Below are 54,338 nucleotides of genomic sequence, written 5' to 3'. Positions count from 1 at the left end.
CATTCGGACGGCCCTCCGCTCTGGGCGAAAGGAAAAAGTTCAGGTAAATAAAATTGATTAATGTGAAACGGAGGAAAATCTTGGAAGAATAATTGCGACTTCCTTGCCTATTGTCGGAGTGAGACAAATTGCAACGCGCATCGAATGCAGGCATATGAGAACAACTGTTCTAGGCCCAAAATTAACGAAACGGAAAAAAAGGACGAATTGAAGCCATTTTTTTTAGTTTCGAGGCGAAATAATCAAAAAACGGACTGACTGCGGCGATTGTGTATATTTTTTTCTGAAGATTTCTTCCGGTTTCTGTAGATAATGCAACAAATTTACAATTTTATAGCCACCAATAACAAACAATGCCAAATGAGAAGGACTCGCTTTTTTCTGGAAGAAAAAGGGCGATCATCGTAAAAAATAGGGTGTTTATTCAGTGAAGGCCCGCACAGACTACGTCGAAAACGTATCGAATTGCCATCACGCCGCGTTGTTGAAAGGTTAAATTTATGGCAGCGTAGTGATTTTTATGGCGGTCGTCTTAGGAGGCGGTGCAGCGGCGGCGGCACGTTTGCACAAATTTGACGTTTCGCCGCGCGTATCGCCATGGCAACGCCATCAAATCGGGCGGGAATGTTGAGAATGAAGCCACTGACTACCGGATCGGAGTCGGTAATTTGATCGCTTGGAAGCTGGATCATGTTCGTTGATGGGTCCACGGGGTAACTTGCTTCCGTGGTTAGGAGTAGTCAGTAGGGTCCTAAAGCTCTGTCTCAATTTTCAGTTGAAACGACAAAGAATGGATCAGGCGTACATGTTTACTGTTTTTCTTTGATTATTTCAATAGATTCTAGTTTTAAGATTTCTTTTTAGTTTTATGTCCTTGTGTCCTGCCCTCAGATTCAATTTTGGTCAGATTTTGTTTAGGGCTTGTTCACAAATGTCATAATGCTGGAGGGGGTGGGTGGGTGTCCTTCATGGTGTTACAGCTCGAACAAAATAAAATTTTCCCCATATAAACAGTGTTACGAAGGGGTGGGTGGGTGTTTAAAACGACCAATTTTATGACATTTGTGAATGAACCCTTATAAAGTTTTAGAACCCAATTCTGTCGAAGGTTTTTTGTTTCAGTGTTTAGTTAAAACTGACGGAGAAAGGGGAATGACACTTTTCCCATTTTTAAACCCAAAAATTCGATTTGTGTGATTTTTCAAGTCAGATCAAGAGTTTGACATAATGGAATAGTCGAGGGGCGAGACAAAACTGCCGAAAACAGTAGTTGGAAAACAAAATTTACTAGCATGCAAACTCTCTTCTACGAGAACAGCTGTCATTTGACGTCTCGTAGAAAATCAATCGCTTTTGCCTGCAAAAGTATCATTTGACATCCATTCATATTCAAAATCCATGAAACAGCGATGCCCCAAGCAGTCGTAAAGTGTTTCGTTCGCTTAATCCCGAAAAGCAACGCAGCAGCCAGCCAAATTGCATCTCTTCCAGCAGGGCACGCAAGATGTTTATGTTTTGCGCAAACTGCACCAGGTGCTTTGCGCGCGAATGTGAAACCTTTATCCGGTCCACTTTTACTGCGGCGGCCAATCGCGAAATTTAAAGGTCCAAGCTGCTCCCGCGCGTCATCTTGCAGCAGCAAAAAAAAAACGCAAACAAAGGATCGCATCGAATACAAAACGAGTCGTCCGTCAGTCAGAAAAAAGCACATGGCCTACCGTGTGTTTATAAACAATTCCGAGAAGCGCTCAAAAAGGGAGTCATGACGACGACGAGACGATCGCGCAATCACGTTGCACCTTGCGCTTTTGGACCACAAGATCGCGCGAGAAAACGCAGTAGGTACAGTCGCGTTTTCTCTCCTCTCGTTTTTGTTTTGGTGTAACTCTCTTTCAGTCTTTCTCGCGAGAAACCGCGTTTCAACATTGTTGTACTTATCTCAAGGATCGCCGTTCTCGCCGTCGTTCGTTGGAGGAAAAAAACGCGCGCAAAGCACCTGTCGATCCTCGAAATGATGATCGTTCGTTCGTTTGCTCGTTTATGTTGTGGTTTCCTCTCTTTTCATGCGTTTTGAGGTTAAGGCTATTATCCTGGGTCGGTCTGCACATGCTGCAGCCGCATCTTTTGGGCCAGGGACCATGGCAGGAAGTCGTAAAATACGCTTTGGCTTTGCCTTCAAACTCACTCCCAGGCTTGCTAGGATGAAGTTGCGAAATTAAAGGTCCATCTTCCGAGGCTGCTTAGAAGGGGTAGGACACTAGTCTCGTGAGGAGTTTAAACTTCCGAAGTTAGAAAACGATGATATTTAAATTTTGTGCAAGGGTTCGTTGTTCTTTCCACAGTTTCGAAGAAACGTCAGCTGTTTGAAGAACTTTGAACTCGTTCGAAGGAAGAAGGATCGTGTAATTACCGGAGTGTGATTAGCATGTAAAAAAATGCATCCCTTAAAGGTGGCAGATGGCGTCTTGCACGGAGCCACGGAGGATCACGCGCGGGTTACACATTTAATAATTGTATTTCCATTTGTTCAGGGGTTTTGTAAGTTTCTTTGATCCACACGGGTGAGCACGTTGGTGGCGGCGCTGGCGGAACATGGTGTCATTTGCACCACTCGAGGAACCTCCTCTTCCTTCCCGTCGTGGTGTCATCATTTCGTTCCTTCACATTCGACAACAAAAGCGACAGAGGCAACAGTTATCGCTTCGGTCGGATCGCAAGGAGCAAGGAGACGGTTGATGACGGTGACGACGAGTTACGACAATGGCCCCTTTCTTATTAGGACGGTTTTCCAGCTCGACGAGTTTCTGTTGGAAGGAAAACCTTCGGCTCGGATGCAACGGTTTCACCACCTGGCTTCCAATCCAATCCAATGGAAGAATGGGGTGGCACAGGACAAAGGATCCTTCCCCCGATACGGCCCATTGAAGACGGCGAGAGGACGACGAGTTTCTTATCAAGCCGAGCAAAGGAGCAGACAAGGCAGCAAAATATGAAATCGAACTCTGCGGGTGCGATCGATTCTAGCTGGAAGGGAAGGTGGACAGATTGGCAGCTGCTTTGATGGACAGGGCATCGGAATCCAACTGGATCCGAACGTTCGATTGATTTTGTTTTTGATTTTGAAACGATTTTTTTAAATTTTTGCTTGAAAACAATTGTGTCACTCCCCTTGATTAGAACTGTCAAGTTCACAATGCACTAAAACAAAAACGCTTTGTGAGGTTGTGTGAAAATCAAATCGATTTTGCTCCAAATTTACGATTTTGAACAATTCCTGTGCTTGTAAATCAAAATTCTTCAAAAAATCAATATAAACAATAGGATTTTCAGATTTTGTCATTACCGTTAGTGACCGTTAGTTTGGTTCAAATTTAAATCATTTGGACCCGATTCAGAAACTTTTTTTTTGATTTGATATTTATTTAAATCTTGTGTCCTTCCCCTCGGTGAGAACTGTCAACTCGTCATACACTGAAACGAAAACGCTTTTTAAGTTGTTGATAATCTTCAACAATTCTCAAAATTAATAGATTCTTCCAAGTTAACACTTTTCGAGTAGAAAAACAGCGTTTTCGACGCGAAATAAGCTGATGAGCTATAGTTTTCATGAACGAACTGTCACAGTGCTTCGAAATCAGGTGATTTAAACCATTTTCATAAAAGGCCTTTTGGTATAAGCGAGTTTGTTGTTGATTATTGAGTTCAAGCCTGTTCAACGAAGCAATCTGCGAACGAAATGAACCACCATGCGTCGGAAAAGTCTACACACTGAGACAAATCCATCCGTAAGAATTCACCACTTCGTTTGCTAATCCGGATTAGCAAAAAAAAAAAACGAACGACGGATTAGAACTTACCAAAGCAGACAAACGAAAGTAAGGGAAGAAAAAACTTGCCAAATTAGGGGTTGGCAAAGATTTGAATCGCTCGTCGCTTGTGTGTCTGTGTGAGTGCCCATATCTACCGCAGTGTTTAGTTCCGAATGAATGGCAAAATTTCGACTCAAGGATCCTGGCCGAGCATGCAGAGAAGACCCAGGCAGACAAGACTGGCAGATTCGATGAGGACCCTTCTCGAAGAAAGTGCGGCGAGGAAGAAGCCCTTTCTCAACTGGGAAAGAGACAATAGCCAAGGGGGTTCAGATAGAAGCGTAAATTTTGACGGTTGGCATTCCTGCGCAAAGATTTTGCCACTTTTGTCGTCGGGGTCGTCGTTCCGAAAGGGTTATTTATTTATTGCGAGAGTCATAACCTATGCTAATAATGCCAGCACTAACGGTTACGATTTGAATATCAATGCCGATTTCGTTAAAGAAGAGTGGCTTCGATTAACCGTGGCGAATGGGCGTCTCGCCTTCGGGGCAAAATTATGCTATTTATAAATATTGCTATTGAACCGATTCGAGATGCTGCACCGGGGATTTGCGACCCTAGAATTTTCCGCTCCTTGAGATGATGATGGCGGATGACGCCGAAGGCCAAACATTTCCAGGCGAATGCGTTGACGACAACGGGTGGCACGCATGTGCCCAACAGCTAGTCCCGAAGGCGCAAATTAGCATAAACGGAGCCGACGATCTTGGAAAATGTTTACTCCAACAACGGAAGGAAAACAAAAGAAGGACGAATGCCATATGTTGGGCCCGATTTGAGCTCCTTTATGGCCCAAGCCGACCAACTCTGGACGAAATTTATGCAAACATTGCGCTCGAGCGAGCCAGCGCATTGGTAAACAAAATGCTGTCACATTCCTTCGGATGGAATACAAAAATAAACAGGAACGGACGCACGGGTCCCTAGTTAATTAAGCCTCGCGTTTGGATGGTAAAACCAGTTTTTTTGGACTCATGGACTCATTTCGTTTCGTTTTCTGGAATATGTTATCCTGACGCGCGGGCACGAGGCACCCCGTCAGGTGCAACCGATCGCGATGAAGATCACCTCGAGTTAATAATTTTTATGTCTACTTGGATGGGGACCGGTGGCGGAGTCCGCCTGGGCCGAACTGATGGGCACGTGCGTAATGAGTCGAGGATCGAAGGAGGCACAGCAAAGCGCAATAACGAACGACGTGCGTCCAAGCAGGCCTTGCGCGAGCGCGAAAGGTGCAATTGTGCAAGCTGCACGCGACTTTACGTCATTTTCGTCGTTTCCGCCCCGTCTGTCGTCTGCCAAAGTGCCAAGACGCGACGAGAGAATGTTTTGCGAAGCACATTAATGGCTCAACCGGCAATTTTCGGGTTCTTCGGGGGCCGAGATCGAAAAAATCAAACAACATAACAATGCCAAGTCAAGCTCAAGCCGAGTGGCCCGTTGCTCGAAGGGTCTGAAAACGTCCCCTCGTTGTCGTTGATGTCGTCTGATCCGATTTCAAGATTTCTGAAAACAGGACTCTCAAATCAAATCGAAGGGGAAAATCAGCCAGGTGTGATTTCTAAATATCAACTTTATTCCAACCGCCGTCTACGAACGGGATAGACGGGCGACGGGTTTGGCATCTAAAAAAAAGCAGAAGATAGTTATAACATGACAAGACCGGGCGATGATTTGCCCGTTTTTTATCGCCCGAAAAGAAGCTCCCTATATGCAATAAGGATAATGATACAGCTTCTTCTTCCTCCTCAAGGGGCCATCGGAGTTTTTTTTACGAGCCTCGCTCCCTGCTCGTAAAAACGAGATTCAGACACTATTAGTTTCGATTTGGCTTATCATCAAAGCAGGCGAAGCAGGGAAAGCTCGTAAAAAACGGAGAAATTTTTCCGAAAAAAATCTCAACAATTTGATCAATAAGGACACTCTTCTAAAAAGTCGTAAACCAAAACCGAAATTGATTGCATCGGTTTATCGTTTTGTCCCTTCGACGGTGGTGGGAACTCTTTGTGCATCGTCCTTTTTGAGTTTGCGCGAAATTTACGGCCCGGGAGAAGTTTGCGCAGGTTTGCCGTGGTCTCGGTAAAAGGAAGGGATTATGGCAGACAATCGAAATGATGAAGTGGATGTGCCGATGCCGCTCGCTCGTCTAATTACGGAAGGGTTCCCTCCTCTTGCTTGGATGATGGAAGAAAACGGGTTCTTAGGCGCAAGATTTATTAATTGAAACCCGTTGTCCCGCTGCTGGATAGGACTCAAGTCGGATTTGCACGGGAAGGGGTTGTCGAAGCGTCGAAGTGCATAGAAACGTCCCTTGGGTGAGGGGCCCAGAAAGCCAAAACAAGGTGTATCGGAGTAATTAATTTATTGATCGTGCGGTGTTCCTTGGGCAATAAATCTTGCAGCCGGTTCTACCAGTAACTGTCACTTTTGATGAGTTGCGAGATTTGTGCGGATTATTTTCGTTTGGAAACGCACACAAAATCTAATTGAGAATTTCTCTCGGTGTAAGCTTTCACTGATGTCAAAATGACAAGTCTCGATAAACATTTGAGAAGGACCCGACGCAAGTCAAATGCAAAACAGAGAAAGTCAAAAGAATCCAAACGAGCATTTTGTTTCAGTGTAGCACAACAAATGACAAAACTCGATCAACATTCGAAAATGACCCATACAGTGACAGTTGGAGCCCTCTTCGTTCTTCGCGGATTCGAAAGAGAACAATGGCCGCGAAAAAACCGGATTCTTCCGGAGCTGCTTCCCTCAGACGGTAACGCGGTGGCAACAATAGAAAATGAGCATGCAAAAATAAAAATTACGGGGTCCTTCAAGGACTCGTCGACTAGTCTCGCCACCGTCGTCGTTGCTCGTTACGAACGAAGAGCATTGAACCTGAATTTGAGTCGGTAAGTTTTCAATGAGTTGCCAGATGAGGAGGGCACCGTCAACAACGGTGTCGGGCTCCGCCACCGCCGTTCTGCGCGCAAACCCCTGCCGGGTTCCTCCTTGTAGTTGTAAGAAGTCCCAACGACCAGGCCTGCTAGCGCTAGGCCAAGGCACCGAGATTCCTGAACGCAATTTAGCGTGAAGATTTTCGGAACGCGCGAACAAAGCAGGCGAAATTGCTGTGCTTTATTTGAGGAGAGCGCATGTTCAGTTTTCGACTGCCAGCCAGCCAACATCAACGCTTTGTGGAGTTTGCTTGCTCGAAGGTTTCGTCTGGAGACGAAGGACTGCGGAAAGGAAACGTAACTACTCGGCGGCAGATGTTTTCCCCCGTTTCCTCCACCTTTGTCGTTACGTTCGTCTTTCGAACGATCGACGAAAGGGCCAAGGAGCTGAATGCGATTTTGCATGGCTCCTTCGATGTGAGCGCCCCTATCAAATCAAGTGACAGTTATCGCTTCATCGTTCTGATGGGGGACTTGACGGTTCGGGTTCTTATCAGCGTCCGCACGCAGTCGTATTTACTTAAAGACGATGCATGGTGGATCGCCTCCATCGGAATGTAAACAAAAATCGGCGGACACCTTCTCCTTGCGTCATCATCAAGGTGTTTAATGTACAGGAACGAAAGGTGTCACTCGAGTGCACCTGGACCCGCTTGTCGCGCGCATTGCACATGCTCACTCGCTTCGATTATGAGCGAGAGCGAGTATTTTGTATTGATTTATGATGGTGTTCTGTCCGTTCGTTCGGATACTGCCGCGTGGTGCATCGAATCCAAGCAGGCTGCGAGCTGCGAGAACCGAAATCACCCAATCAGAAAGACCCGCGAGCATTTGCCTCCGTGGTACGAATGTCGCGTGCTACTACGATTGCGCTTTGCGACAGCCACCCCAATATACAAGTCGCTGATGAAGTCGATTCAACAAGTGTCAGCGTGGAGTGGAGAGAGTGACTTCAACAGTCGCGTGAGGGTGAAACCGGAAATTAACATAAATTTCCGTTTGATCGAGGTGTTGCGATAGCGCCTGGCCTGGTTGGAATTACCCCGCGCTCAGTGAGACACCAAACGTCAATTAGGATGACGTTTGGTACGTTATAAAACGTTGTTGTTGTTACATTCGCCGCAAGAAAGGGCCTCTACAGTTGCTCGCGAAGCACCTGCCTCATTTCAGTAAAATTGTTCTACTCTTTTCCAAAGTGGAAAACGCGAAGGAACATAATAAAGGTATAAATGGAAGGAAAAGGATCCTTTTGGATCGATGCGGGCGGGTGCAACCTGTGGCACCGTGGTACAGTGCGCGACAGGATATTCCAACAGGATTCAAAATAATGACCCTCCACAACCAACTCGAACCCGGGAGGGGCGCAGATGTTTGATAACTCGCTCAACCAAAAAGATGTAGACGATGACGACGAAGAAGAAATAACGCGATCCAAACAAGGAAAACAAAAACCAACGACGACGACAACGATGGCAGATGTTTTGCTTACAAAACATGCATTTTGGGTGCATCGATGTCGATGGGTGTTGTTTACTGTCGACGGACGAGCGAAGGATGCGCCTACTGCGCGTCATTTCTGAGTTTTGTAAAGTTTTTTTTATGGTTCTCGATTTTCCAACGGGAAGAAATGCGAAACTTTTCGGTTCCGTGTGTGGGAACCAATTTCGCTTCTCACGCACATCCTTCCAGAGATTCAAAAACCAGTGGTCAGCTTTGTTGCCGTTCGTTTTTGGGCTTTGTTTGCATCCGATTTTCCTCTTACAGGAAGATTCGGACAAGATTTATCGGTTTCCTGTTGGGATTTCTGCGTGTACAGTTGACCATGGGCAGGCTGCAACACTCGAAAACAAAAGAGGATATGCAAGGTAAACAAAGGAAGTCATAGCGCTCAGCATCAGCAAAACTCGGATAAGCTCGGACACAGCTGCATGTTCAGTTTTGAATCAATTTCGGACATATTTGTTTACAATTATTTGAATATTTGAAGTCATTTGCTATATTCTCTGGATTACTATTTAAATTCTTGATTTGAATAGAAAAACAGAATTAAGTGGGCAAGCTTTTTATGTTTTAATGAGCTCTATTTATAGTTTAAATAAAAAAAAGTTTATTGATCTTGTGTCCTGCCCCTTAGTTTAAGCTCAAATTTTTGACAGATTTTATTTGTCGTGCATGTCAGTCAGGCGTATTTTGCAAAATGTCAACAGGCCTTTTCATTTGACAGGATCGTGTATGCGTTTGTTTACAACTTCCTAACAAAGGTGAAAAAACAAGTCTGTTGTTTGCAAAAGGGAACTGTCAAACAACTGTCAAATCGACTATTTTCGGAATGAATGACGGAACACGCGCAAGCCGGAATGTCGGCTTGGCAAAACTAGTGTCCCCCCCAGGTTAAAAACGTTCCATTGAACCTTCAAAAGCAACTCATTTTCTAGCTGTTTGACAGATCTTCTATGGAAATGACAATTCCGTATATGGATTCATGTCTCCACTGTTGTAAACAAACGCGTGTCAAATTAAAAGGTTAATTGAAAGGCCTTTTCATTTGTCAGATCGTTGTATGCTTGGTTATAATATGAACTGATTTAACCATGTTCGTTTGCATTTAAAATTTGGTTTGGTCTAAAAGTATTATTTTTACCAGGGGGAACGACACTAGTTTTCCCAAGCCGAAAACCCACAAAAAAAGCCGAAAAAAGTCGAAAAAACCCGATGAAACCCGCAAAAGTTTTGCGGGTTTTAGCGAGTGTCGCTCCCCTTGATTTTTACGAAAAGGCCTTTTAGAACGTACAAACCGCATTCAAATCCTACTCTCATCCGCTTGAAAGAATTCCGATAAATTTGCTTTCTCCCTACCAAAATCCTCTTGTAATTTAAACATTTAAACGAAAATCTCAAAACATTCAGGGTCACAAAAATCCAACCGCTTTGTGTTCGCGCTTTTGGCAACCCCGGCTTTTTCTCCTTTTAAATCGAATTATTTCGAGTGCACTATAGATAGGGTTGAAGTGAACAACCCCTCTCGCGCGCGACAGCAGCAGTAGTGAAAGGCAACGCGGACACAATATTGTTCAGTCACTCGAGACACGCGAGATTCGGGGAAAATTCCCTCTCATCAGAACGCGAATGAATTCCGGCTTCGTGCACTGCTGTAAAGGGGTCCGCCGTTTAAATGACCCGACCGCGTGCGTGCCTTCACACTTTCCCGGGCATTGCTTTGCGCTGGAAGGGACATTATCGACATTTGATGGCGATTTTGTACCGGAATTTTGTTGGAATTCGAATGGAATTGATGAGAAGTCACAGTTTTCAAAAGGCCTTTTCGAGAAATCAGTAAACATGGAATGGAATTCTAACGTGGATCATCCAAAGGGCTTTGAAAGGCAAAAAGGCCTCTTCTAAGATGAATTATACCAATTCGAAAAGGTCTTACTTCCTCCAAAAAGGCAATAAACCGACGAAAACTTTGCAATAAACAGGAAAGACCTCGGGAAAGCCCTTGTCTATTGTCGAAGATTACGGGAAACAGTAGACGTTTGATCATATTTCATTTTGACGGATGGCGGTGCGATAACTGCAAATCTGTTACTTTCTAAAATGTTTTGCATTCAAAGTGTTTTCCTCGAGCGAACATCTACTGAACAATATTCGACAATTGTAAGGGCTTTTCGCATGGTTGATGGCTTTTGGCCTAGACATTTTGAATTATAATGGTCGAGTAATTATTACTTTGTCTAATATAGAATAGGGTCCTAAAATTAGAGGCAAAATCAAGTTTTTATTGAATTATACGATCAAGCATCATATTCTGATCGCAACAGTACTTTTCCGAAGTCGAGCAACGAAACAAAACTAGGAGTGTGTAATGTCTGAGACATAACCGCAATGTTGACGTAGGACTAATTTTTAACGCATAATAAAGAGTTTGGGGCTCACAGATGAAGTAAACGTGTATCTATTCAGCAAAAATAACGGCCAGAGTAAAATCACTATATGCTAAAGACTCGAAATCTGGCGATTGTTGCTGGTAATGATGATTCAGAGCGTTCATGATTAACAAATATTTTAATCATGATTAATCATTGGTGATTAAAATTCAAATTTCGGTGATTATTGATTATGATTAATAATTAATTTGATTTTTGGGATGATTAATGATTATGATTAATGATTAAAATTGATTTTATCTGTGATTATTGATTATGATTAATATTAAAAATGGCTCATTGATTAAAAATCATGATTAATCATGATTAATCAATCACAAAAAACAGGAAATGATTAAAATATAATTATTGTTTAAAATATTTTTGAAGTTCCAAAAGTAAAAGGTAACTCTGTCTGGGAGATTATTGAAAAAATAATCAAGAAGAACAGCATTTGAACCAATTCAAATTGGATCATATATTTTATATGGTGAAAAATTTTTGGTGATGAATGATTAATGATTGATCAATTTTTTTTCTTATGATTATGATTACTGATTAATGATTAAATTGCGAAATCAGTGTGATTAAGATTAATGATTAATGATTAAATGAGAAATTTTGGTGATTATGATTACTGATTTTTGATTAATCTTAATCATTAATCATTAATCATGATTAAATTTATGATTAATCATTAACGCTCTGTGATGATTCCCGTATCATGACGATGATGCTGCCGAGCAATGCCTTAAAGTTGAAGGATTCGTCATTGAAATAATCGTCATCATTGAAAATTCGAAAGCAGTTTTCTCGTACAAAGCTGAAATTTCCGCAGTGAAAATGTATTCACTGTATTGCGGCTGAAGATTGGAGTACAGTGAACTTATTTTCACTGCAGAAATTTCAGTTTAGAATGAGAAAACTGCTTTCGAACTTTCAATGATGACGATTATGTCAATGACGAATCCTTCAACCTTAAAGCGCATTTGACAGGTATCCTACTCGATTGGAATGACATTGACAGTAAATTTGGAATTTCAAATACCAAATATACAGCGGTGTATATTTAGTATAAAAATTAAACTTTATCGATAAACTAAACTATTAAAATTAGAATTAGTTGAATTTTTAGAAATAATTGAATAATGCTCCAAATAACTCTTTCGGAAGCTTTGGGGCCCTTAAAAGAACCATTTTGGTATAATTCATTGCCACCCATGCCGCCACCACCGATTGATCCGAAAAGAATCGAGGCTTCATTGGACAGAGGGCGGTGCCACCCGCTTGCTCATCCGTTGAAGCGGATCTTTTTTGGGATCTTGCTGCCGCTCGGTGCTGTCCGTCCGCTGCTGTGTGTGCCGATGAAATGATCGAAATGAGTGTGTGCACCACTTATATAAGTTTCGTCGTGTCGCCTCACAGAACTATGCTTGATTGTGATTGGTTGGGTAAGACTGATCTCGAGCTTTTACTAATTTTCAGCTCCAGCCTCAGTCAAGGCACATCATTCAATTGAGCCCCAGCTAGGAAGCATAAATTTGTGGTGTTGTAGGTTTAAAGCTTTTACCATAGTTGATGACGTCAAACCCGACATCAACCTATCATTCACCTATTTTGATTTTAGCCACCAAACCTAACATAGACCCAATAGTTGATCGATGTTGGTCCAACAGTGGCCCAACATTCGATAAAAATTGACGCGACTTTAACCCGACATTCGACATTTTTTCAGTCTGGCGGAATCCAGAAAGAAATCAGAGGGAACAGCTTTTATACCCCTAGATTAGCAGATGCAGCTCCTCCCATTCGGCTGGCATTCCAGAATATTTCATTTGCATGGCCCGCCCCGCCTGCTTCAGACGCTTCAAACGATTAATCAACCCAGAAATGGAAAAAAAAATCATTATGCGTTGAAGTAAACAAAATATTGGATGATTTAGATCATTTTAATTCGAAAATTGTTAGAGTTAAACAATGTTTTACGGAAAATAGTTCTGATAGGGTAATGCGTTGCTGAATTCTGGGTGGAACCATTAGTGGCCGGAATTCAATCATTCATTTTTCGGGTGAACCACACTTTTCTCGATTGATGGAGTAAAATTATCTGATTTACAACTCTTGAAGAATCATTTTTTGGTGATCCTGATAAGGACCGTTTGATAAAGTAACGATATCAGGAAGAAAATGGCATGAAACCGCCTTGCCACGCAATGCGTGTTGGTTTTCTCCGTGCTAATCCTGCAGGATGCCACCGAAAATTGGTAGGCCGCTTTCTGCCGTGGATAAGATTCATGACGCTATCAGCACGATAGCCGAGAGTCGCCGATGGGTAGTGCTCAGGTGTGGAGGTGACATCCACCCTGCTTGACTGATCCAACGAAAATGACGAAAGAAATCAGAGGGAGCAGCTTTTATGCCCTAGATTAGCAGATGAAGCTTCTCCCATTCGGCTGGCTTTTCAGTATATTTTATTTGCATGACCCGCCCCGCATGCACCAGACGCTTGAAACGGTTAATCAACCGAGAAATGAGAAAATTTCCATTTAACGAATAAAGTTATTAAAAATATTGTAAGGTTAAGATCATTTTAACTCGAACAACGTTATAATTTATCGATGTTTCACGAAAAATGGTTCGGATAGGGTTGATAAATTCCGGATGGAACCATTAGTGGCCGGCATCATCATTCTTGCGGGGCCACCAAGCATTCAATCTTTCACTTTTCGGTTGCACCACACTTTTACCGATCCATGATGGAATGAAATAATTATCTGATTCACAACTCTTGATGAATAATTTTCTATGGTCCTGAAAAGAACCGATTGAATATTGAAAGATTTTAGACAAAAAATGACATGAATTTATCATGCCACGCAATGCGTGTTGGATTCCTCCGTGCTGAATGCTGAACGCCGTCGAAAATTGGCCCGCCGCTTATTGCCCTGGATGTTCCTGATGCTATCATCAATGCGCCACCGCCAATCAATCGGCGAAAGGACCGAGCCCCGAGAACAGCGACGCAACTCGCAAATTCGTATGTCGCTGATCTTTCTGTGGATTTTGCTGCCTCTGCCACCACCGCCGAGCAATCGATGAAACGTATTCTTTCCTTCGTCTGCCGCGTTAGACGGTTAGAAGGCGAATGTGCAACAGCACCCTTGCCGACAACCACCGACGCCGAGCCAACACGGCCGTCAAAGAATAATGAGCGAAAACGCAAACGAAGAAAGTGGGCAGCTCTCGTTCGATGCGTTCACCTCGAGACGACAAAGGCAAATGAGGGAAGATGCGAAGAAGCAGTAGCTTTTATATTCGACGGGAGCATCCAAAATGTGCTCCAAAATGTGCTCGATCGTGATTGGCTGGAATAAACATGGGTTCACTTTTCCCAATTTTTCAATAGTTTGTTATTGAAAAACAGCAAATATTATTATTGGACATAATTGGTGTAAAGATTTGCAATCGATTGGTGCCAAAATTTTGAAAATTCAACAAGAAATGGCTGAGCTATTAACGCTCAAAATCTCCACTTTAAACGTAACGCGGCTGATTTCTGAAAATTTAGAATGACACCCGGTATAGAAAAGAGAGACGTAGTCCTACGTCAAAACCCTCCATGACGAAGAGAACAAAACTGCCGAAAATACGTAAGTTCCCCTATATGTAAAATTCGATTTTATAGACATTTCAAAAATTGAAATGTCCACTAAATCGAGATATACCTGTAATAATAAGTACAATCTGTGTTTCGTTTTTTTTTCAGTTGGTAATTGACAGTGCCATTTTTAGGCAAAACAGATTAGGCTATTACACAATAGGGTAAAAGCACTAGACTTCACCACTACTGCTCTAGTTTTTGCCCCTCCATACAATTTAAATTTTTTTAATATATAAAGTGGCCAAGATTAGAGTAGAATTTTAGGGGGGCGAAGTCTAGTGTTTTTACCCTACGTGTGTTGTGATGGCTCCAATTCAAACGATTGGATCACAAACGAGTTAACCTCGATTATGACCTACAAGTTGACTATTCAACATTGCAGCGGAACGGCGTTATCATCGGATGCCTGTACTCTTCAGACTAGCAGCACAAAGTAGAGGAAGCTTTCATGAATCTAACGGGGGATGGGCTCGAGGTTAACGACACATTAAGAAGTCGGTTAGAGACAGATTATTGGTGTTGAGAAAGTTTAGGAGTTTGCAGGTTATTATTGATAAGCTCAGAACGATTGAACAAATGCCAATAGTGACAATGCGGACTAGTAGGTAAGTCTGTAGCTCCCTTAACATTTTTGGGTGTAATGTAAAATAAAACAAAACAAAAATGTATGCCATATCATGCAAATGATAGAAATATAAAATAAGTTTTACGAAGGAAAAACAATGCTCAAAAGATACATAAAAGAAAACTATTGAAACATTATCAATTCTGGGGAAACCATCTCTCATTTCTCTCTCATAAACCATAGGAGGCTTCCCAATGTTCCTCTGGGCTCTGAAAAGACGTCACACCCATCACTTTCACTTGTTGAATGTTTCAATGCTTGTAGTTTGATGTGGAGCATCGTAGCGAGAAATAATAAAATATGTGACTCACGCCTAGACCACCCCACCCACACTTCCAGCCAAATGTAGAATAGGGTAAGTGTACCAATTATGGCTATAGTACCATTTATTCGCCATAGTTGATTTTCACCCTTTAACGATATATATCAACAATAAAAAAATGTGAACAACAGATCACGTTCACAAAAGAAGGTTGCATTCATTTAAAGTCCACATTTTGCTCAAATTATGGTAGAAATAAATCATTTTCCTTAAAATTTCGGCTCCCTTGCACCCTTTTTCGCCATAGTGTACCAATTATGGCTAATCCCATAAGAAATGCATGCAAATAGTGCGAAAAGGAACCGAAGTTAAAAAATGTAGCCATAACTGGGACAGGGTTCCTATCATTGGCACACGCCGTAATAAATACTAAAAGTAGTTTTGGCTCCGTTTTTATATTTTTCCTGTAAAGTATGGAAACTAAACTATCTTTTAACATGTTGGTGACATTCGTTGGTTTTCGCGTTATTTTTGTACAAATAGTTAACCTTAGGTAGTGCCATAATTGGTACAGACACCCTATATATTTGGATGACGGCCACAACATGTTTTGATACATTCATGACTGTTACAGTAATGGGCCCGTTCACAACATTTCCGAAATTCTCCCTGTAGACCCACCCCACCAACTGAATTAATGACATCTGTTGCGTGTTTTCAATCTTCCCCCTCGGTTCCGTCCGACCGAAAACGGAATCAGTCTACGACGCACTGCCATCGCCCGCGGACATGGACATGGTCATCACATACGTTCTCGCAGCAATTGCGCTGCTGCTTCTGATACTGCTGGCACTCCTCTATCGATTTCTGGCGCGTAAAAATGATTACTTTCGCAACAAACCGATCCCGTCGCTTCCGGGCCCACTGCTGCTGGGTGCAACCAAACCGATGATGCTGTCTCGAGTGTCCTTCACCGAGTACGTTAAAAGCACCTACGATAGCTTCCCGGACGCCAAGTAAGTACCGATACCGAAACGCAGACATGGAGGCGCCACTAATATATCGATTTTCAACTACTCACACTTGTAGGGTGTTTGGCCTGATGAATACCGTCCTGCCGTTGTACGTGCTGCGTGATCCCGAGCTGATCAGGAAGATCGCCGTCGATGATTTCGATCACTTCACCGATCATCGGCCGCTCATTGGTGCAGATCATGGCGATCACCCAAACCTGATCGCGGTCAAAACGTTGTATGCCCTGAACGGGCAGAAGTGGAAAACTATGCGATCGATGGTTGATCCGGCCTTTGCCGAACTGAACGTAAAGGGCATGTTCGAGCTGATCGTCGAGTGCTGTGAAGCGTTGGTGACGTACTACCGGGAGCAAGGCGCCAAGGAGTGGGATGTGAGGGACGTGTTTGAGCGACTTTCGAGTGATGTGATCGCGACGTGTGCGTTCGGGATCAAGTTTAATTCGTCGAGCGATCGCGACAACGAATTCTATCGCAATGTGAAAAAGATGATGGTTTTTGGGAATTTCAAAACGCAGTTGAAGATCGCCGCCTATTGGTTTACGCCGTGGTTCATGAACCGTTTCGGGATCGACTTGATCAGTCAGGAGAGTAGCGATTACTTTTCGGGGTTGATCAAGGAAGCGGTCCGAACAAGAGAAGCAAGCGATGTCATTCGTCCGGATATGGTACACCAGTTGATGCAGCTTCGGAAAGGTGGGATGGTAACGAACCAGCAGGAAGATGATCAGCAACAGGAAGTCTCCGAAGTGACACCATCGCTGCCCAAAGTTACCATTACCGAGAGTGAAATGATCGGACAGTGTTGGACCTTCTTCTTCGCTGGATTCGATACGGTTTCGTCGACTCTGACCTTCCTGGCGTACGAACTAGCGTTGAACCCGGACGTTCAGGAAAAACTCTCCGCGGAAATTGCAGACATTCATCAGTCGCTGAAAGGACGATCGATTACATTCGAGGCTTTGAACACCATGAAATACCTGGACATGGTCCTATCGGAGACGCTTCGTATGTGGCCCTCGAGTCCAGCCGTGGATCGACTGTGCGTTCAGGAGTACACGCTGGACGACGGACAGGGTTTGCAGTGTCTCTTGGAAAAAGGCACAGGCGTTTGGATACCGATCCACGGCATTCACCGCGATCCCCAGTACTATCCAGAACCGAACAAATTCGACCCGGAGCGGTTCAGCGAGCAGCGTAAGGGTGAGATAAAACCATACACCTATCTGCCGTTCGGGATTGGACCCAGGAATTGCATTGGGATGCGGTTTGCGATGATGGAGCTGAAGTGTATGGTGTACTACTTGGTGTTGAACTTCCGGCTGGAGAGGACCGAGAAAACTGAAGTGCCGCCGGTCTTCGAGAAAGGATATGCCACGTTGGGTGCAGCGAATGGTCTGGTGTTGAAGGTGGTGCCGAAATAACTGGTAACACTTCAACAGTTGCCTGAAGCTTGGAATCAATGATTTTACAGTACAATTATCGATATCTCATTAAGTTAATTCATATATTTTGTAAGATTTTTAATAACCAATGAAATAATAAATTTTATTCTATGAAAACACAAACTATTTAAATTAAGCTCCCTGTCCGCAAGCCCGTGTGAACTGATGTTTTTTGGAGAACATGTTTGTGGAGACCTCAGACCTAAGTGTCACGGGAATTTGGGTCTTGTTGGTTGAAGGGTTAGGTTCAAAGGATACGTTTAGTCAACGTTTAGACACCAACAGGTTCTACAGGTACAAACTCGCCAAATTATTCGAATTCCAGTATACTCTCAAGACGAATTTTTTGACTTCCATTTGCGTCTCCTGGACATCCAGTAGCAATATCACTAAAAAACTACACGTAAATCACGCGAAAAGCCGATTTGCGGCATCCCAATAGGAATACGACAAACTCTCACAACAATCGTGAATTATCCTACCCAACGCAACGTGATCCACTGAATCGTCAGCTGAGAGAAATATCGTCCCCTTAATGCTAGAGCTAGGTAGTTTTGCGTTATCGCTAGAAATTTGTTTATATCTGAACGTACACCACAATAAACACAAGTTTGTCAATTGAGAACTCGAAAACACATATTAATTCAACTTTTAAGACCAACAAAGAGTATGTTTTATACCAGGATAAGTTTTACCAGCCATTTTTATCCGCATTTTCCAAAACGAGTTACCTAGTTCTAGCATTAAGGGCGCGATATGTTGAACACCGAAGATCGATTTGCAAGTATTGCTTTTTTTGCACCGTATTCGACCCCCTGCAGATTTTTTTTTGTCACACCACAATATATTCCCACCAGTTTCAGCATACATTATGTGTCTCCGACGGTTTTTAGGCCGCTGAATCCGAATCCGGGTTCATTTTGCTCCAGCACGTCACAGCTATACCTCTATTTATAGGGTGAAATATACGATTTTGGGCTTTTTTTTACTGCATGCCATTAAGCATAGATTTTTTTTACGCAATCAAAAGATAAATTGGTCAATTAGCATGTATGTTAATTAACGACTCATTCAAAATATTTCGTTTTACAAAATCGATTTTGATAATTTTAAGCGGTTTGTGTTAGGTACGATATTTTCCATACAAGTTACCCTCCCAAAAATTGCATGCAAGCTTACTTACTAACATGAAATGCTTCAATCTACCAAATTTGACGGGTTGAAACAAATCTGAGCCCGGATTCGGATTCGACGGCCCAAAATCTATCAGAGACACATAAGTTTGCTCGGCATGCTAACATAAGGCTGAATTTCAAAGGCTGAATGCACAAAAGGCTGAACACGAAAGGCTGAAAGTTACATAAGGCTGAATTTCAAAAGGCTGAATGCACAAAAGGCTGAAATTGCAAAAAATGTAGGAAATGAGTTATAGTACTTCTTATTTTTGTTCTGGCGAAACGTTCCAACTGAGACAAAGCCTGCTCTCAGCTTCTATACGCATTTCAACAGTTATTAATTGAGAGCCTTCACTGCCAATGACCACTTTGCCTTTGTATATCGTGTGACAGGCAGGAAGATACTTTATGCCCGCGGTTGTCAAGTAATTTTCCATTACAAAAAGTTTCTGGCCCGAGGGAGAATCGAGCCCGTCACCCTCAGCTTGACTACCCGTTCGCTAACCAGATCGGCTACATATATGAGTCCTAGTGATAGAATGTGCTTAGTGAAGAGGCTAATGATGCATACCAACTAACACAAAAAATGACTGATGGTATTTCAATCGGAGATTTTTCCTTCTTTGAGCATGAGCTATTCTTTCGAGTCATGCTGTTATGGAGATTGGTTGCCATTTCAGCTGCCAACAATGTGATCAGAGATTTTTCCTTCTTTTAAATATATGCTATTCCTTGGAGAAATATTGCTGTGTGCATTCAAAACGCAAATATCAAATGCGGGCACGGTGTGCCAAAAACCGTTATTATCAAAAAAAAATGTCCACCAATTTGGCACCCGTCATTCGAAAGATATACTATCCTAGTATCTTCTCTGAAAATTTGAAAATCTTTCATCGAGGGAAATTGAAGTTTTTGCCATTTGAGCATATTGCGTTATTTCTATAGAATTTTCATATATGAGTCAATATGCACATATCATGGTTCTACGGCTTTTTATGATTTCAACAAATATATGTACATTAGTTTTTCAAATACTTATCAACATGTATGATATCTAACCATAGTTTCTGCAAATTTGACAACATTTTGTTAGAGGAATCACAAGTTACAGTAATTTGAATAGTTTACTCTGATATCCCTACATATTTCCCTAATATGTTACCTATAATTCAGTTACTTACATATAAATTTCAAACCCGTATAGGTCATCAAAAAATTTTTTAGCAATTTGTATTGAATATACGTGATTGTTGGGCATATATGCGATAAATTTGAAACCATTATATTGCTGGGTTTGATAGTCACGCTGGCTTAAGAGTTTAAGCCATTTATAAAATAATTTGAAAAAGTGTTAGGAAGAAAATCTACCACATGTTAAAAAAATTTTCTAGTCTATTATAAAAGAGTAAAAATGTTCTTTAACATGGATAACCGATCTTTTTTAAAAATAAAAAAAAATCCATCAGATAATTGGAGTTATAGCTTATGGATTGGGTATCAACTCCAATTTATCAAAAATAAAGTGAGATTATGAAATTATCATATTTACACCCTTAAACAACTGTCATGAGGTGTTTGAAATTGTAACAACAACAATATATATTAGCATGGGTAGAAATAGACATTTCACTCCTGCACACTTTTTGAGTTCCATTGTGGCCCCATATCAACTGTGCAAAATTTCAGCACGATCAAAGAAACTATATTTTAGTGCCAGCCGTTTTAAGTTTTCATACAATTTACTATGGGAAAAATCGCCTTTTTAACAAAAAAATCGCCACAGGTGGCCCCTTAATTTCTAAAAATTAGATTGATGAATGATTTCTGTAGGAAATTTGATGAGCAATCAACCCTCTGAACACCGCAAATCGATCTAAGGCATATGGAAAAAGATATTGACTGAAAACCGAATAGCATGGCAACGCCGTTTAACATGTAAGGATTAACAATAAATAATAATATATCGTCATTTTATTGATCGGTGAGGCTTTATGTTTTTTAACGAACATTACATCGCTTTTCGGTCTTCGGAGGTCTGAATTCTCGTGAAGTTTTCATCATTCATTTTTAGGGATCAAAGGGCGATTTGCTTTGAAGAAGTAAATTCTCCTCATACTAAATAGTATGAACATTTAAAAAAGACGAGCGCTAAAATATAGTTTCTTTGATTGAGCTGAAATTTTGCACAGTTGATATGAGGGCAAAATGGCACTCTAAAAGTATACAGCAACGAGAGTTTTCCAATTTTTTCCCATATAACCGTGTCCCAGACCAATACATATGGAACAATACATATAATCCTGTGTTTGACATTTAGGTTTGAAATTGCATAAACAATTTATATTAATTTTCCTATACTTTAAAATGATTAGCTATTGTGCTTCTTGTCGTATCTAATTCATAGTTATCTTCTTGTTCTGTAAACGGAATATAATACTTCTTTTAAACTTCCGATCATTATAAACCGTGCATTTACATAGCATTTCAAGTACAATTTAATAACACATAATAAATCACAACAATAACACATAATAAATCTATTAGACTTTATAAAAAATCATTTATTTATACATAAAATCGTACGTATATAAACGTACGCAAGGATTTTTTACCATTGATGAAATTTCAGTCGTTGAATTACTCAGTTCAGCTCGTAAGAAGATACTCGAAAGATACATTTTTTAAATTTATTTTACAAACGTCTTAAGCTCCCATACCATTGTGATTATCAAACCCATCAATAGAATGGTTCCAACTTATCGCAAATTGGATCAAAAATCACGCATATTAAATACTAGTTTCTGAAAAGGTTAAAAATTTTGCTCTGATGACATATACAGGTTTGATAGTCGCATGGAAATAATTGGATTATAGCGATTATAGGTAAATTTTAGGGAAATAGAGTAAATTATTCAAATAACTGTAACTTGAGAAGAATCTCAAAGGAAGGAATTTAACAAAATGTTGTCAAATTTGCAGAAACTTTGCCTTAATATCGTACACGTTGGATAGTATTTGAAAAACTAATGTTTTTTTGGGTTGAAATTATAAATGGCCGTAGAACTACGATATGTGCATATTTACTCATATAAGAAAATCCTATAGAAATAACGCAATATGCTCAAATGACAAAAACTTCAATTTCCCTCGATGAAAGATTTTCAAATTTTCAGAGTAGATACTAGGATAGTATATCTTTCGAATGACGGGTGCCAAATTGTTGGACATTTTTATTTGTTAATAACGGTTTTTGGCACACCGTGGCGGGAGCACCAAATGCGGTAAGATCCTCTAACTAATAACCCGATGTCAGTGGAAGCTTTCGAAACCTAGGTTGGCGGTGATATTGACTATTGTTGCTATGCTGCCTTTGCTTACATTGTGTAACTGCGTTTGAAGCGCATTTAGGCATCGTTTGCATCTTGAACGCACATAGCAATATTGTCATAGTTATGTAGGCGATCAATAATGCATACTTTATCGCGGAAAACCAGTCCTAACGCTTTCCGATTTCGAACATAGCAACGGAAGCATGTTCGTCCAATGAACCATCAACCAATGAGCGGTAGTGTGCGTCTAATGTCAAACTCAAGCAAAACCAATGCAAGTGTCAGGGCTGAGTGATCGACCAACTAGCAAATTTTCATAAAGATCATTATATCAGTGTACACTATGAATAATTAGAGTGTTATGTCTGTTTGTCTGTGATGTTAGTGTTGCCTTTAGGCTCGCATGACTGCCTTTAGGCTTGCCGTTTGAAAACTAGTCGAATCATTATTTCAGCCTTATGTTATTTCAGCCTTTTGACATTTTCAGCCTTTTGTGATTCAGCCTTTCGTAATTCAGCCTTTTGTTATTTCAGCCTTTCGTGTTTCAGCCTTTTGTACGTAACCCGTTTGCTCTTGAGACAAAAAATGTTGCGCTGTGTTAAGTACCAATTCTGCTCTTGTTTATAAGCCAATTTTGAACCAATGCTACTCAGCATTCTAAGCCAATCCTACTCAGGATTCTGAGCAAATGCTACTCAGGACTTCCAGGAAATCCAGTTCATCATTCTAAGCCAATTCTGCTGAAAGCTTTAACCATTTTGTTCAGAACTTTGATTCGATCCTCCTTGGGTTGCGTTAGATTAAAATCAAATACCGTTTTTAAACGACCAAGTTTAATAGTTACCTGAACCTGAACTCACCAGAAATGAAAATAAATAAAAAATTACATTATTATTTAGAAAGGTTTCAGTACAATTTGTCTTACACTAGTTAAATTAGTGTAAACTTACAAAGCTGGCAACTTGGAATTATGAATATAATCAAAGAGCATCTATAAGAATTCCAGACAATAACTTCTGTGTTCAGATCTCGTGTTGGTAGAATATTTATTGGGAAAGTTTCCAAAAAACACAAACCGCGGTGCGACTAGTGAGTGACTGTACATTCAACCAGACATCATTTTTTCCCCTCACTCACGCGAGTAACGATCTATCACACCACGATATAATCCGGATAAAGGAGCCTGCGATATTTTCCTTGACAGCATCACTCCGGTTCTTTTGTGTTATAAAAGTGTACTCTCTCTAACTAGCGCACACTCACAAATCGTATTCACTTGCAAAAAAAACTGCTTGCTCAGTATGCACCAATCCACGTTTTCACCCAATTGACGTCTGAGCGGTGCCGTGTTATCTATATGGCCATGGGAACAAGTACATTTTTTGTGAACACGCTACAATTTAACGTCAAATTATTGATCTCTCTCCTGCATCGGTGGAGACGTTATGTTACTCTCAGACGGAGTGAAAAATTGGTTGCTTTGTTGTTTATCCATGAGTTGTGGGTAGAGAGAAATTCTCTTGAGTGCTGGAGTGCTGAATTTAAGAGGGTGCTGGAGTGAGAAAATTTTGTTTTTATTTTTATCCCATGCAGTGAACATTCATTCTCGCGGAAGTGGATAAATCCGTGAAATTTGATCGCATGAGTGAGAAATTTGATGCCTGCATACAACTATTCCAAGTTTTCGAAAAATATTTATTATTTTCTTTGCTTATCTAGAATTTCAACAACAATAGACTTAACATGTATGCATGGATGCACATGTGGTCGGCGTTAAGTCAAACCGGACCATCTGATTTTCAATGATTTCGAGAAAATGTCCTGCAAGCACTTGAAATTTTAAATCTCTGGCATTATTTTCATTCAGAAATACTATTATTCTTTTAATGACACATCTGCATTAAAATAACGTCGAAAAGTTCAGGTTGAGCGAATTCCTAAGCTTATCTTTATCTGTTCAAAAAATCGCGTAGTCCACTCTGACTGAACGCCGACCATGTATGCGAATGAATTCCTTTCCTCTGGAGGAATCCTGAAGGAATAGTCCACTGCACGAATTTACGCTGGCCTGCTTACTCTCACAGAAAATTTTGACGTTCGAGCGGTGCCGCTCCCTTCAAACGTCAAATTTTCTGTGAAAGTAAGCAGTCCAGCGTAAATGCATGCAGTGAACTAAGCCGGGAGAAATTCCAAAACCCAAGCAGAATGTACAAAGAAATCAGGGGATAAATCCCCTAGAGAACAATTTAATGAAACTCGAAAAAATACCTGAAAAAAGAAAAGAATCCCGGGAGAAATCAGTGTAGGAATCTCAGCAGAAATCTCTGGAAGTAACCGCGAAAGAATCACTATATGATATCTCATAAGGAAACCTGGTAGAAATCCGGAGAGGAATCAATAAAGAAACCCGAGAAACCACGGAAGAGTCTTGGAGGAATCTCTGAAGCAAGCTCGAAATTAAAAGTGATAGAATTCCCATGAGAAATCCCGATTGATATCTCGATAGGAATTAATGAAGGAATAGCGGGAGGAATTTCTAACGGAATTTCAGAAAAAAAAGTGAAGCAATCCTTAACAGAATCCTAGAAGAATGCCTAAAGAAAACTAGGAAAGGAGAAAGGATCAATTAAGGAATCTCGGAAACAATCTTCAAACGAACCCCGATGGAAGAAATTCAAGGAAAAAAAAAAATGCCGGAAGGAATTCATAAAAAAAAACTTGGAAAAACCAATGCAGCATTCATGGGAGGGATATCTGAAGAAATCTGGGGAGAAGTTCCAGATAAAATTCCTGTACGAAGTCTTGACAGAGAACAAGGATAAATCCTTTGAAAAGCCATAAAAACACACTTATGGAATCCCATGAGAAATCAAAGAAATCTTTGTAAATATCCACGAAAAATCCACAAACTAAGTCCTAAATGAATCTCGAAACGAATCTTGGGCGAATTCAATGAGGGAATCACGGAAGAAGTCCTTGGAAGAATTTCTAACGTAGAAACCTGGGAAAATCAATGGAGGAATCCCGAACGAAATCTCTGAAGGAAGCTCGGAAGTAAACCTGAAGGAATCCAAATAGTAAACTCTGGCGGATTACTGGATGGAATCTTGGAGATAATCCGGAAAGAAATTCCGGTGGACTCGCAAAAAATGCTTGACAGAATCCGGGGGAAAACCAAAGAAGAAACCCTGGGTACAATTTCTGAAGAAATCCCTGAGGATTTTTTGACGGAAATCTAGAAAACACTTTTGTGCAAAAACCCAGGAATCTTTGGGAGTATCCCAGAAGGAATCCTCCGAAAAATCCCAGAAAAAAATCAGGATGAACCCCTGAAAGAATCATTTTGGGAATACCAGGAAGTATTCTTGAAAAAAAAAATGCCAGGAAGAGTTCTGCGTAGAATAATGCTAGGAATTCTAGGAGAAACTCTGAAACGATTCCCTACAGTATTCTCGGGAAGAACTACAAGATGAAATCTGGTAGAAATCGTATGAGAAATCATTAAAAAAAATCATTTGGAGGAATTGTTAAATAATTTCATAGCCAAATCCCTGCGGGAGACCTTCTATATAGACCAAGATATATTACATCAGTTCCATGGAGTATGTTAATACTTAACTGTAAATCTTTCCGATACATGGCTCTAATACAATTGAAGACGCGCACTTTATATTTCATCACTGAGTCGAGTTATTAGCAATAGTGTTTTTGTCCCCAACGCCACCTGATCAAAGGGTTTCTAAATAACAATTATATTACCGGACTAAGTTTTGACAGATAAACGTATTTACAAAACACACCAAAGTTGTTACTTTTTGTTAGGTAGAGATATAATCAAGTCAAATCAATTATTGCGCATAACCACTGCACATTCAGTCTTAAGTACGAAAACCGTAAATAAAAGTGCGCGATTGCATCAAATGTTTTCGGCGCTGTATTTTTTCGATCTATACTCAATAAGTGCTCTATGAAATTGCACACGTTCATTTTCATTTTCTCACTCGTGAAAGCTTGTGCGATGCGTGTCCAGTGGTGAACTAAATGCGCAATAAACTACAGCACCGTCTAGTAAAAAAATTACTAACTAGAGATCTTTTGAATAAAAGATTCACATTCGTATAAACGACTCCGCCGAAAATATGAACTTAAAGTTTTAAACCAGTGGTGCTCAGGTTGAAGCATACCGCGGGCCAGATTGAAGATTTGTGTCCAAATCGAGGGCCGCAAAATAAAAATTATCATTTGAATAGCAAGTTACACAAATTAACTCTTATTTTGAGAGTGTTGGAAAATCATAAATTTTCGGATATTCTCGACAAGTTTTTCTTACACTTTTGCATTTTGCCTCAAAGTTCAGCCATGGGAAATGTATTGAACATCAGGTTTCCTTCAATTTCTTAATATTCATGAAGTATAATTTGATTCATTTGAAGTAGCGAATCATTTGCTATTTGGCTAAGTTATCTACCAAACATTTTCAAAATGAAGTATTAAATTGAAGAAGTAACCAACATTTAATATGTTGATGCAAATTTCGAGTTACAAACAAAAATGCACAACATTTGTTCAAGCTTCTCAAGAAACCATTTAGTCGAATACATGTACTAGAAGAGGTTCTCAAAACCACCATAAAACCAAAATAAAAGGTATAAGGCTTTATGACGGTTCTCAAAACCTCTTAAAAACTAATTGGTCATCAAAATGTTTCTTGGGTTATTACTTCCAACTAATTGGAATTTTTTGATTCAACTAAAGATTCTTCTTGAAAGAAATGAATTTTGAATATCGTTGATAACAATGTTTTCAATCATATCTCGCCGGGGCCCGTGGCGTAGTGGCTACATGTTTGCTTCATAAGTAGATGGTCATGGGTTCGATCCCAGCCCCGGCACTTTCGTGAGTTGCTCTTTCCCCCTGAGAGCAGCTGACACTGACCCTCTTCTGAGCCATTTGCATCACTTATTAATTGGATGCCGCTTTAGTAAACTACGCTGTTGCTTATTTCTACACGGTCTTTCTAGTACACAACAACCCGACTATCTACACAGTAAGTTACAACCAGCGAGAAGTAGTCGTTGTAAAAAGTATATTTTACCACGCTTTCGGAAATTCCTTTTTTGTGCGAGGTGTAATGCACTGGAATACATTGCCCGCATAATGAATAATCTATTTTAGCTTTTGAGAGAGGATGTTAAGAGTACAGTCAGGATTTTTTTTACGCGGTTTTGATTTACGCGGCTGCGTAAATGAAAACTTCATACAAAAAAAATTCATCGTCTTATTTTTGCATGATTCGTCGAGAAATGGTGAGACTTTTTTTACGCGGTTTTTCGAAATTTGAACTGAGTTTTTTTTTACGCGGTACGTATCCCCCGCGTAAAAAAACCTAACTGTATTTTAAATAAGTTAAATAATGTAGGATAAGTAATACAAAAATGTTCAAGTAAAACATGAGCAAACGGCGCATCGTTCCACTAGAAATATGCAATGTAACATAAAAAAGATAAATGTCTTACGTTACGTTTTTTTTGCAGCAATAAATAAATAAAATAAAATAATGGCTCAAAGGGACCCGTATACTTGGACATCGGCGAACGGCAACCCATAATGGACCCCCAATCGGACTGGAAACAGGAACAACCAACAGCCACACATCAGTTTCCTCGTGCTCATCATTCTATCATGATAGGGTAGAAAGTGAAAGCAGCGCAACGGCAGCCAGTTGGATATAGTAGAATTAGAACAGAATACATCTAGGCGCTGTACAAACTGTAAGTACAGCTTCCAATTGGAATCGCTCACGCAGTGCCGTAGTGGACAAAAGAGCTGTAAATTAGGTTAAGTGATTTTTTTTTCTTCTAAACCATAGGGGGATAAATCTGCTCATCAGACACCCTAACAGGAAGGTTAGGGTAGTGTGGGGATGAGGCCGTCTTCTACAATGCCGGTAGAAGCCAGGACTACTCTCTCCTCGACCCACTAAAACACATTCCTATGGTCGCCAAACCCTACGTCTCTCCGGAACCACCAAGAAGGTATTGCTTCAGAGAGGGGCTAGTGCATATCGCACCCTCAAGGTTAGCTGCCGTAGCCTAGCAGCAACGAACATCGATGACTCGCTCTGGAGAGTCCATCACGATAGCATGCTGGCGCTTAGCCAGTTTCCCGAGTGGTCCTCGCCACTCCCTTTGTCCTCGGAAGGCGGGCAGGGTCAACCCCGCCCGCGCCCTACTGCTAGGTTAAGTGATTGAAGACATCAAAATGTAAACGTCTTGTATCAAAACCTGAATCGAGATGCCCCTTAGGATTAGAAATTTCTAGACAAAACTCAAGCTATGAAAACAACTAACGTTGCGAACAATAGGCAATCTGCCAGAGAAAATACGATTACAGGATTGCCTGATGGACCAACAACATTTATGAAACCTCGTCATCCTGTTATCGGTAATTGTTATCCATGAGGTTAATTTATTACGCATTTGTAGTCTTCCACTCCAATATGTTATATTTTAATGTGCATTTGTAGTGCTTCATTATTATTTTTCGTAATAGTTTTACTTCACATTGCAAATCGATTTTATAAACCGCGACCATATGTAATCTTTGCAACAACATTTGTGCCATCTAGTGAGCAACTCTGAAACCATGTACGAAGTATGGCTCTTTTGAACAACTTCTCCGAAGACTGTAATATTATGTACCATTTTGACCCAATCTCACCCCCAGACCCATTGTCACTCCCATCGACGGTAATGTTCAAGATATAAATAGGATGCTGGTCGAATATTAAGGTTAGGATTAACATGGACTAATTGAGTTATATAATACCCGGGTAGAGGCTAATGGCAAACAAAGGACAAAATAATAACTGGTTTTGCCATCATATCTCGTTTTGCCATTCTTCTGTTATTATGAAAAACTTAAAATGGCAAATCAATAGCAAAATATACAATCATATCAAATCTTGTCATTGATATGTTATTCATGAATAATGCTAAATAACACATCAATAACAAAAATTATTATCATGGTAAAACTTGCAATTTCGCACCTTTTATAATGAATTGTATAAAATATCAAAACAATAACATAATTTACATTCCTAGCTAAATTTGCCATTATTTTGATATTGTGAGAAACTATTTATAAACATTAGGCACCATAACATATTTTACTCTTAATATACCATTAACTATTATATTGTATATTTCAAGTATAACTTTTCAATTCGACGTATCTCGCAAAAGTAAACAAATCCGGATTCTCAGCTGTGTGTTTGATTCGCAATGGATTCTATTTGATGCACATCAATTTATGTTAATTTAGAACTCAAACAATTGAAGAGTATAATTTGTAAAACGACGTATCTATCTTTTTCGACGCAACGGTGGTGGCTACGTTCATCAAAGTGAATTTGAAGCTCGTTTCGTTTTGAGTTTTTAATTTCCACAAAATAAAACTGTTTTTACATTGATTGATGAACTTTAATTTTATTGAAGAAAAAAAAGAAAAAGCTCATTTTACCTTTCTTCTGCTACTTTGAAATAATAACTGAATCTACCATTATTTTAAAATTGAATTTGAACAACTAAACCTACCATTATTTTGATCGCCACATAAACAGAAAAATTTGTTCTTATTCTGTTATCAATAACTCAAGAATGTCATATTTTGTTATTCACCGATAACAGTTAATTTGGGTCTTATTTTGTTATCAATATCTCAATCATAACTTATTTTGTTCTTCAATTTAATCCGCATGCTTTACCATTACTTTGTTATTACAATGGCCAAATTAGTTATTTTTAAGTTTTTCTGCTACCAAAATTTTGTTATTATTTTTGTTATTTTAACTCTTATTTCAAACAAACAAATAACACATTTTGCCATTCAAGCATTCTCTTTTAATGGTAAAATTTGCCATTCTTTTGCCATTAAGCTCTACCCGGGTAATAAGCACTTTAAAGCTTAGACTGAGAACGTAATTTTATTCTGGTGGGATATGTACAGTGATATCATTTAAAGTCAACAACAATAATAACACCATCACGTCCATACTCTGCAAGAATTGCTAAATTGGTTAAGTCAACATAGCTTCCTATCAAGCAGACAATCATCATAAAACCCGAACGGGTGTGGCAAGAAACCGAGACTAAAAATAAACAACCATCATCATCCAATCGTCGACCGTGACCGCCATGCCAAAAATTTTGATCCAATTGGCCAGTCTGTGTTTCCAGCGCGTGCACACATACCCTCTCGCATTAGCTTCTCCGCACCGAATTTGGCCCTGACTGTAGTCAGACCGGTATCCAAATCAGTCGCCATTTATCGGACAACCGAGATGGAAGTGAATTTACTACTTCTGGGCACGGTGCTGGCCGTGCTCGTTTATCTGTACCGTTTGATAACGCAGAACAACGGCTACTTTCACGATAAGCCGATCCCCTGGCTGCGGGCTTGGCCCCTGCTGGGTACGACCGCCCCACTACTGTTGAAGCAGGTTACGTTCGCCGATTTTGTGTCGTACGTTTATAACAAGTTTCCAGGGGTTAAGTGAGTATCATATGGATTAACTGATCGATCTTGATCTTCAATTGAATTTGTTCGTTCAGGATCCTCGGGATGTTCGACACAACGACGCCATTCTTCGTGATCCGCGATCCGGAGTTGATCAAGCAGATCGCCGTCAAGGACTTTGACCACTTCATGGATCATCGACCGTTCTTTGGCGAACCAGAAGACACCGAGGACCATCCCCACGCCCTGTTCAAGCGAGTTCTGTTCACCCTGTCCGGTCAGCGATGGCGTAACATGCGGGCCACTCTGAGTCCGGCCTTTACCGGGCGGAAGATGCGGCTGATGTTCACGCTGATGGTGGACTGCGGCGAGCGGATGCTGAAGCACTACGAAGCGTTGATGGGTGGCACGGGGGGACGGATGGAAGTGGAGATCAAGGACATGTTGAGCCGGTACGGGATCAACGTGATCGCGTCGTGCGCGTTCGGGATCGAAGTGGATTGCTTTCGGGACGTTGATCACGAATTCATGTACCACGGAAAGAGGATGATGCAGATGGGCAGTCCGCTGGTGATAGCGAAGATGCTGTTCATGAGAATGTTCCCAACATTTGCGAAGAACTTCGGGTTGGATATTATGCCGCGGGAGCAAGCGGTGTATTTCACCAAGTTGATCAAGGAGACGATCCGAGCCCGGGAAAGTCAGGGTATTGTTCGTCACGATATGATCGATCTGCTGTTGGAAGCTCGGAAGGGAACGTTGAGGTACGAGGAAGAACGAGAGGAAGCCCAGGAAGGGTTCGCCACTGTTCAGGAATCGGTGGTCGGGAAGGCGAAAGTAACGAAGGTCATATCGGAAACTGACATGGTCGCGCAGTGTCTGATCTTCTTCATCGCTGGATTTGAATCCGTATCGACAACGTCCATGTTCATGATTCACGAGTTGATTCTGAACCCGGACATTCAGCAGAAGTTGTATGAAGAAGTTCAACAGACCCATAAGCAACTTGAAGGTCAGCTTCTGACATACGACGCGCTCCAGGGAATGAAGTACATGGACATGGTCGTGTCGGAAACCATGCGGAAGTGGCCGCTGTCTCCGATTGGCGATCGGTTGTGCGTAAAGGACTACAACCTAGACGACGGTCAAGGCCTTCGGTTCACCATCGACAAAGGCACTTGCGTGTGGTTCCCGATTCATGGTATTCATCATGATCCGCAGTACTACCCGAATCCGGACCGGTTCGACCCGGAGCGGTTCAGTGATCAGAACAAAGGCAACATCAAGGTGGGAACGTATCTGCCGTTCGGTATCGGTCCAAGGAACTGCATTGGATCGCGTTTTGCGCTCATGGAACTGAAGGCCGTCATGTACCACATGCTGCGTAGATTTTCGTTTCATCGAAGTGCCAGGACGCAAATTCCGTTGAAGCTGCGCAAGGGTATGAACAACGTGGGAACCGATGAAGGATTGTACGTGGAACTGCGGCTGAGGAATGCTTGAGGGCTTGAGACTGAGCTTGTAGACGGAGTGTAAACCACAATGAGTTAATTTGGATTAATAAAAGTTCAGGTTTGAGTAAAACTACTGCTATTCAGATCACTACGACCATGAAGTTTAACAAGATGCATTCTTAAATTCCTGGACCACGAGCTCACTACATTTTTTGGAAAACCCTCTTGGAGTTCATCTGGAAAACTCTCGGAGAATTCCTCCAGGAACCCCGCTGGGAGTTCTTCAGCAATCCCACTGGAAGTTCCTCTAGCAATCCTGCTGGGAGTTCCTCCAGGAATCACTCTGGAAATTCCTCCAGGAATCCCTCTGGGAGTTCCTCCGAAATCCCTCTGGAAGTTCCTCCGGGAATCCCTCTAGAAGTTCCTCCGGGAATCCCTCCGAGAGTTCCTCTAGCAATCCCGCTGGGAGTACCTCCAGCAACCCTGTTGGGAGTTCCTGCAGCAATCCCGCTGGGAGGGAATTCCTCTAAGAATCTCTCTGGGAATTCCTCTGGGAATTCCTCCAGGAATCCCTCTGGGAATTCCTTCCGATATCCTATATTTCCAGTCATTATTGCCTTCTTCAATAGGCTACATACACGATTAAAAAAAAAGAATTACAAGTATCCAGAAAATCATGTTTATTCTTCAAAATTTTGACAACACGCAAGCAACTACCCATTAGCTCCATCCCTGAACCTATTTACCGTACTTCACAACCTTCTCCTTCACTACGTCCACCAGCTGCTTCCCGACCTGTTCCAACTCCTCGATTTTCCTCGCAATATCAATCACACTCGGAACCTTGTACAGCTGTGCCTTTTCACGAAGAGCCTGATTTACCGCCTCCAGTTCCTCTATCTCCCGCTCCGTCCGGTCGATCTGCTCCTCCAACTCGCCCAGATTCTGCTCCAACTTGACACAATCCGCCCCAATCTGTCCGTACTGTTGCATCGTCTCACCGAGCTTGATCTTCTCCCGAGTCGTGTCCCGCTTAACCTCGCCTCCCATCAGCCTCAACTCGTAGCTGGTCTTGGTCACGTCCTGTAGGTTCCGTTCGTTGTCCTTCTTCTGGATCGTCAAACTCTCGTGATCCACCGCAAGGCTGTCGCTACCGGCTAGCTTCTGCTTCTCGTCTACCAGCTGTCGCTTGACTTGAAGCTCTGCGCTGCTCTTCCGCAGCTTGAAGCGTACCGTCTCGGTGGCCATCTTGCACTTTTCGATCCAATCGAGACAGAACTCGGAGAATAGCTCGAACGGAATCGGTTCTAGGGGATTGCGACTGCGTCGGATTGCGATCTTCGACTCGAGGCTCTCGACGGCTTGATCCGCTTCCTGCATGGTTAAAGTCATGTCTTCGAGGGCGCTTTCCAGCTCGGTGATTCGTCGCGTGACGTAACCGCTGTCGGACGTCATGTTTGAAAGGTCAAGGATGACTAGATGGGTGTTAAAAACTTCATGGTGGTTCAACATCTCACAAAACGTCGAACTCAAATCGCAATTTGAAGATCGGAATTCCATCTTGGAAGTCTACAGTAATCCCTCTACAGTAATTCCAGAAATTTATCTGAGATATGCTTTAGGAGCATTTCTGAGAGTTCTTCTACGAATCTCTCAGGGAGATCTGCCAGGAATCTATCTGAGAGCAGTTACTCAAGGAATCCCTTTGGTTGTAAGTCATGGAGTTCCTCTGATAATTCATCTGGGAATCCACCAGGAATTCGCCTGATAATAACATCAGGAATTCCTATGCAAGTTTTACTAGAAATCCCTATGAAAATCTCTCCACAAATCGTCTGGGAATTCCACTAGGATTTCGTCTGGGAATCCCTCTGGAAATGCCACTAAGAATTCCTCTAGGAATTCTACCAATAAAGCATCTATGAATTCCAACAAGAAATTTCTCTGAGATTTCTACCAGCAATTTCTCTAAAAATTCTACCAGATTCATCTTCAAATCCCTCCAGAAACTTCTCTGGGAATTTCACCAGGAATTCCTCTGGGAATTCCACCAAGAATTCCTATGAGAATTCCACCAGTAATTCCTCTGGGAATTCCACCAGGAACTCCTCTGGAAATTCCTCCAGGAATTTCTCTGGGAATTCCTGTGGGAATTCCTCCAGGAATTCCTGTGGGAATTCCTCCAGGAATTCCTGTGGGAATTCCTCCAGGAATTCCTGTGGGAATTCCTCCAGAAATTCCTGTGGGAATTCCTGTGGGAATTCCTCCAGGAATTCCTCTGGGAATTCCTCCAGGAATTCCTCTGGGAATTCCTCCAGGAATTCCTCTGAGAATTCCTCCAGGAATTCCTCTGAGAATTCCTCCAGGAATTCCTCGGAGAATTCCTCCAGGAATTCCTCGGAGAATTCCTCCAGGAATTCCTCTGAGAATTCCTCCAGGAATTCCTCGGAGAATTTCTGCAGGAATTCCTCTGGGAATTCCTCCAGGGATTCCTCTGGAAATTCCTCCAGGAATTCCTCTGGAAATTCCTCCAGGAATTCCACTGGGAATTACTCCAGGAATTCCTCTGGGAATTACTCCAGGAATTCCTCTGGGAATTCCTCCAGGAATTCCTTTGGGAATTCCACCAGGAATTCGTCTGGGAATTCCACCAGGAATTCCTCGGGGAATTCCACCAGGAATTCCTCGGGGAATTCCACCAGGAATTCCTCGGGGAATTCCACCAGGAATTCCTCGGGGAATTCCACCAGGAATTCCTCTGGGAATTCCACAAGGAATACCTCTGGGAATTTCAACAGACATTCCTCTGGGAATTCTAACAGGAATTCCTCTGGGAATTCCACCAGGAATTCCACTAGGAACTCCTCTGGGAATTTCAACAGGAATTCTTCTGAGAATTTAAACAGGAATTCCTCCAAGAATTCCACCAGGAATTCCTCCAAGAATTCCACCAGGAATTCCTCTGGGAATTCCTCCAGGAATTTCTCTGGGAATTTCACACGGAATTCCACTAGGAATTCATCGAAGCAATTCCTCTGAAAATTCCACCAGGTATTCTTCTGAGAATTCAACCAAGAATTCCTCTGGGAATTCCACCATGAATTCTTCTGGGAATTCCACTAGGAATTCCTCTGTGAATTTCAACAGGGATTCTTTTGGGGATTTCAACAAAAATTCCACCAGGAATTCTTCTGGGAATTCGACTAGGAATTCTAGCAGGAATTTTATCAGGAATTCCACCAGCAATTCCTCTGGGAATTCCGCTGGGCGTTTCACCACGAATTCTTCTGGGAATTCCACCTGGAATTCCTCTGGGAATTTCAACAGGAATTCTTCTGGGAATTTCAACAAAAAATCATGTGGGAATTCTACCAGGAATTCCACCAGGATTTCCATAAGGAATTCCACCAGGAATTCCACCAGCAATTGCTTTGGGAATTCCGCTGGGCATTTCACCAGGAATTCCTCTGGGAATTCCACCAGGAATTCCTCTAGAAATTCCACCAGGAATGTCTTTGGAAATTCCACCAGAAATTCTCTGGCAATCCATTAGAAACCCCTCTGGGATAATCCTACCAAAATTCATCTGGAAATTTCATCAGGAATTCACCTGATAATTTCAGCAGGAATGCATCTGGAAGTACCACCAGGAACGGTTCTAGGAATTCCACCCAGAATGCCTCTGGGAATTCTTCCAAGAATTTTTTTTTTGGGAATTTCGCTGGATGTTCCTTTGGAAATTCTTCCAGGAATCGCTCTGGGAATTCCACTAGAGATTCCTCTGAACATTCTACCAGAAATTCAATTGGAAACCAGAAATATAGGCAGGACTTCTTCTAGGAATTCCGCAAGGAGTACGTCTAGGAATTCCTGCAGGGATCCTTCGAGTTTGGAGTTCTTTCTAGAAATTTTACAAGGAATTCCTCTAAGAATTCCCCCACAAATGCACAAAGAATTACATCAGAAATTCTGATGGAGATATATCTGGGGATTCATCCAGTAATTCCTTTGTAAATTATTCTAAGAATTGATCCATAAACATTTTTGGAAAGTCCTTGGTAATCTTCCGGAAAGCTCTGAGCATTTCTCCAGAAATTCATCTGAGAATCAATCGACCAATACCTTCAGGAGCTCTTCAAGCAGTTTCATTCTCGGAGATTCCTCGGGGAATTTCTTTGAAAATTTCTGCAGAAATTCTCCTGAATTTTTTTTTTTTTGAACGCTCCTGGGAATTTTTTTTTCGAGAAACTCCAGAGAATTCCAGGAAATCCTTCAGGGATTCGCCTGGGGTTTAATCCAGAAATTAATATGAGAATCTATTCAGGAATAACTGGGAGTGCTTTTAGACATTCTAAGAAGAATTTCTCTGGGAATTCCTCCAGAAATTCTTCGGGAAACCCCTCTTGAAGTTCATCTACAAGTTTTTTTTACTAATTTCTTCAGCAATCACTTCCGAACAATCGCTACAGGAATTCTAGTAGAACATTTTCCACACAGTGATGGATACGATTTTTCAGATAGTTTAGGAATATTTAATACTAATAGCATGTAAAACACATTTGATTACGGTGCCCGTTTATTCGCTTTCTTTGTTCTTTATGGTCCATCTGAACTAGTGTGCTATAATATCACAGTCGATCTTGCTACATGAAGAAAAGACTTCCAAGTTTGACTTTGTTTACCAAAATTGACCACCTTGAATAGCCGGTAAGCTTTGATTTGTAATCACATAAGATTAGACTTGTTATCACAGGAGGCGGACTTTTCCATAGCAACCGGTCACCTCTCGTCCCATTATCAATGGATTTCACATGTTTTCAACCCACCCCAATGCGTAGATAAGGGGTGAGGCCTCTGGGCAACTGCGCTATTGCCGAGCTCTAGGCTTGAACTCTATATGCATCCCTTTGGCCGGAATAACGTCGAAACCTTTCGCAAGCACCGGTGGAACTTCCGTTTTGCTGCACCGTTCGAACGAGAAGCTTCCCAGCATGTAATACAGAATGGTCTTCACCTCGGCCAGTGCAAACCTTGACCCGATACAGTTTCGTGGACCAATACCGAACGGTAGGTAAGCTCCCGTATTGATGCTTCCCTTCCGTTCGTCACTGAACCGGTCCGGGTCGAACTTCTTCGGTTGCGGGAAATACTCTGGATCATGATGGAGGCCCTGAACCGGGATCCAGACGGTTGATCCCTTCTCGATCGTGTATCTCTTTCCGTTTCCTTCATCGAGTACGTAGTCTTTGACGCAAACTCGATCGGTCGACGGCGCTGGCGGCCACATACGCAGTGCCTCGGATATTACCATGTCCATGTACTTCATCTTCTGCATCGCATCATACGTAAGAGGTTTACCACCCAGGGAGGATCGTGTTGCTTGGATCTCTTCGTACAGCTTCTGTTGAACTTCTGGATTGATGGCGAGTTCATAAGCAGTGTAGAGCAGCGAGGTCGAAACCGTGTCGAACCCAGCTAGGAAGAAGATTAAGCATTGTGCGACCATTTCCACATCCGTCATCGCTGTGGTGATCGTGGATTTCCCGACTTCCGATTCTTGTACCGTGGCGAACCCTTCTGCTTGCTGATCAGTTTCCTTTTGATGTTTTAGAGTACCTTTCTTAGCTTGAATCAACAGATTGATCATATCTGGTCGAACGATGCCTCGCTGTTCACGGTCTTTGATCGCATCCAAGATCAATGTTTTGAAGAAGGTATTCTGCTCCTCGTCGGTAATGTCCCATCCGAAGTATGCCATCAACCACGGGGCAAGCTGATGTCCCATGAATCTCAACATAACGATTAGTCTGCCAAAATCTATCATCTTCTTCCCATTGACGAAGAACTCGTTCTCTCGATCGCGGGACGATTCGACCTGCAACCCGAACGCACACGTCGCAATCACATCGTTTGCAAACCTCGAAAACACATCTTTCACCTCGTACACCTGCGCTCCGTTTTTGGCTGCCTGTTCTTCGTAGTACTTCACCGCCCGCTCCACACTATCCACGATCAGTTCAAACATGTATCGCATCTTGCTTCCGGAAAACGCCGGACTCAACGTTGCCCGCATCGTTTTCCAGCGTTGTCCAGTCAACGAGAACAACGTCTTCCCCGTCAGTAGATTTGGATGATCGTAGTTCGAGTTTCCGAATCCCTGCACATGATCGGAAAAGTGATCGAAGTCCTTCACGCCCACCTGCTTGATCAGCTCCGGATCGCGGATGACATACGTCGGTGTCATCAGGTCGAACATACCGAACACTCTGAAATCGCCAAAACCGAGACAATTAGTGATTCCGTATCATCGAACTTACTCCGGCAACATACTTACTTAACCCCAGAATACTTGGCGTACATCGTCTGGATAAACTCCGACAACGGCACTCGCTGCAGCATCAGATCACCTACGCTTCCGAAAATCGGTACGGCCGCCATCGAAGGAATCGGCTTGTCGTGGAAATAGCCATGTCTCCGCGTCAACAGGTAGTACAAGGACCCCATTAGGGCAACAACAGCTCCAAAGTAGAACAGATGAACCTCCATTGCGATCAAGATCTCGCTTCAAACTGGATAGATTTGGCTTGGGCGTGGGTCACTTAAACCGCGACGGACGCGGCGTTACCGGTAAATATAATCGGGATTACGTGTGAAGCGTTCTCTTGCGATGACTGTGTCGGCGGCGTCTTCCATAAATGGAAAGCACTTATCAGCTGGGAGATAAGCGTGCCATACTTGGGCATTAGGACACGAGCCGCTGTTTGATTTGCAGATATGAGGAAGAGGTGCTAGATATCGTGAACGAATTTCGTAACTAGTAGAAATTCTATATCTGATAACTTTAGAAAGTCATAGAACTTTGATCTTCGAAATACTTGAAAGATTCGAAGACTCATAATGATACTTTTTAGAGTTCAACATAACCTGAGGTTACAAATCTATGCTAAGCAGATGTGTTATGTTTTACGTGAAATATTTCATCATTAATTGCTGGAAGAATTTTTCGATAAATTACTGGAAAAATAATTGTTCCGACAGGATCCAACTTCGAACGGATTTCGGACTGGAAAACTGAACGCGACACTGAATTCACTGAGTAAGAACACTTTATTGTGCGGGCTAAAAAACTGATTCGGTACAACCGTAATTTATTTGTTCTTCAAAACACGGTCGCGATGAACGATAGGTACGCGCGCACGGTCGATTGCGAGATAACTGGTCTATATTGCATTACAATGTATAGCTTGAACCTACATCTAATGAGATGTAGGTTGATCGGGAGACAAGAGATACTGAGAGAAATTCTCTTATGTGGAACCTATGCTAATTTGGTATTAGGGTGCGACAGAATTCAACTACGTATAAACATACCGCCCACCTTGGAATCTAAGCGATTTCAAATAGTATTGCTTAAACTAAATCTTATGCTACACTGACTGCTGCTACTGTGCTACACGATGACTTCGGGAGTCCGACGACTGCTCTACAGCTGAACACTGCTGCGCTTCTTCTACGGTTCTGCCAACACGGATACACTTGAGGGACGGGCTACCACGGTTGTGGTTGTTTCACACGGATGACCGAACACGAATCCGCTGGACGGTTGTCCCACAGACGGATCGCCGGTAATCCCACGGACGGAAGTACGACTGTCCCACGGCCGGATGCCGCGGATCTACGATGGGAAGGCTATCCTGAAAGATGAGAGGGTGCTTGTTCATCTACATAACCCAAATCTAAATAGACTTCCCTGGAAGCGGAGGCCTCCTGGCCTCCGCGGGCACCGAAGCACCAACGATGTCCCGGATCCCTGATCGAACGTCGATACGCCGAGCGGTATCCAGGTTGACGGTATAACGGATGATGGAGTCCACGGTCCACAGGCAAGCAAACGGAAACACTATCTGGAAAATGAGAGGGTGCTTTTTCACCTATATAACCCAAGCATAAAATGACTTGCCTGGAGCGGAGGCCTCCTGGCCTCCGCGGGTGCCAAAGCACCGACGATGTCCCGGTCGCGCAATGGTGAAGCTTCAGTAGGGCGGACGATGCAGACGCATTCTACGTTGACGAGCCGATGATGCGGTCGCCAGCGGATCTAGAGGTGCCATGGATACTCCTTCACCACGAACGCATGGATGCAACGCCTCTGCTACCTTGGCAAATGGAAATGGCGACATAATCGGGAACGCTTCAAAATGCCGGACAGGACGGCACCGTGGACTTCACACATGCAGAACGATACGATTATTGCTGGCCACTGAATGACCAACAGCTGACTGGATACTAATATTGTAGACCTCAAGCGGTTCCGGTAGGCAGGAAGTTGGAACGAGTTGGCAGTTCAAAAAAGCAGTAGAATTGACGAATAGAATGCAGATTAGATCTGCTCAGACTCCAGGTTGTCGCGGATCGGAAGGACGCAAATTTTCGAAATGGCCCTCTGATACTCGCCGTCCTGGGCCTTCACAGTAACAACGCGTATGTTACCATCTGATCCGGGGTGAATCTAAATGACGCGGCCCAATTTCCACCTTAGTGGCGGAAGCTTGTCTTCCTTGAGTAGGACTAGCGTTCCAACAGAGATATTGTCCCGTTTCCGGGTCCATTTGGTCCGGTTATGGAGATCGGACAGGTACTGAGTGGACCACTTGGTCCGGATTTGCTGAACGTAGTCTTGCGCTTGCTGCCACATTGACAGCCGATTCCGCTGCAGATCTTCTAGAGATGGCTCTGGAACTGCTGTCAACGGTCGCTGAACCAGGAAGTGACCTGGCGTCAACGCTTCGAAGTCCAACGGATCATTACTGACCGGCGTGAGGGGCCGGGAGTTGAGGATCGCTTCAACTTGTGGCAACACGGTGATCATCTCGTCGTACTGCAGCACACGGTCGCCGATGGTACGCTTGAAATGACCCTTGAAGGACTTCACGGCGGCCTCCCAAAGACCACCGAAGTTGGGAGATCTTGCTGGAATGAAGCGGAATTTTATGCCGTCCTCGATCGCTCCACGGACGATGGACTCCTGGAACGTTTGGTCGATGAACAGCTGTCGTAATTCATCCAGTTGGCGCTTGGCTCCCACGAAGTTTGTGGCGTTGTCGCACATGACCAGGATCGGTTTTCCTCTGCGAGCCACGAACCTTTTGAAGGCGGCAAGGAAGGCTTCGCTGGTAAGATCGCTAGCCAACTCGAGATGGACTGCCTTCGTAACGAGGCAGATGAAAATGGCGACGTAATGTTTCGTGGGAGTCGCGCGGCGAACAGGGTATTTGATCAGGAACGGTCCGCAATAATCCACGCCTACTCTAAGGAATGGAGGTGCCGGAGAGACTCGTTCCGACGGAAGATCGGCCATAAGCTGGTCTAGCACCTTCGGCCTGGTTCGGAAGCAACGAACGCATTCGTGTAACACAGAGTTGGCAAGACTCCTGATGCGCGTGATCCAGAAGCGCTCACGAACGGTAGACACGAGAAGCTGCAATCCGGAATGGAAGTGCTTGCAGTGGTAGTGATGCAGGATCAACCTTGCCAGTGGATGATGGTGGCTCAAAATCATCGGATGTTTCCGACTCGCTGACACTGGCGCCTTGGCTAGTCTGCCTCCCACACAGAGGATTCCACTGACGAGAACTGGATTCAACTTGCTTATCGAAGACGATGGACTGACTGGATTGTTCTTGTTCAACGCTGCTATCTCAGCTGGAAAGGCTTCTTGTTGCGCCAGCTGAACCAGGAATGTCAAGGCCTGCTCGTGTTCGGGGAACGTCAGAAACCCTGTGCGTCTGTCCTGTCTGTGCTGTGTGTTGTGCACGAACCGGCGGATGCCAGCGACCAACCTGACTAAACTGAACAGCGATGAACGGAGACTGAATATTTCACTAACGGACTCAGCCGTCACTGGGAGCGCAACGACCTTCTTCTCTTCCAGTATGGCAGGATCGATTTCCTCTTCTGGAGCCTTGGACGGCCAGACGCTCGCGTCCTGACGAAGCCACAGCGGTCCCTCGAACCATAGCCTTTCGTACTGCAGCTGAGCTGGTGTCATTCCCCGAGAGATGATGTCGGCGGGATTTTCTTCACCGGCTACGTGGTTCCACGGGCATCCTTTCGTGGCGTGTTGGATTTCCGACACACGATTCGCAACAAACATCTGCCACCGTGACGGCAGCGACGAGAGCCAGTACATCACGATCGTCGAATCGGTCCAAAAGAAGGCGGTGTGCTGAATTGCTGTGCTGGCGACGAACTTTTCGTATAGGTGACTGAGCAGCAATGCTCCGGAGAGTTCCAGCCGGGGAGTGGTCTGAACCCTTTTCTTCCGCTTCAGATCTTCGAGTGGTGCGACCTTGGACTTGGCTGTGATGAGGCGCACTTCTACGGAACCGCCGAAGGTAGTACTACGGAGGTAGAGGCATGCTCCATACGCCTTGTTTGAAGCATCGCAGAAGCCATGAACCTGAACGGAAGCCAGATCCGTACTGAACGCCACCCACCGAGGAATCGATAACGACGAAAGGGCGGAGAGATTTCTCCTATACTCGATCCAAAAATTCTGGAATGCTTCGGGTAACGGTTCGTCCCAGTCGCACTTCTGCTTCCACAGGTCTTGAACGAATATCTTCGCTGCGACGATGACAGGTCCCACCAGGCCGATGGGATCGAATAAACGAGCTGTGTCCGCAAGCACAATTCGCTTGGTGATAGGTGCCTCTGAGTTCCACACAGGTGGACGGAAGAGAAAACTGTCTGAAGTGGTGTCCCAGAGCAGCCCGAGTGTCTTCACTGGAGTGTTCGCAGTATCCAGCTCAAGCTCCGGCCGGCGGTCGACGAGATTCTCTGGTAACTGATCCATGAGTGCGCTGGAATTGGAGTTCCATTTTCGCAAAGTGAAACCACCGGAGGACGCAAGCTCGAGCATTTCGCTGGTTAGCTGCATAGCGGCTTCAATGCTATCGGCTCCGCTCAGCATATCGTCGACATAGTAATTCTCCTTCATTGCCTTCGCCGCCACAGGATATCTCTCGGCCTCAAGTTCTGCCAGCCGTTGCAGACACTTGGTCGCCAAGTACGGAGCACATGCTGTCCCATACGTTACTGTAGCTAACTGATACGTGCGGATAGGTTCGTTCGGAGTATCCCTCCACAGAATGCACTGGAGCCGTTGATCTGAGGGATAGACGAGGATCATCCGATACATTTTCTCCACGTCTGCGACGACGGCTATTCGGTGGAGACGGAAACGCAGTTGAATCGCCAGCAGGTCATCCTGAACGACGGGTCCGACCATCAGGGCATCGTTTAACGAGACTCCTGTGGAAGTTTTGCAGGATGCGTCGAATACTACCCGCAGCTTCGTCGTGGTACTGTCTAGCTTCAACACTGCGTGATGCGGAAGGAAGTAGATGGGAAAGTCTGGATCTTCGCTGCCCACCTGCTTCATATGGCCAAGCTGCTCATATTCTCGGATGAACTGATGGTACTGAGTCTTCAGCTCGGGGTTGGCTTCTAGTCGTCGTTCCAAGGCTAAGAAACGTTTAGTGGCAATCGTTTCACACTCGCCAAGCTGCTGCATGACAAACTCCTTCTTCGGCAACGACACTATGAATCTGCCACTGCTATCCCGAGTTGTTGTCTCGTCGAAGATGGTCTCGCACGTTGATTCTTCTACCGACTGGATGCTACTGGACTTGCAGGACTCCAACTCCCAGAAGCGTGCTAGCTGGTCCTGGATGTCCGCTAGCGTGCAAGAAACCGAAACTGCTTGCGTTGGACTCACTGGTTGATCAGGAATGCGTCCTGAAACAATCCAACCGAAGACAGTATTCTGCAGAGTTGGTCCCTCCTCGCTGATCTTGCTTCGTCCTTCGGTGAGAAGATCGTAGAAATACTCGGCACCGATGATGATGTCGAGCTGCTCGGGCTCACAGAACTGTGGATCGGCCAACACGATGCTGGATGGCGGCTTCCATTGACCGACGCTGACTCTTTGGACTGGCAGAGTGGCGAATCTCTGCGGGATTCCTTGGAAGGAACTCCCTGCGGGATTCCTTGGAAGGAACTCCCTGCGGGATTCCTTGGAACGAACTCCCTGCGGGATTCAAGGGAAGGAACTCCCAGCGGGATTCCTGGGAAGGTACTCCCTGCGGGATTCCTTGGAAGGAACTCCCTGCGCGGGATTCCTTGGAAGGAACTCCCTGCGCGGGATTCCTTGGAAGGAACTCCCTGCGCGGGATTCCTTGGAAGGAACTCCCTGTGCGGGATTCCTTAGAAGGAACTCCCTGCGGGATTCCTTGGAAGGAACTCCCTGCGGGATTCCTTGGAAGGAACTCCCTGCGCGGGATTCCTTGGAAGGAACTCCCTGCGCGGGATTCCTTGGAAGGAACTCCCTGCGCGGGATTCCTTGGAAGGAACTCCCTGCGCGGGATTCCTTGGAAGGAACTCCCTGCGCGGGATTCCTTGGAAGGAACTCCCTGCGCGGGATTCCTTGGAAGGAACTCCCTGTGCGGGATTCTTTGGAAGGAACTCCCTGCGCGGGATTCCTTGGAAGGAACTCCCTGCGCGGGATTCCTTGGAAGGAACTCCCTGCGCGGGATTCCTTGGAAGGAACTCCCTGCGCGGGATTCCTTGGAAGGAACTCCCTGCGCAGGATTCCTTGGAAGGAACTCCCTGCGCGGGATTCCTTGGAAGGGACTCCCTGCACGGGATTCCTTGGAAGGAACTCCCTGCGGGATTCCTTGGAAGGAACTCCCTGCGGGATTCCTTGGAAGGAACTCCCTGCGGGATTCCTTGGAAGGAACTCCCTGCGGGATTCCTCAGCAGGAACTCCCTGCGGTGTTCTTGGAAGGAACTTCCTGCGAGATTCCTGGAAGGAACTCCTTGCGGGATTCCTTGGAAGGAACTCCCTGCGGGATTCCTTAAATTCAATCTTGATTTCGTTCTCCAGTGGATATTCGCATGGATATTGAATGGTGAGCTCGTTCCATATTATTGAAAAATACGTGTATGACATCTATACAGGAGTCTTAGATGAACTGCGAAATGAAATTCTCACCAAATTCCGGTGAGCCTAGTACTGATCTAACAGTTAGAACAGTCAAGCAACTCGATGAGATACGACAGATTTTCAATAATTTTCAAACTGTTTGACTGATAAAAAAAGACATGCTCCCAGCAGTAAGAACCAACGTAGATAATTTCTCCCGCACCCGATAAGACAAGGTGTTTCCCTATATGCATATCAAAATACAGTCTCCCCTGTGGCAAACAAGTTCGCACTCGTTCCCGTGCGCAATGACTTTGAATTTCCATTATCATGACAATGGCATTTCTAATAAAGGCAAAGAAAGATTCCTATTCCAGAGCTCCTAGGCACAATCGCCGTCCGTCGCCGTATCAATTTATCACTGATTACAATATTTAAACTCGCTGCTATCACCGCGCCCGTCCAGTTTCGTATCAAGCCTCACCCGAAATGGAAGTGGATCTCCTGCATGTGGCGGTCCTGGTGGCGATTGTCGCCTACCTGTACCGCTGGATAACCCGTAGCAATGGCTACTTCCACGACAAGCCGATCCCCTCGATGGCCGTGACACCGTTCTTCGGGGCGTCGGGACCTCTCTTGCTGCGGAAGGTCACCTTCACCGACTTTGTCCAGAATGTATACAACAAATACCCGGGAGTGAAGTAAGTACCGCCGTCGTGATTGAAGATCATGTCTCGATTATCTAACCTTCCAATCCGTCTACGCAGAGTGTTCGGAATGTTCGAAACGATCACGCCTTTCTTCGTGATCCGCGACCCGGAGCTGATCAAGCAGATCGGCATCAAGGACTTTGATCACTTCGTGGACCACAGGCCGACGTTCGGGGTGGACGATGAACATGCCGCACATCCGAAGGCGCTTTTCCGGAAGACGTTGTTCGCGATGAATGGTCAGCGGTGGAAGGAGATGCGAGCGACGCTGAGTCCGGCCTTTACCGGGAGCAAGATGCGGCAGATGTTTTCGCTGATGGGCGAATGCTGCAACGAAATGATGACGCATTTTCTGGGGAAGGCGAAGAGTTCCGGGGGAAGGGTGGAAGTGGAGATGAAGGATTTGTTGAGTCGGATCAGTATTAATGTGATTGCGTCGTGCGCGTTCGGGATCAAGGTGGATTGTTTCAAGGAGCAGGATCATGAGTTTTTGTACCACGGAAAGAAGATGATGGGTTTCGGAAGGCCGGTGGTGATTGCGAGGATGATGGCCATGCGAATCTTCCCGAAGTTTGCCGCAAAGTTCGGAATTGATTTGCTGGATCGGGAGCAAGCGGAATACTTTACGCATGTGTTCAGGGAAACGATTATGACTCGGGAAAGTAAGGGAGTTATCCGTCATGACATGATTGATCTGCTGCTGCAGGCTCGCAAGGGTATGCTGAAGTATCAGGAAGAGAAGGATGATCAGGAAGGGTTTGCTACGGTTCAGGAGTCGGACGTGGGCAAGGTGGACGTGTCGAAGAGTATGTCCGAAGCGGAAATGATTGCGCAGTGTTTGATATTCTTCCTCGGAGGGTTCGATACGGTGTCGACGTGTGCCATGTTCATGGCGTACGAGTTGGTTCGCAATCCGGAGGTTCAACAGAAGCTGTATGAGGAAGTGGTGCAGACAGATAAGGAACTAGGTGGAAAGCCTTTGAGCTACGATGCACTGCAGAAGATGAAATACATGGATATGGTGGTATCGGAAACTCTGCGGATGTGGCCCTTGGCACCGGCTGTAGATCGTCTGTGTACTCAGGACTACACCATTGATGACGGTCAGGGTGCGAGATTCACGATCGATAAGGGAACGTGCGTTTGGTTCCCGGCAGCCGGTCTGCACCATGATCCGCAGTACTTCCCCAATCCGGAGAGGTTCGACCCGGAGCGGTTCAACGACGAAAACAAACGGGACATCAACCTGGGCGCTTATCTGCCGTTCGGTATCGGTCCTAGGAACTGCATTGGATCGCGGTTCGCCCTGATGGAGGTCAAGGCCGTCATGTATTTCTTGCTGCTTAAGTTTTCGTTCGAACGAGGACCGAAGACCCAGATACCAATGCAACTACGGAAAGGATTTACCAACTTGGGACCGGAGAATGGAATGCACATGGAGCTGAAGCTACGGTAAACAGCGACAGTAGATAAGGTGGTTTCAATTTAGGCTTAGTTAGATAAGATAAGGCTTTCAATAAATATGTTTTAGGCGAAACCGGTTTTAGCGGTCATTGAAGACGCGTGTCTAGTTATACATGATTCATTTGGCATACCTGCAAATAGCTAGATTTCTCTTAACAATAAGGACAAGATGTTGTCAACCGACAACAATGGCTCGGATACATCGATCGAACACATAGAAGATAGCAAGATTGATAAGTCGTTCAAGTTGAATCAGGTCTTACAACTCATTGATCAAATTTTGTCCGAAAGTTTCCGTTGCAATGCCACTTGAGTGCGGCATTGACATTGAATCGAGGTACGTTTACGAAGGTGTTAGGGATTAGGGTTCTGTTTAAGACATGGTAATGACCTTTTGAGCTTGTGTATGGGTCTTCCAGAGCTCCCTTGTATAGAGGTCATCGTATCTACAAGCGTAACTAGCGATTTGTGGAAGAATTAAATGCAAAGCTCGTTTTTCCACAGCATCATGAGATAATGCTCAGACAAGTGGTCCCTTGAGTATAGGTCATCGCCAAGAACTCCCTTGAGTATAGGTCATCGAATCTACGGCCAACCATGTTTTACTTTAATGTAAGGTGCTTAAGAATCGTCGAAAACTCCCTAGGTAGGTCTACGGATCTACAAGGGTAACGAGTGATACTTTGAAGAATGAAAAACAAAGTTCATGCACGTGGAGCCTCTGACACCTACGTTGCGTCAAGTAGTAAAGTCAGTGGCTGTTCAAGGCGACCAAGAGCTCTTTGAGTTTCCGATCGGACATCGGATCTACTAGCGTAGTTAGTGATCTCATGAAGCATCATGAATATAATTTGTACACAAAGTCTCAATCCACCATGTTTTGCCTAGTGGTAAGTTCAATTATTGCCTAGGGAACCCCAAGAACTCCCGTAAATGTAGGTCATCTAGTCTGTAAGGGTAATAAGTAATTCTTTAAAGAGTTAAGAACAAAGTTCATACCCACACAGCTCTATGTACCTATGTTGTGTCAAGTGGTAAAATAAATGGCTTTTCAAGGTGTTCAAGTACTTCATAAAGTACAGGTTACCGAATCTACGAGCGTAACTAGTGATCTGTATTGTGCAAAAGGTTTATACTTAAATATCCATAAAGTGTTCCTGAAACTCCCTTCAGTCTTCCAAAATCGCCTGAAACCCCCTAAAACCTTCCTGAGACCCTCCTGATTGCAGTCTGAAACCCCTTAAATCCTCCTGCCTGAGGGATTTCAGGAAAGTCCCCTGAACTCTGCTCGCAACATGCTATGGGATGAGGCTATGATTCCTACTCCCGGTATTTTTTGTTGTTATAAGAAAAGTATTTTGACCGTGCTACCAGGTTCATGCTCCGTGTGTCCATTGTGAGGTTAGGCAGCCGCTATTTGAAGACGGTGTTCACTGTTCATGCCTTTTTTCATTTCAGTGGTGCCAATTGAACTAATTTTGAATCTCAGGTTTAAACATCATTTGCAGTCGTGGCCGCCATATCACAGTGATAGAGTTAGCTCTTTCACAGTTACAAGACGAAACTTCCATTTTTTTGGCGCCAGCATGTTATCTCACAAAAAGACAGTGTTGCCAGCTATCAAATTTATTGAGTCATAGAGTGTTAAACAATGGATAAAATATAGAGTGTCCTTCCCGGGACATCCCGGGACAAGAATTCCCGGGATTTGAGTGATTTCGGGATTTCCCGAATCCCGGGATATCATTTCAGAATTCCCGACAATCCCGGGAATCCCGGGATGAAGACAATTTGTAGATAAAACTGCCAAATATCAAGGCAAAAACTTTATCTGGCCATTTTCACTTTCGAAATATGAGCGGTTTTCTCACACATCACCATCGGGCTTTGGGCACTAGGTCATACTTGAAAAAAAAAAATCAATCATTAATGATAAACTTGGTATCATGTTATGCATTTCATTTATCTTTTTCTATTTATTGGTTTATTCAGTAGCAGCAAGAACAAACTGGACATAGCCCACATACCATATTACATTGTAATTTTGGAAATCTGAGACCAAACTTTTCCTATATTATGTAAATAATTTTAATTTTTCAGAAGAGAATTAATGAATCTCAATAACAAGTACAAAAAGTTTTAAAATTATGGAAAACCGCAATTGCAAAAAGAGTCCATCCTTTTGTATTGAAATATTCGGAAACTAAGAGTTCAAAAGGTACTCTAAAGTTATATTGAAGTGCGATTTTTACGATACATATCAACAATACAAACATCTTCCGTAGCGATATAATACAGATTATGATAATTATTTCTCTTAAACTATTACATTTTGGTAGAAATTTACTTGCAATAAATTACCTACTAAATAGTTGAAAACAGACTGTTCTTGGCGAACATAACGTTGATACTTTTATATGTATTTCGTTATTGACATGTGTACATCAAGTAGTAGTGCAGTACATTGTATAGACATTTTATAATACTTTTGTGATGGATACAGAAATAACCATAACTTAAAAAATGAATATTTCAACTGCACAAAAGCTAAAAAAATCAATCTTCTGGGTTTTATTGAAATTTAAAAAAAATCCCGGGATCCCGGGATTTCCCGGGATTAGCTAAGTGTTTTGTCCCGAATCCCGGGACACGAAAATTGGCCGGGAAATGGACACTCTAATAAAATATGAGGCGTACTACAACTATACCGAACATCAACTCGCTTATTTCATGTTGGATTTGAAATAACGACCATCATTTGATTTGATGAATTCAGTGTTGCCCGTGTTGCCAGTAATCAAATGTATTATTGGCCTCCTATAATGTCAATTTCACTTGAGTCACTTTACAACTTTGTTGAACATTCAAATAGTCTATCCTTCCGCGAAAGCTCGATCCGGGTCCCGCTCGAACACATCCAAACACAGCGGTTGATCCTTAAGATTGAAATAAGAATAGTTTGCGGAAGATCACTCTGTTATCTGATAAACAACCCGTCATTTCTCCCCACATATCGTATGAAAACAAAGATATCATACGCATGTGACTCTCTAGCGACAAACAAACACAGACTATCTAGACACCAAGATTATCAATTTTCATTATCATGGCACTATCCATAAATGGACGTGCTATCTCTCCTTGCTAGCCACTGACTACCTTTTATGCCAATTGTTGAATTTCAAAATTTATCGCCATTTGAATTGTCTTTCTTCGCTATCAGCTAGCGCCACTGGACCGCAGTTTCGTATCGTATTCCGACCAGAATGGAGGTCAATGTGATGTACCTGGCCGTGGTACTGGCCGTAGTTGCCTACCTGTACCGTTGGATAACGCGCAATAATGGCTACTTTCACGACAAACCGATCCCGTCGATGGCCGTTACGCCGTTTTTCGGCGTTTCAGCACCGTTGCTGCTGCGGAAGGTCACGTTCCCCGATTTTATCGAGACGTTGTACAACAAGTACCCCGGAGTGAAGTAAGTATGCGGTTCAGTGGGGTTTCATCAGCGGTTTAACTGACCTTCCTTCGTCTACCCCAGAGTATTCGGAATGTTCGAAACGATCACTCCGTTCTTCATGATCCGCGATCCGGAACTGATCAAGCAGATCGCCATCAAGGACTTCGATCACTTTGTGGACCATCGGCCGACGTTCGGGCTGTTCGACGACGAGAGTGCCGAGCACCCGAATGCCCTCTTCCGGAAGACTCTGTTCTCGATGACCGGACAGCGGTGGAAGGAGATGCGGGCGACGCTGAGTCCGGCCTTCACCGGGAGCAAGATGCGGCTGATGTTCTCGTTGATGGGCGAAAGCTTCGACGCGATGGTTGATCATTACGCGAAGAAGGCGGGGGGTTCGGGTCGGGTAGAGGTCGAAGTCAAGGACATGATCAGTCGCGTCAGTATCAATATTATTGCGTCGTGCGCGTTTGGGATCAAGGTGGATTGTTTCAAGGAACAGGATCATGAGTTCTTGTACCACGGTAGGAGGATGATGGATTTTGGAAGGCCGATTGTGATTGCAAGGTTGATGGCCATGCGTATTTTCCCGAAATTGTCTTCGAGGTTGGGGCTTGATCTGCTGGATACGGAGCAAGCGGAGTATTTCACCAAGGTGTTCCAGGAGACGATCAAGGCTCGTGAAAGTCATGGGGTCGTTCGTAACGATATGATCGATCTGCTGTTGCAGGCTCGCAAGGGTACGCTGAAGTTCCAGGAAGAGAAGGATGATCAGGAAGGGTTCGCTACGGTTCAGGAGTCGGACGTGGGTAAGGTGGATGTGTCGAAGAGTATGTCCGAAGCGGAAATGATCGCGCAGTGTTTGGTGTTCTTCCTCGGCGGGTTCGATACGGTGTCGTCCTGTGCCATGTTCACGGTATATGAGTTGGTTCGCAATCCGGAAGTTCAACAGAAGCTGTATGAGGAGGTGCTGGAGACGAGCAAAGAGCTCAACGGAAAGCCTTTGAGCTATGACGCGCTGCAGAAGATGAAGTACATGGACATGGTGGTGTCGGAAACTCTACGGCTGTGGCCCTTGGCACCGGCTACGGATCGTCTGTGCACTAAGGACTACACGATCGATGATGGTCAGGGTGTGAGATACACGATCGATAAGGGAACGTGCGTTTGGTTCCCGGCGGCTGGGCTGCATCGTGATCCGCAGTACTTCCCCAATCCGGAGCGGTTTGATCCGGAGCGGTTCAACGATGAAAACAAGCGGAACATCAATCTGGGAGCTTACATTCCGTTCGGTATTGGTCCAAGGAACTGCATTGGGTCGCGGTTTGCGTTGATGGAGGTCAAGGCCGTTATGTATTTCTTGATGCTTAAGTTTTCGATCGTTCGGGGACCGAACACCCAGATTCCGCTGCAGCTTCGGAAAGGGTTCACCAATTTGGGCCCGGAGAAGGGATTGTACGTGGAACTGAAATTAAGATAAGTAGATGCTAAGAATTGAAAAAAATGTTTTGAAAAAATTAAATAAAGCTCGTCATATTAACCTTGAACTCTCAATGTCATTTTTTTTTGAAGAGTTATGCAATGTAATGCGTTAACTGACAGTTTTTCAAAGGAAATGTCTAGTCATTGTACGGCACGAGTGTGAACTTGTTTGCTTGCTTGGAGACAGCTTTCTGATATGCATATAGGGTAACATCTTATCTTATCTGCTCGAAAGTAATTATCTATATTTGTTTATTCTTATTGTCTTTTGTATCAGTCAAACAGTTTGAAAATTATTAAAAGTTGATTGGATTTTATCGAGCTGTTTGCTTAATGTAAAAGTTCTCGTTTGTTCTACGAGTCGGTGGATACGTTCTAGTACTGTATTTCGCTTACAAGAATCCTGTGAGAATTTTTATCCAGTCTGGAATCTGTCTAGAATTTCTCTTTGGAATCTGGAAAGGAGCCAAGCCTTTGAATCCAGCTATGAATCTTGACCGGAATTAGGTAGGGTACGATTCTTATTTAATACATTGTTGTTGGTTGGAGAAATTCTTAAAAATTCTTTGAATTCCTTAACCCTTTGAAGCTGGATTTTTTCCAAGCGTTATTATGAAGTTTATACGTTTATACGTTTTTCTGTAGTTTTGGTAGTCAATAGTATAAAAACGGTAGAATATTGTGCAGATTTTTTTTTTTTTTTGATATCCTAGGTCATCCAAACTGATCTTGAGTTTCGATCCTAAAGTCTGCGGGTGTAACGGTAACTTCTTTTATTATACAAGCTACGATTTGCAATCTGTCATGTCCAGTAAGTCTTCTGAGAGTGCAATAGACAGTAACAGATCAGTCAGGATATCCTAGGTCATCCAAACTGTTCTTGAGTTTAGATCCTAAAGTCTACGTGTGTAACGGCAACTTCTTTCATTAAAAGCTACGATTTGTAATCTGTCATGTTCAGTAACGCTTCTGAAAATAACAGTGGTTGTTTTCATCAACTAAGCTTCATAACGTAAGGAAGCCCATGAGATCCCAAAAATATGAAACAACGCTCATTATTTCTCTAACTACTTTGGTAAGTACAGTGGATTATGTAACACTACCTAACATAGTGGCAAAAGCTATTATCACAAGTGTGGCCCTGAAGCTATGGTCTCCGGAGTAGTTTTATTGATCTGGAAAAGCTCAACACTATCTTGAAATGACTCATGATATGCCAGGGGAATTACAGTTTACAGTTTAAAGTTCATTGTGAGAATAACTACTCTTATTATCAAGAGCTAAACTTCAGGATAGTTTGGACGATCCTCAATGTCCAAAGGTTCATAATAATATATAGTAGACTTCAGGTTGATCCAGTCTCCTCGATTGATTATGAAACGTTACTCAGTATGTCAGATATAGCTAATGTTACGAGTATAGACCTGAAGTTCTAAACTCCAAGATAGTTTGGCTGACCTGGAATATTCCCATAGTGTTTCTAAATGACATTTGAGATTTCAAGAGCTTCACGGACCTCAGCAGATTATGCTATGCTATTATTTATGGCGAAAACACATAAAGTTTTTCTTGTAGATTTGAAGACCTTCTTTATAGAACAGTTTGGGCGAACGTGAATGTCCCAAAAGTTTATAATAAACAAGTAGACTTCCGATCTGTCCAGTAACCACGGATAAATATGCAACGTTACCCAGTATAGCAGACACGGCTGTTGTTAAGAGTATAGACCTGAAGTTCTGAACTCCAAGGTAGTTTGGCCGACCTGGAATATCCCTATAGTGTCCATAAATGACATTGTAGATGCCAGGAGCTTCACGGATCCCAGTAGGGTATGCAATGCTATTATTTGTGGCGAAAATACATAATATAATTCATGTAGGTTTGAAGGACTTCACTATAGGACAATTTGGAACACCTAGAACATCCCAGAATATAAAAAAACCTTTTGACATTCTTGGCAAAGGTTAAGTGAATACATATAAACGTACC

General features: G+C 43.3%; 4 protein-coding genes across 4 annotated transcripts; 2 read left to right on the top strand and 2 right to left on the bottom strand.

The window, feature by feature from the left end:
* The first annotated feature begins 15,985 nt into the window (after nucleotides 1-15,985).
* LOC109426415 (uncharacterized) lies at nucleotides 15,986-32,378 on the top strand. Its single transcript, XM_019701927.3, has 4 exons — nucleotides 15,986-16,310; nucleotides 16,384-17,746; nucleotides 30,418-30,830; nucleotides 30,890-32,378. The coding sequence occupies exons 1-4, from the start codon at nucleotides 16,084-16,086 to the stop codon at nucleotides 32,295-32,297; spliced, it is 3,411 nt and encodes a 1,136-aa protein (XP_019557472.3). The 5' UTR covers nucleotides 15,986-16,083; the 3' UTR covers nucleotides 32,298-32,378.
* A 4,419-nt stretch (nucleotides 32,379-36,797) lies between these two features.
* Nucleotides 36,798-38,868, bottom strand: LOC134289744 (probable cytochrome P450 9f2). Its single transcript, XM_062856182.1, has 2 exons — nucleotides 38,583-38,868; nucleotides 36,798-38,514 (listed from the first exon to the last, which is right to left on the bottom strand). Exons 1-2 carry the CDS (start codon nucleotides 38,792-38,794, stop codon nucleotides 37,116-37,118), a joined length of 1,611 nt encoding a protein of 536 aa, XP_062712166.1. The 5' UTR covers nucleotides 38,795-38,868; the 3' UTR covers nucleotides 36,798-37,115.
* A 1,889-nt stretch (nucleotides 38,869-40,757) lies between these two features.
* LOC134291019 (uncharacterized) lies at nucleotides 40,758-45,559 on the bottom strand. The gene is made up of 2 exons (XM_062858271.1): nucleotides 45,517-45,559; nucleotides 40,758-44,242 (listed from the first exon to the last, which is right to left on the bottom strand). The coding sequence occupies exons 1-2, from the start codon at nucleotides 45,557-45,559 to the stop codon at nucleotides 40,758-40,760; spliced, it is 3,528 nt and encodes a 1,175-aa protein (XP_062714255.1).
* A 121-nt stretch (nucleotides 45,560-45,680) lies between these two features.
* On the top strand, nucleotides 45,681-52,414 carry LOC134291018 (uncharacterized). The gene is made up of 5 exons (XM_062858270.1): nucleotides 45,681-45,934; nucleotides 46,001-47,395; nucleotides 48,222-48,297; nucleotides 50,635-50,885; nucleotides 50,949-52,414. The coding sequence occupies exons 1-5, from the start codon at nucleotides 45,723-45,725 to the stop codon at nucleotides 52,345-52,347; spliced, it is 3,333 nt and encodes a 1,110-aa protein (XP_062714254.1). The 5' UTR covers nucleotides 45,681-45,722; the 3' UTR covers nucleotides 52,348-52,414.
* Nucleotides 52,415-54,338: the final 1,924 nt, after the last annotated feature.

The sequence above is a fragment of the Aedes albopictus genome, chromosome 3, assembly GCF_035046485.1.
Source record: "Aedes albopictus strain Foshan chromosome 3, AalbF5, whole genome shotgun sequence".
Classification (NCBI taxonomy): Eukaryota; Metazoa; Arthropoda; class Insecta; order Diptera; family Culicidae; genus Aedes; species Aedes albopictus.
This window is presented reverse-complemented; position numbering and strand designations above follow the sequence as displayed.

Excerpts from the sequence above, each read along its gene's own strand:
- LOC109426415 (XM_019701927.3), top strand. The coding sequence starts at position 16,084 with ATGGACATGGTCATCACATACGTTCTCGCAGCAATTGCGCTGCTGCTT. Across the intron at positions 16,311-16,383 it reads GATAGCTTCCCGGACGCCAA|GGTGTTTGGCCTGATGAATA; the intron begins GTAAGTACCGAT and ends TCACACTTGTAG. Across the intron at positions 17,747-30,417 it reads TGTTGAAGGTGGTGCCGAAA|AAACCGAGACTAAAAATAAA; the intron begins TAACTGGTAACA and ends GGGTGTGGCAAG.
- LOC134289744 (XM_062856182.1), bottom strand. The coding sequence starts at position 38,794 with ATGGAGGTTCATCTGTTCTACTTTGGAGCTGTTGTTGCCCTAATGGGG. Across the intron at positions 38,515-38,582 it reads GCCAAGTATTCTGGGGTTAA|AGTGTTCGGTATGTTCGACC; the intron begins GTAAGTATGTTG and ends TGGCGATTTCAG.
- LOC134291019 (XM_062858271.1), bottom strand. The coding sequence starts at position 45,559 with ATGGAAATTCAAAGTCATTGCGCACGGGAACGAGTGCGAACTT. Across the intron at positions 44,243-45,516 it reads ACGGGAACGAGTGCGAACTT|TCCAAAGAGTCAGCGTCGGT; the intron begins GTTTGCCACAGG and ends CCACTCTGCCAG.
- LOC134291018 (XM_062858270.1), top strand. The coding sequence starts at position 45,723 with ATGGAAGTGGATCTCCTGCATGTGGCGGTCCTGGTGGCGATTGTCGCC. Across the intron at positions 48,298-50,634 it reads CCACCATGTTTTGCCTAGTG|CGCCACTGGACCGCAGTTTC; the intron begins GTAAGTTCAATT and ends GCTATCAGCTAG. Across the intron at positions 50,886-50,948 it reads AACAAGTACCCCGGAGTGAA|AGTATTCGGAATGTTCGAAA; the intron begins GTAAGTATGCGG and ends CGTCTACCCCAG.